Source organism: Glycine soja, chromosome 8, assembly GCF_004193775.1.
Source record: "Glycine soja cultivar W05 chromosome 8, ASM419377v2, whole genome shotgun sequence".
Lineage (NCBI taxonomy): Eukaryota > Viridiplantae > Streptophyta > Magnoliopsida > Fabales > Fabaceae > Glycine > Glycine soja.
In genome coordinates, this window is record NC_041009.1 from 14,727,062 (window position 1) to 14,796,291 (window position 69,230).

General features: G+C 28.5%; 4 protein-coding genes, 2 long non-coding RNA genes and 1 pseudogene across 15 annotated transcripts; 6 read left to right on the forward strand and 1 right to left on the reverse strand.

The window, feature by feature from the left end:
* The first annotated feature begins 6,106 nt into the window (after positions 1 to 6,106).
* Positions 6,107 to 10,306, forward strand: LOC114422218 (WAT1-related protein At1g68170-like). 2 transcript variants are annotated; one of them, XM_028388446.1, is made up of 8 exons: positions 6,109 to 6,274; positions 6,349 to 6,515; positions 6,757 to 6,819; positions 7,936 to 8,052; positions 8,165 to 8,414; positions 8,803 to 8,961; positions 9,253 to 9,404; positions 9,818 to 10,306. In XM_028388446.1, exons 2-8 carry the CDS (start codon positions 6,370 to 6,372, stop codon positions 10,041 to 10,043), a joined length of 1,113 nt encoding a protein of 370 aa, XP_028244247.1. In that variant the 5' UTR covers positions 6,109 to 6,274; positions 6,349 to 6,369; the 3' UTR covers positions 10,044 to 10,306. The 2 variants fall into 2 exon arrangements, with proteins under 2 accessions (XP_028244246.1, XP_028244247.1); XM_028388445.1 differs by having other exon boundaries at positions 6,107 to 6,515.
* Positions 10,307 to 13,452: 3,146 nt separating this feature from the next.
* LOC114424690 lies at positions 13,453 to 15,771 on the reverse strand. The gene is made up of 2 exons (XR_003669057.1): positions 15,493 to 15,771; positions 13,453 to 13,725 (listed from the first exon to the last, which is right to left on the reverse strand). It is a non-coding gene; the product is annotated as an uncharacterized LOC114424690 (long non-coding RNA).
* Positions 15,772 to 19,162: 3,391 nt separating this feature from the next.
* On the forward strand, positions 19,163 to 25,925 carry LOC114422219 (WAT1-related protein At1g68170-like). Of its 3 annotated transcripts, none has more exons than XM_028388449.1 (8): positions 19,163 to 19,280; positions 19,379 to 19,640; positions 20,359 to 20,421; positions 22,154 to 22,270; positions 22,380 to 22,635; positions 22,901 to 23,059; positions 23,326 to 23,477; positions 24,280 to 24,847. In XM_028388449.1, the coding sequence occupies exons 2-8, from the start codon at positions 19,450 to 19,452 to the stop codon at positions 24,581 to 24,583; spliced, it is 1,242 nt and encodes a 413-aa protein (XP_028244250.1). In that variant the 5' UTR covers positions 19,163 to 19,280; positions 19,379 to 19,449; the 3' UTR covers positions 24,584 to 24,847. The 3 variants fall into 3 exon arrangements, with proteins under 3 accessions (XP_028244250.1, XP_028244251.1, XP_028244248.1); XM_028388450.1 differs by lacking the exon at positions 19,163 to 19,280 and adding an exon at positions 25,500 to 25,925 and having other exon boundaries at positions 19,287 to 19,640; positions 24,280 to 24,596; XM_028388447.1 differs by lacking the exon at positions 19,163 to 19,280 and having other exon boundaries at positions 19,287 to 19,640.
* An 8,440-nt stretch (positions 25,926 to 34,365) lies between these two features.
* On the forward strand, positions 34,366 to 35,617 carry LOC114423276 (annotated as a pseudogene).
* A 10,968-nt stretch (positions 35,618 to 46,585) lies between these two features.
* On the forward strand, positions 46,586 to 49,303 carry LOC114423180 (WAT1-related protein At1g68170-like). The gene is made up of 7 exons (XM_028389825.1): positions 46,586 to 46,889; positions 47,038 to 47,100; positions 47,294 to 47,410; positions 47,691 to 47,955; positions 48,047 to 48,205; positions 48,320 to 48,471; positions 48,771 to 49,303. Exons 1-7 carry the CDS (start codon positions 46,687 to 46,689, stop codon positions 49,027 to 49,029), a joined length of 1,218 nt encoding a protein of 405 aa, XP_028245626.1. The 5' UTR covers positions 46,586 to 46,686; the 3' UTR covers positions 49,030 to 49,303.
* Positions 49,304 to 52,138: 2,835 nt separating this feature from the next.
* LOC114422220 lies at positions 52,139 to 57,758 on the forward strand. The gene is made up of 3 exons (XR_003668646.1): positions 52,139 to 52,205; positions 53,234 to 53,284; positions 57,584 to 57,758. It is a non-coding gene; the product is annotated as an uncharacterized LOC114422220 (long non-coding RNA).
* A 2,049-nt stretch (positions 57,759 to 59,807) lies between these two features.
* On the forward strand, positions 59,808 to 64,015 carry LOC114422221 (tubby-like F-box protein 8). Of its 7 annotated transcripts, none has more exons than XM_028388456.1 (8): positions 59,808 to 59,825; positions 59,949 to 60,170; positions 60,323 to 60,349; positions 60,472 to 60,538; positions 60,999 to 61,495; positions 61,633 to 61,720; positions 62,416 to 62,548; positions 63,015 to 64,015. In XM_028388456.1, the coding sequence occupies exons 5-8, from the start codon at positions 61,148 to 61,150 to the stop codon at positions 63,727 to 63,729; spliced, it is 1,284 nt and encodes a 427-aa protein (XP_028244257.1). In that variant the 5' UTR covers positions 59,808 to 59,825; positions 59,949 to 60,170; positions 60,323 to 60,349; positions 60,472 to 60,538; positions 60,999 to 61,147; the 3' UTR covers positions 63,730 to 64,015. The 7 variants fall into 7 exon arrangements, with proteins under 7 accessions (XP_028244257.1, XP_028244255.1, XP_028244256.1 ...); XM_028388454.1 differs by having other exon boundaries at positions 61,064 to 61,495; XM_028388455.1 differs by having other exon boundaries at positions 61,147 to 61,495.
* Positions 64,016 to 69,230: the final 5,215 nt, after the last annotated feature.

Sequence of the window (69,230 nt, forward strand, 5' to 3'; positions counted from 1 at the left end):
GTGGCCACTTATTTATTATTTGGTTTTGTACTTAGTTTACCGTTGTACGTTTTGCCACTTAATATATGTTATAAGTATTCATTAATTCCAATTTGCACGTGTTTAATGTTGTATATTACTTACCTCATTATTTAATACACTCATTAATCAAGCAAGTGTATACTCTATACTAATGTAGTATTTATCTATTATTTTAAAATTCTAATAAAAAGGGTTGACACAATGTTGTAATATCTTATTGTGTTTATATGAGTGAGAACAATTTATTTCGAGGGAGAATTTACATTTAATTTTCATTGTGCGTAAAAATTTCTTGGATAAACGACACTCATACATCGCAAGTGTAATTAATCTCTCACACAATGAATTGAAAGATACTTGTGATCTCTCATCTAAGATCAAAATTATTTTAAAATTCTAACTAATATGTACAATATTAGTTACCATTCATTTACTAATTAATATACGAATTAATTAATGAGTTGAAATCTAGAGGCTTATTAGGATCAGAACAAACCTTAAGTTCAACAAACGATTACAAAAATACTTATAGATTATTCACGGACAAAATTCAAACATTTGACAATGAAAATCAAATCCAGTTTCCTATCATATATGAGTTCATTCCTTTGTTGGTTAATAATGTGAATATAGCATAAGTGAATACGAAAGAGTTAGATAATTTGATCACATATGTTATTTGTTTCATTTAAACCGTTTAATTATAATCACTTTCGTGAAGACACCACGTTTTGTTTGAGTGAATCATCACTTATTCTACAACCATTACTATAGAGTTTCATGTGGTTAAGATGGGAAGATCATAAGATAAATTTGGAAGGGACAGGTCAAGGATTATATTACTTTTGATTAGAGAAATCCATCGATCATGACAAGTTAATCTGAAAGCAAGCTAGTAAAAAGAAAAACGAATCAGTTGTACAAGCACACGAGTTAAAGAGCAAGGTACGTACGTAGATCTCAAAGTGATCTAATTAGTTCCAGGACATTTCCATCTCTAGTCTATCATGAAGGTGCTCTTCACAAATCACAATAATAGCATCTTTTGCATTTTCTTCGTCCAAAGTCTTCCAAACCACATAACCCTTCTAACTGTCAAAATTTCGTAGTACAGTACTACACTACCAATAGGCCATTCTATTAAAGTACCAAGTCTATAAATTAAGTATTTCACTTATATTATTTTTTTACCAAAAATTGAATAATAATTAAATTTCAGCTCAAAACATTTAGAAGCACAAATAAAAAAACATTTTATTTAAAATGGCTATATTATTCGTCAAAAAATTTAAAATTTTGTTAAACTTTATATACGTTAGGCATCAATAAGATATAAACAAGATGACATAACCCATTCTATATTAATCAAGAAGTACAGTAGTTTGATTTCATTATACTTCACACAAAAAAAAGTTTGATATCATTAAGTTTTGTACATCAATTAACGGGATTGTTTTATTTTAACTTAAAGGGTTTAAAATAATTCAAGTCTTTAATACAGAGTTATGTTAAATATTTTAAAAAAAAAATTTGCTTATAATAATTCCGTCCGACTTAATTAAAAAAATTAATTATATCCCATAAAAAAATCAATAATCTTAAGAAGAAAAAAACACTGGTTTGATGAGACTTGAATTAAGATCGAGTGACGCATTATACTTATTAATAGTCGTATATCGTTAAAAAAAAAGTGAGCGAATCATTAAATTTATTCACACCTGCAAAAAGAAATTCAATTTTTAAACTCGGGTAACTACTAATTAAAATTAGAATAAATTTTCTAAAATTAATTATATAATAATATTATAAGAATAAAATTGAATCCAACCGAGTATAATTTATTTATAGTAATTTCTAACAATTATACTAATTTTAAAAGATATAAGCAAGATGAAACACAATGATATTTATATGAATTATTAGCACACATATCATCATAGATAAAATATCGTTTGCCGTACGCCGCACTTTGCTTCATGAAGGATGTAGTACTAGGATATTTGTTGCCAGCTGACTAATTAAGTGAAGATCTTGCTTAATTAACACCAGCCATGTGATGTGATTCAGGTAAGAACTAATAACATTGAGAATTTTTTAATTTGTTTTCTTAACTTATTTTTTATGGTTTCTACATGATTTTTTTTTATCCTCACGGTGTTATTGAAAAAAATTGATACATAATTTTGTTTATGATAAAATTTTTAGAAAATTTCAAAAATTTCATATTTTTATATTTTTATTAATTTATGATTTAATTATAGTATTAGTATGTGTCAAATAAATATTATTTTTATTATTAAGAAACTATTTTATGCATAAAATACAAATTTTATTTTAAAAAAATTCTCCGCGTAAAATTGTTCCCATAAAAAAAACTATAAAAAAACTGTTTGTCCACTTAAGAAACTCTTTAAAAGAACCTATTAGACATACTCTGACCAACCTTTCCCATTTTAGTTCTTTGTCCCAATAACATGCCAATGTCTTTTAGTGGCACTTGTAAGTGTGCACATGCTTATATCGCTATCAACATCATTCCAACAAATTGCAATTGGAAGCACGTCAGAAGCTGCAATAGATAGCTTCAAGACACACGTCCCTCTTTTGATTCTTGATGAATTAATGGAATTATAAGACCCCACTAAGTGGCCATAGCCTTTCTGCAACTTTTCATTTCCTTCTTTAATTTTCGGTCTAGTGTGTCTTCATGGACGTTATCCAAATCTGTGTGCTTAACATCCAAAATGGTATTTGGTTCTTATATTTTATGCACGGTAGATTAAGGTGTAAATGACAAACTCCAAATATTAATTGTCCAAAGACCCCAAGACACTAATTAACAAAGCATTAGTATTATAGGTTTCTTTGAGTATTTTTCTTCTTCAAAATATTAGTCACCTTAAAAAATTAAGATAGCATTAATTGTTTTTTATATCGCCTTTATTTATGTTGCACAACCTAGGGTAAACATTATGGAGATTTATATAAATAAGTCTTAAGGTTCGAATTTATGAGTCTTTTCTTCACTTGTGTTCAACTTTTTTATTTTTATCTCGGCTCATCTAGTCATTGTCGTCGACATGCTCTAATACTTTACCTCATCATAACACCTTAGAAAGCCGCTACCTAACCTCTATGCATGGACTCAGTCACTAGAAAGATTTTGGATATAAGAGATCTCCATATCCATGAATCTTTTACCATCATCCTACTAGTCTGAGATGGTCATCAAGTTAAACAATCAATTCTGATATCAATTGTTGTACAACCGAGGAGGGTAAATACCGAGAAAATTTACACTAATGGATCATGAATAATTATATAACCTTAATCCAAAACCTTAAAACTTAAATTTATAAATTTTCTTTTCATTTATATGATGTTTAACTTTTTTATTTCTACTTGATATAGGACTCCACTTCTTTGTATTTCAACAATTCATTTTTTATGTAAACATTTAAATAAACATGATTATATTTTAACTTTTTAAATAATGATAGCCTTGTCAAAGAAAGATATTTTATTATAACATCCAAAATGGTATTTGCTTCTTTTATTCCTATGGGTAGATTAAGATCGATGTAAATGACAAACTGGAAAAATTGTCCAAACACCGAAAGACACTAACTAGTTAACAAAATAATATTTATTCTGTTTTCTATTACAGGCTTCTTTGTCCGTCAAAAAAAAAAAACTTATAGGTATCTTGAGTATTTTGTTTTGTTTCAAACTATTAGACATTTTGTTTACTGCAAAATATTAGTCATCTTAAAAAATAATAAAAAATAAAGAAAACATTGATTATTTTTTATATTACTTTTATTTATTGATTTTATGTAAATATTATATTCACTTATAATTATATTTTAACTTCTTAAATAGTTATAACCTTTTCAAATAAAGATATTTTATCATAAAAATTTGTGAAATTAATGATATATATATATATATATATATTATTTTATGATGAAAATATTAAAGCATAAATAATCATAATAATAATACAAATTATTAATAATTTTTTTTTGGTAAAATAACATGCTTTAGTAAATTTCCTGAAAACATTAAATTATATTTACTCGAATAGATTGCAAGAACAATGAATAAAGAATAATATTTTTTTAAAAAAATATCTTCCCATTTTATATAGAAATATGTTACTATTTACACCATTTTTTTAAATACAATAAAATAAAAAATATTTTTCAATGAACATTCTCTCTTAATCTTCTCATTTTCCTAAACAAGTTCAAATTGGAAGAAAAATGGTTAGAATTAGTAAGGTAAAAATATATAGAGATTATTCCACGTATTTTAATTTTGAACAATTTGATTCCTTATTTTTTTTTTATAAAAAAAAAACAGTGATTGGCATCCCTTTTCACATATGTAAACCATTTGTGATGAGGGACAAAAACCATTATTTTTGTAAAGTTAGGAATTAAATTGATTAAAATTGAAGTTTAGAGACTAAAATAATGTTTCATTGAATTGAATGTACAAAGATTGAAAATATATTTTACCAAAATACTAACAATTAATTTTCCTGATCTATATAATGTCCTTTCATGCCTTTAAAAAAATTTATGTAAATTTTTTTCCTTCTATTTCATTAACATCAACACTTAAAGACTAATTTCAAACATTTAATAATAGTACTAAAAAATAAATGATTTTTTAGATTTTGATATAATAAATTACTTTCTTCTAATAAAATATTTTCACTTTTAAATATTTAAAATTAGATCGAGACTAATTAACTAATATTATTTATTTATTTATCTTATTTTTAATAGTTTTTCTATCATTACTCCTGAAGATTGATTTTAAATAACTAATCTCTTAAAATTAAAATTATTCATAATACTTATTATACTTATATATGGTTTAATTACTATGTTTATCTTTAAATTATTTAAATTTTTAAGTAAATAATTTATTTTAAAAGTTTATAATTGAATCTCTTATAAACCTACAAATTATATTTAATTGGGTTTTCATATTCGGCTTCCGTCAAATTAAACGAAATATTGTCTCCTTATATTAAAGTAGATATAGTTATTTAAATATTTTAGGATTAGATAAATAGTATAATAATTCATTTTTTCTTAAAAAAAATTAAAATAAGCCTCTATATCTCAAACAGTGTAATAGAATCTTAGGTAGTAGTTGACTTGTTTTTATTTACCGTTTTTTTTATTTAGATAGAGATATTAATTCAAACACATTTTTATAAATAAAAGAAAAGGAAAAGTTGAACTAAACTTCTAAAAAATTAATAATCTTAATTTTTCATAACAAAATGGAAGAGATTTAATCTTTGAATAAAATTTCTACTTTCAATTTCTTCACGTAAGTCTTAAGGTTGATATTGATAAATTTTATTATCAATTAATAAAAGAATAAATAAATAATAACTCTTCAATAGTGTTACATTTTTTTAATAAGTCTTCTTAATATTTAAAAAGTAAATATTGAATAATAAATAAATATATTAAGTGTTTTGTTAACAAAAATGTATATAATTTTTTACTTTCTCATCATTTATATAATATTTTTTCCTATTTATTTTTATTACATAATCATACTTCTCTTTTCTCTCTCTTCAATGTAATATTTGTTATACAATTATGATTTTATTCAAAATTTTCTGCTCAAATACACCAAAAATTCATTCAAAATCTGATTAAAGGTGTGTTTGTTTGTACTGAATTAAGAGAACAAAAAATAAGTGAAATAAAGAATAAAATAAGATGGAATGACACTTTTATATTCTACTCTAATTTTAAAAAAAAAATATCTCGGTTTATTTTTATTTCTTTTCATTTGACTCTATGGATCTGATCCTAAATTAGACCAACCTGAAAGCAGTTTAATCAGGTGTTAACTTCTATCCTACAAGTTCACCGAACACTGACGCATGTTAGTGGCAGCAGGGGAAGACGGTGTTGGCACGTGTCAAGCAAGAGCTAGAATCGTGTGTCTTTTTAACAGTAGTAGTAGTTGTATTAGGTACACAGAGGGTGACGTGGGAAAGAAACAAATGCTGCCTCTTTCATCTTTGGAACCTGGATTGCGCATAAATACCCTCTTCTCCCTTCATCTACTCCCTCACCAACACTCCTCGTTTCTCTAATTCTCCATTATTACATTTTACTATAAAATTACAGTACTAACTTAGCTAGCAAGCAGGCCAGTACCAGTTTTATTAATTTCCACCATATTGTAACGCTGCCATTGGTGGTTGGCCGTGGTAACGTACAGTGGTCATAGTTTAACAAATTAATAGTAATTAGAAAGATGAAGGATGTGTGCAATGTGGTGCAGGGATTGAAGCCTGTGCTGCTAATGGTAGTGGTGCAAATAGCATTTGCTGGGGTCAATGTCTTCTACAAGTTCGCGGTAAACGATGGCATGAGCTTGAGGGTCGTTGTTGCTTACCGCTTTGTATTCGCCACAGTTTTCATTGCTCCACTTGCTCTCATCGTTGAAAGGTTCATTCTTCAATAATTCATTAGCTAGCTTCTCAGTTTTCACAACATTCATCTTTATTAATTTGTTTATATATATATATATATCAACTAGGCACTGCTATATGTTTTAAATATTAGTTGATGGAATTATTAAGCCCACTTTGTGCATGCTTTTTCATTACTGCTTTAAAAAAGTGATCTAAGAAGCAATAATGAAGACAAATACCAAACTAATTTTGTCGTTGATATGCATGATTGGCAGGAAGAAGAGGACAAAGATGACTTGGACGGTACTGTTTCAGTCATTTCTTTGCGGCTTATTTGGGTATGTATGTATGTAAGTCTTTTAATTTTAATTTATTGACCTGCTCCTTCATCATCGTTTCCTTGACGATGTTCTTCTTTCGGCTTTAGTTTTAATTCAAACTTAATTTGCAGCGAAAACAAAAGTCGATTTCAATTTTGTATAAAGATGGAGGGTGAATTATATGGGGAGACCAATTCTTCTGTACAACAACACATGCATATATATAGACCTCTTAATTAAGCATGCGTGACTCTTTCTGCACCATCAGTTTGTGTTTGTAGCTATATTTACGCCATCTCCTTCTAGTCTAGAGTTTCAATATCAAACCATATTTTGCTTCTGCATGTGTCTCCCATGACGCGGCAACTTTTCAGGAACTTTCTATGAATAAAACACCAATTTTTATTTTATGAAATAAATCAACATATTACTCTCTTTTTTTGGGTTCTTCTTAGATATCAGAGCAGCCCAGATGCGTGTGTGTGTAATTTTTAATAATTGAAAGATAACTATATTTTCATGTTCAAATTCATGGTCACCTTTTTTGTATACTTGTTAGTTTTTCGAATTAGAAGTTTTTGATAAAATAATTGTTGAAATAGTTAAAAATAAAGTATATATTTACATTGTTTCTTTAAATTCTACATTTATTTTATAAATCAAAATATAATTTTACATAATTATAGTTTTAATTTTTATTAATTTTCAATTATTACTAACATATTTAAAAATTGAATATTGAACATTTTATTACAAATTAATATTAATATGAAGTATATCAAAATAGATAAGAAACTTATTAAAATAGTTAATAAAGTAACACAAAAATGATTAAGTATAAGAAAATATATTTTAAAATAATAATAGAAATGAAAGAAAAATTAGTTATAAATTAGTAAATAAGAATGCTTATTAATTAAAAATCTTAGTTTATATAACTAAAGTAATTTATGTTAAGCAAAAATTCTAACTGCCTTAACATATTTTTTCCTTGTCTTTAATATATAGGGATTGATTTTTTTCCGCATTACTTGTCTTGAAGGAATAGATCAATTCATGGAGATATGTTATTTGTAATTGACTATATTATTTCACTTAAAGTGACGAGGTGCTAGCCTATGATTTAATATGCAGGGGATCATTAGCTCAAAATTTCTACTTACAAGCCCTGGCTTTAACTTCTGCAACGTTTGCATCCGCAATGTCGAACCTTATACCAGGCATAACCTTTATCTTGGCCGTTTGCTTCGGGTAAGTATATATATATATAGACTCAAATATTATTATTTATCGAATAATTCTCTGTCAAAATTTGTATGTTTTGCTAAATGGAATATATATTGTGTTATTGAATTGTTATCAGTATGGAAAGATTAAATTTGAGAACAGCAGCAGGAAAGGCCAAAATAGTGGGTACATTAATTGGAATTGGTGGGGCAATGGTACTTACTTTCGTTAAAGGTGTGCATATCGAATTCGGGTCCTTTCATTTGAACCTTTTGCATCCCCAAAACGGTACGCACGCACATTCAGCTACCGGTGCTCATACCCTCTTGGGTTCTCTGTGCGCCCTGGCTAGTGGCATCAGCTATGCATTGTGGCTCATCATTCAGGTCCATTTTCATTTTGCAAATAAACCCTTTTCTTGTTTACTTCTCATTTTTTTTTATGTGCTTCACTTATACAACCATCTAAGGGCGAGTCCTGACTCATCAGTAAAATTGTGTCTTGATGACCATTTGGTCATGGGTGGATTCGAATCCAGAAAAAGTCTCTTTATATATGTAAAGATAAGACTGCATTCAATGTCTCTTTTCCATACCCTCGTATATTGAGGAGCCTCCGGACAATGATATAGCTAGTTTTTACTTTTTACTTATACAACTGTCTCACGAGTCACAACTCTGTCAAAGGATGTTGGGCAAATATTTTGCAAATAATTAATCAATATTAGCATTATTTAACTTTGTTTTTAATTTATTTTGTATAATTTTTGTGCAGGCCAAGATGAGTGAAAGTTACCCTAGACCTTACTCAAGCACGGCGTTGATGTCACTTTGGGGGTCACTGCTGTCCATTGTGTTAGCACTTTGCGTTGAGAGGGACTGGAGTCAGTGGAGGTTGGGTTGGAATATTAGGCTTTTGACTGCAGCATATACGGTATGATATTTGCTTAATAATAATAATAATAATAATAAGTGTATATAATATTGAATTATATAAGTTGCATTGGCTTTGAGCTATAATCATGAATTTAGTAAGTTTATATAATGCTATATATTATTTTAGGATTTTTTTATAATTATATTTTACATATCAAAATAAAGATAAAAAGCATGTGCACATTGAAATGTACGTGTGATTGTTTTTTTTTTAATTTTATTATCTAAAAGAATAATGTAAAAATGGTGTGTAATGAAAATATTTTAGAAATTATCATTATTGGTGTAGGGTATTGTGGTTTCTGGGGTGATGGTGGTTGTGATTTCATGGTGTGTCCACATGAGAGGCCCATTGTTTGCCTCTGTTTTCAGCCCCCTGATGCTCGTGACGGTGGCCTTGGCTGGTTCTACGATTTTGAACGAGAAGCTACACCTTGGTTGGTATGTGCATGCCTTGTTATTTTCAGAATTGCAATCATTGTAATTTGGTTTACACAGTGCATTAGAACTTAATTTATCACCCACAAAGGGAAATTAACAAGTGCTTAGGCCGGCAATTAATTAGTAGTTACGAACGGTTGATAATTATTCATTCAACTAATGCCCCTAGTCTTAAGAAAGTGACAACTTAATACTGCGTACATAAATATCTCTTATCTAAAATAATGCATGTGCACTATTAACCTTCAATTGAAGATGTGGGGACCTGATTAGTGATTAGCATTCATGTTTATCATTAAGGGATATATATGATTAAGTATATAGTATTGTTTCGAATTTTCATGTTTAGAAATTAATTTATATCCATGATCAATGACCGTTTGTATAAATGAGTTTGTTTTGGTAAATTTCAGCGTAATTGGAGCAGTGCTGATTGTGTGTGGTTTATATGTGGTATTATGGGGTAAAAGTAAAGAGATGAAGAAGAAGAATCAATTAGTGCCAGCACAAAGCCCCCATGACAATGAATCTAATACGGTCGTCGAAATTGTGGTGAGGTCTGCACAAGAAGATAAAAGCAACCAAAACAAAACCCATGAAATTGTTGCAAAAGTAGTTAGGGATAATGACGATTCATGAGCAGATGGTCACGAAGGGCATTGTTCAAATGAACACAATCAGGGAAACAACGGAGAACAAGAAAATTATAATATTAATGCTTCACATAAGTTTTTAACATATGATATTAAATTCTACGACTAGATAGATTAGATCCAACAAAGGAAATCTTGCCATCCTTTTCAAATCGAACCAATGTGCTAAGCATTTTTGGTAGTGTTGGAAAATGGAAAGCACTTTCTAATTAGTAAGTTAAAATATCTTTATAGATTCTTATATATTCACACTTTGGCTTTTCGTAAATGATTCATTACTAATCTGACAATTAATTTAAAATTTGTGTTTGTTGATATCATTACTAATATGACAATTAAATACAATTACGATTAGATATTAGTAATTAAGATTTCAGCTCTAAATCTACAATGTATTTACTCAATTAAGAAAATAAGGGTATTTTAATAAAACTAACAATGGATGATCGTAGTTAATTACTTTAATTTTTGTGATGTGTTTTTCTCACAAAAAAATATAATATAATTAATATTATTAAAATCAATTTTAAATATTTGAATAACTTTTTTAATAATATTATTTTTTAAAATATATTTATTTTCTTCTTTGTAATTTTGTATTTTTACCAAATTTTTTAGTAACTAAATATTTTAGTTAAAACTGAATTTTTTTTAGTGAATAAATATTTTAGTTGAAATTAATTAATTAATTAATTTAAAGGTTAAAAAATATTTTAAATAAATTGTAGAGGATAAAAAAAATATTATAGCTAACAAGTTAAAAGGTAAGTGAAATAACTTATAAAAAAAACGTTAAAAAATACCGAAATAAATTTGGATTGAAAAGTTTATTTTGATCAAACCAACTCCTAAACTATTAGAATAACTTGTCAAAAACATAACTTTAAATATGCTATGTACACAAACGACAAAAAAGAAATGAATAAAATAAACAAGTAATATAATGTATTAGGAGAACACCAGTTTGCGTTATTTTAAGCAAGACCTTGTTAATTTTGACAAATGGTGGGATAGATTTTTTGTTTTTCTGACAAGGAGGGCCTGAAGGCCCAAGACAAACAGCAAACTAAAGCAAGACACTGCGTCGCATGGACATGCAATCACCATTCACGCAGAATCTGAGAATCAGCAAAGAGCCAATTGCTTCTGCAACCCATTGAAAACTCGAATATAGACAAAGATATCTTTTGTTCTTTTTTTTTTTCAGATCCAGATATCTTTTCGGATTAGAAAATTTGGAATACGAAAAATTCACACTTATGATTGTCCATTCTAAAATTATGCATACATAATTCTGAAATGGACAATCCGAAAAACATGTTTTCCAAAGTACTCATTCCAAAATTATGTATGCATAATTCTGAAATGTGCAATCCAGAATTATGCATGCAATCCAGAAATCATAATTATAATTAGGGAATGGGTAATCTAGAAGTGTGAATTTTTTTTCTGTTTAAGATTCTCTAATCTGGAATTATAACAAGATTCGAAAAAAATATCTTGGAACTTACCTCTTCGATGCATAGCAACGAACATCATTGAACAGTGACCCGTGGAGGTCAACTATGTTGTCAAAGGCTTTTATAGGCAGGAAAAGGGAGAAACTGTGGTGACGACAGAGGAAAAAAGAGCAACAATGGTGACAGTTTCAGACAGAGGTTCCACGGAAGGTAGTTTCAGGATATTTGAAATAAGGAGGTGCGGGTAACAAAAGGTGGAGTAGAGGAAGCAATGGCCCAACTGGTGTGGGGAACCAAATGGGTCCCGTAGATAAGACCATGCACCAGTCCCATATTAACTAACTGCAAGTCTGCAACTCTCTATATAGGTGCATAATTCCATTGCCAAGTTCCAGGGACAACGTTTGAAACGACAATGCTAAATTATGGGGTTAGATAACAACGGATTCGTTTTTCTATCTCTTCCGAGAAGACTTCTCTATCTTCCTTTTAAGGGGATGGGATACAAAACACCTCTCATGCGCTTGTGAATCTCTCTAAGACCTCATACAGAGGAGTGTTAGGGTACAGATACATAAATTCTTTCTTAGTCAGAACACGAAATCGTTTACATTAATATTATGACAAAAAAAATACCATTAGTTATCACAAAATACCTAATATCATGACAAAAAAAATAAAATACTTTTATTTTTACAAATTACAATTATCTTTTATATATTTTTATATTTTTAAAATATTTTATGAATTTTTTATTGTGGATACTATAAAAAATTAGAAGGATAAAAAAGTAAAATTGATATTAATTTATTCTCTCTTTTTTATTTCTTATATTTTCTCACATTCATTTTAAAATAATTCATACTATTGGACAATATTTATATTTTTATGGGGGCAAGTTTTTTTTATTATATGAGTGGAGATCAATTAAAACAATCTCGTGGGAGCAATTTCCCCCACACCTATAACCTGGATCCCCCCAATGGGATATATATATATATATATATATATATATATATATATATATATATATATATATATATATATATATATATATATATATAACTATTTTTTATTTTCATATTGTTAGATCATTTTATTCATATTTTTAACAATATTAAAGTAATAAAAATAATTAATTTTTTCAATTATCCAGATTAAAATTGACCCATTAACCAAAATTAAATAGCCATCCATCGATCATTTTCTATTTTCATTAGATAATTTTACCTTTAAATTATTTCTTAAATTTTAAATTTTAATTTTTTTTAACTTACATTAATTTCTCACTACTTTTATATTATTAATTTTTTTATTTTATATTTTTTTATTAACGGCATTTAACTTTTTTTTATATTATTTAAAAAAATTAAAGAGGCATGAAGTGCCTCTCTTTTCCTAGTTATATATAGAGAGACACACACGTGAGTGTGATTTACAGATATTCTTTAGTTGTGCTAACATTAGTTCAATTGAAATGACTTTTTCAAATTAATTAAACTTGTTCAAAGAAACTTGTGTGCATAAGAAAAAAGTTGGAGAACATTATCTCTACTTTTCTTACTAGTTTTTATTCTTTACACAATATATAGTTATTTATTTTCATGTCGATGTCAATCATGCATATAATTTGTTCCTAAATTATATTTTGATTATATTTAATATCCGAATATCCAAACCAAAAGAATTAGGAAAAAAATGTGCACATTAACTCGTGCTAACTTCTGACACATTAAAAAAACTACGTGGTAACTTCTGGTCAATTCAATATCGGATGAATTGTTGAGTTTTTTTTTTTTTGTCATATGAATACCCAATTTTATCTAATTATTTTATTTTATTATCATTAAAAGATCAATTTCATGAATCTCATAAAAAATGAATGAAGAAAAAAAAGGATGAAAACTAAAAAAGAAAAGAAATAATAAAAATGAATGAAAAAAAAAATGGCAGCCCAAATTAAAATTTGCCGATCAAAATTTTCACAACCAAGAACCAAGAAAACCCGCCATTTATAACCGAACCTCTGCCAAACATGACATTTGAGCTCAAGCCTCCATGTCCCTTAGTTTGTTTTTTGTAATCTCCACTTTCAATCATGTCTTATCAAGACACGACTTGCACCCGTTTTTTATGTCAAGCGACACATCCAAGTCGTTCTCCTTTACGTGTTGAAGATTTGAAGCGTATCCAAGTAATCCACTGCCACTGCAAAGGAACACACACATGACACAACCTAGATGCCCTAGGCTTAAAAGTTAAAAGCTGATGGTTACAACTTACAACAGTGGAATGTGGTTGAGCTTGAAAGGAAAGGAAATTAAAAGGTGAAACTGCAAAGCACAAAAGTGTAAAGAAGGAAGACACAACGTGGATTGGGGATTTGCCACTATTGGTTTTCTTTTCCCACAAAGGTCAAGGCCCATTCTAAAAAGCGTTTAAAAAAAAAAAAGACGCACACACAACAAAAGAAAGGAAATGGTTCGATTCTTTTCAAGGGTTAAGAGGAGTCATGCAAAGTCCAGGAAATAAGGAGAAGGAATGTAGCAAACAAGAGGAGTAGTGGATTTTCCTTTTCCATTGAATATTTTATTATTTAAAGAAACAAAAAAACAGAAGGCATTTCAGGGAAAAGAGAGGAAGGGGGGGGGGGGGGGGGGGGGGGGAGACTTCTTTTTGTGTATTTTGAGGATACTACCATGCCACTCGGATATAGAAAGCTTTCTAATTTTTAATTTGTTTGTTTCACCCATACTCTATCATGAAACTTGATTAGTTAAAATTAAAGAACAATGTATGTGTTATTGCTAGCTAGTCATGCCTATAATGTTCCATGTGTAGTTTCACTTTATTTTCATAGTTTGAAATAACAGAGAACTAACTTATCATTGGTGTTTGATCTAGTCCTTTTCTTCAGTTTGTTTCTGCCAGCATCAACATGATTGAAAAAATGCCTAAACCAATTAACAGTGAATTACTAATAATTTAGTCTCTCAAATTGCATTTCATTGTCAAATTAGTCCACACAAAACTATAAAAAAAATAAAAATCTTGAAATGTTTTAGAGTGTCATTTAAGTCGTCTCTAAAATTAAATACTTTTTATTTTCATTTTGATCCGTAATTCAAAGATTTAAATGATAATAACATATGATTAGGGACTAAAATGAAGAAAAGTGATATTAATTTTAAGAACTTAAATGAAACTTTAAAAAATAGTAATTTGTTTGAGTTTTTCTTAGTTTCAAAGATTAATGTGACAAGATATAATATTAGGAACTAAATTTATCATTTATTCACTAACTAAGTTGTTAATCTTTGTAGATGCTCACATTTTTACTATCATAGCCATTTGGTTATGAACGCTATATATGTATTTGATCTAGTGGTAAGAAGTTAGGATAATTTGCATTATTTTTTAGGTTTGAACTTTATTATTGCCATTGTACAAACAAAAAAAATTGTGAACAATTTGTTTTAATGTTTAAATTATTGTTTGAGTTAAATTCCAAATATTTTGTTCTGTGAGTGTTTGAAAATGTTGTGGACCACGTTGAAAAAATTGTGGTAGCCCTAAAAGTTATTTATTAGTGTGGTGGAAAATTATGGTGGGATAACATGGTTTTTAAAATTTAACTACCAATCCAAACACAGTTTGTTTGTCAATTTTCCTATTTTCAATTTTTATTTATCAATTTGTTGCAAATCTAGCTAGTTATAATAATTGGGGAAATGCTTTTTTAATTCTAGCGAGTCAAAGACTTCTGCTCGACCAGTTTGATTATATTTCTCTCTCTAATATCAGAAACTTATGGTGCTGAACATTTAGTGATAAATGATGCATAGCTATAGCATGTTAATTACACATACTAACGAAAGTGTGCATAGACTGCAGGAATCGAAAGTTAGTAACATACTAACGTAAGAACCTCAACTTCACACAAAAATGCGATGGTAAAAAGGGGGTAGTACGTACACTTTGAATGGGACCCGAATACCCTTTCTGCCCTTTTTGATCTTTTTTTGGTTTCACCTTTCTTCCACGGCTCTTCAAAGTTCAAACCCATCATCAACTGTGACGCATGCATGGATGATTGGAGTACGATATATAGCTTAACTAGCTTTTAGAATTTTAGAATCATGCATGCCAATTATTTACCAGATTAAGTAGGATAAAAAGGTAAAAGAAATTAATGTACGTGAAGCGACTGAAAGGAAAAATAAGCTAGGGAATTATGGAGGTGGGGGTTGCAGCACTAAGTTTTCCGCTCGGGTACATATATATATATATATATATATATGCATGAAGCCAAGTGGCTTTGTCATTCATTTCCACCATAAGGTTTAGGTGGCAATTGATATCACTAAACTCTTCACCAAAGAGTTATTGCTTGTAATGGAACAGGCCAAATTTGCTTTTGTGGCTGTAGTTGCTCGTGCATCAGGAATTGATAGAAAATTAGGTCCATTTAAATAGGGCTCCTTTGTGGTGAGTGGATGCTGACCGAAAGAGGAAAGGTACATATGAATGAATCGAAGGACCAGCATTGATATATTATATTAAAAGAAGGCTGCCCGTTATATAGACTAGTTATATTTTTTAGATGTATACACTAGTTACTTTATAAAGATAGAATTGGAAAAAAATTAATTGTTCAGTTTTATTGCAAAATAAAAAAATTAATAATTTTTTAAAAGGTCTTTTAAAAAGGAAAATGATGAACCGATTTAATTCAAAATTAGTTTGAGATCAAATTTAATATATAATTAATTCGTTGAACTTAGTTTATAAAACTAATGAGCTAAAAATTGTGTTTTTTAAATAAACACAATTTTTAAATAATATGCATTCTATTATTGAATAGTGTACACTTATTAAATACTACTATATATATTATTGATTTCATATAACTTTTAATTACTCTAATATTAATATATATATATATATATATATATATATATATAATTTTAAATCAAATCAGGTTATTAATTTTAGTGAAGTTACATTGCTTGCAAACATTAATTGAGTTGAATTTAAATTTTAAAAAAGAGTTTATATCAAACTCAGAATCAAATTAGATTAAATTTACGATATAAAATTGGTTGGAAGATTAAAAAAAATACAAAGATAGCAAGTTCCCTTTTATTAAAAAAATAATAATTAATATTTACCTATAAAAAATTTGAATTGAAATTCTGTTGGAATTCATTTCCAGTTTTGTATATTAAACGTATGATTAAGAGTCACACAGCTTTTCCCATCTTAATTAGTTCTTTACCTAGAATTTACAAATATGTATTTCCTATTGGTATTTACAACCACCATCCACTAACATGCTTGTATCACAATCAACGCCACTCCAATTGGAAGCACGTTAAAAAGTTTTTCCTCTCTTTAGTTTATTGAGAAACAAAATAATGGAATTCTGAGACCCCCACTAACCTCTGCCTTTTTGTGCTGCTTTACATGTCGATCCTTACATTTTGTGTGTACAGTATATTGTGATTTAACCAAGTACTCTATATAAGATCCAAATTGGCATTTGCTTCTCCTTTTAGATTCTGCGGTAGATTAAGTTGAGACTTGAGAGTCACAACCTCTGATTATTGTCCAAAAAACACGCTGAAAAAAGTATTTAAAAATTATCTGAATGTTAGAAACAACTATACGAATTCCCTTTCCGAGAACATTCATCCCATGTTCTTAACCTTGGAAGATTTTTAATGTTTTATCTAACTAAGAAGATATAAGAACCTAAATCTATTGGCTTAGTGAGTAAGAATTGTACGCGAGTATTGAATTAGGCACAACTCGTGCTCTTTTATCAATGTTTTTTTTTTTTGCTTCTAAAAATAATCAAAATCTATTGGGATCTGGCAGATCACCTGGAACTAGTTACATTAATTTCCCAGCCACACAAACCCACTCGGAATTAAATAAAATATTTTACCTGACACGCACTTGACGTACACACGCGTATGTATCAAATACTAATTTAATTAGTTTGATATTCTATTCGATAATTCGCATCGAATGGAAGAATAAATTCAGTCTATATATGGTTTAATTTTTTTTTAAAAGGTTTTATATTACTTATCAAAATAATAACCATTCATTCAAATTGTTTGAACTGGACTAATATAATTTCATGGTGAATTGCAGGTACAAACAACAAATCGTATCAAAATATTCTCATTTGATGTTTGAGATAGACCACGAATAGAGATGAGGTACTGAGAGAGACCTCTCAATAATTCATTATGAGATTCATGCAGTTGCAGTTGACTTGCACTGTAGAAACCTGAAGTTGACCGCACAAGGTCCTTTGTCCACTTGTTAGTGAAATTTTCTTGTTCAAATGATCTTGTGTGCTTCATCCTTAGCTTTTTTTCTTAGTAATATCTTTTGTTTGCTTCTTAAAATAACTTTTTCAAATGATTTATTGTACATTATAATATTATAAAAATATTTATTATTTTTCAACTTTATCGTCTTTCTTTAAATTAGTGTCTAATAATTATTCTTTTAAGAAATAAAGTATTAATAATATTTCTAATGTAAGAGTAATTTAGTCTTATTATCATTTAAAAAAATTCTCAATTTTTTTAAAGAGAACAGTAATAGGACGGAGGAAATCCTATACTTTAGAATGACAATTAGCAAAATCTCTCATTTTCTCGATCTAGATAGGTATTAATATTATGTGTTTCACCGTTTTGCTTGGCTTTCAATTTTACTCGTTACGAGGTTCTGCATAGGCAACTGCTGGAAATAACCATACAAGCTGTACGTCTTTAGGTCAAAGATCATAGTCAAGCAGTTTAATTAAATTATAAGTTTCTGTTTTAAAATAGTATTATATGCCAAGTCTTTTTAGAAAGGTAAGTGTTAAACCTTAGGATTTTTTTTTATAAACAATTAATATTTTATCCTTTAAATTATCAATCAACCTAATAGATTAAGTGCAAAGGATAACTTTCAATGAGTTGGAATTTCAAATTAAGTTCATCTGGTTATAAGAGGAAGAATTCTGGTACAATTTTTTTAACATGGATCTTGCTTCTTCTTTTTTATTAGCTTTTTAATTAGTGAGAAAAATTTGAATCTATATTTGAGCACTAAATTGAACCGGACTCATCGGTATAACATAAAACCACTCAAACAAATAAAAAAAAACTAATGTTTGGTTTGATTTTTGAATTTTATTTTTATTTTGGATTAATTTGAATTTAAATACCTCTATTTTCTTTTGTATTTTTATATCACTTTATTTGAATAATTTTTATTTAAAGTGTTCTTTTATTTATGACTAATAAAATAGAAAAGAATGTTCTAGTCTTCTAGCCAGATAGAAAGATATTTAAAATTGTAAAATCTTGGAGTGATGATACTGTGATAATAAATTGATTTTATCTTATACTTCTACACAAATAAAAAATTAAAAAGACAATTTTCTTTTAAAGATATTAAGAATTATGATATTTGAACACTTAAATGTTGTTTTAATATTTCTCATCTTTTATCAAACCACATCAATAATTATATCAATCACTTATTTTATTTTTTAAGTGTATGGGTATCCAAATACTTTTTCCCCCCCTTAAATATCCATAAAGAAAACAGAAGAAATATTATTATCATTTGTCTCTCTCGCACACCAAACAAAAACCAAAGTGGCAAACAATTGAGCACCGCCTCTTTTCTGCTTTGAAATCTACACTGCCAATCAAATATATAATACTCCTTTCCTCACCTCAGTGATTGCAAGTGCCTTACACAACCTAAATTAATTAACGCATCTCTCTTTTCTTTAATTTCTTTCTCTTGTCATCTAAGTTATCAATTTAACCTATTTTTGCAGCAGTTTGTGACGCCGCCGTCTGTTGTGGCGGTGATACAGTATAATTATTAAGAGACAGGGTGAGAACAACGATGGATATGTGTAACGTAGTGCATGCGTTAAAGCCCATTCTGCTAATGGTGCTGGTGCAGGTTGCAAATGCTTGGGTCAATGTTCTCTACAAGCTCGCGCTTAACGATGGCATGAACTTGAGTATCATTGTTGCTTACCGTTATGTTTTTGCAACTGCTTTCATTGCTCCACTTGCTTTCATTGTTGAAAGGTTCTTCTTTGCATTATCATTATTATTATTATTATTATTATTAGCCTTCTGGTCTTGGCTTGGTTTTACTTTATGGTTATTCCAACGTTAAATATTTATTAAATTAGATTAATCAGTTGTCAAATTAAAATTTCAATGTAACGGCTGATAAAATTTTAAGTTTTCTTTAGATTGATAGAATCCTTGTAGATTCAACATGTTTAATTCCTTAATTTAACTTGTTCATCTTTTGTATATAATACTACCATTTTTTTAATATCAATAAAGCAACTTTTACTTCATTATTACTTTTTTTTGTGAAAAATGAGAATCATACATATGGAGAATGATAGAAACAGAAAGCATATATGATTACTTTTTTCAGTCAAATAGAGATTTTCGAGAATGATTGTTTTGCTTTTACTTGTAGTTTAAAAGATTTAGAAGTCTTGGTGGATACTGCTATTTGAGCAGACAAATTTAGTCATCCCACTAAAGACGCATATATACATCGGAGTTGAGAAGTTTATTTGTATGACATGTCCTTTCATTTTCATGACTGTTTGAGATAAATTAAGAAGCAATAGCAATAGTAGTTAAATTGTACCTACTCGAAGTCTAGCTCAAAGAAATTAAGAAGATGCTTAAATGTCAAACATCATAGGAAAAAAAAGAAGAGATTTGGGATGAAGATAAATATCAATAAATAGATGTGGTGTTTGTTGACAATGATTTGCAGGAAAACGAGGACAAAGATGACTTGGACGATACTGTTTCAGGCATTTCTGTGCGGCTTAATTGGGTAAGTAATGTGTTCTTTATTGATATGCTTCCCCATTATCGTTTACTGCTCTTCTTTACTGTTCAATTTGGCTGCAAACGAGTCCACGTAGACTCGTAACCATGCGTACGTATGTAACTCTTTAGGACTTTCAATCAATTGGTTTTTCATTTCCCTTAACATAAAATTTTCGGAAAGGAATTGGCCATGTTATGGAGCAGACATATTTGGCTAGGGTACATGCATGCCCGAGTTTAAATAATACAACACCTATTTGTGAGAGAAATTATTGCATACTCCATTTTCCATTTCTAAAGTCCACGTAGCATAAACTTTAGTGTCTATTTTTTTTTCTTTCTATTTTATGGTAACTATTTTTGTATTTTATGAATACCTAATTATCATGAATCTACCCACACTTTCGTTAACAAAAAAATTGTTATTTTATATCTCATATAAAGATAAAGTTATTAATCGGCTTCAACTAGCGAAATTGGAAAACAATATCGTAGTAGCTGTGAGCCTTACATATATAGCAATAAAGACAACTATATTTGACTACAACAAAAAAAGTGTTAATTAAAGCTTTTAAAATTTTTAATACGTAGAAATCGAAAACAGTATAAAAAAATTTACAATAATTCATATATTTTATTCAATCAATTAAACTAATTCCTTTAACTTAATAATTAAGATTAGATTTCCGAATGACTTTAATTATAACTCTATAAGGCAGAAATTATAATATTAGTTCTAATTCTGAATTATAAAATAATTTGTATCTATGCCTCTAGTTTCTAATTTTGTGTTAATTAAGTTTCATGTGAAATTAATGTTATATTTATTTTGATTATAAAAAATATTGAAAATAATGTGAGTATGGGATATGTAAGACAGTACCGTATCATCTCTTTTATTAAAACATTCAGAAAATAAAAATCTCTTTTATTCAAATTCACATTTATTAAGCGGGTAATTATTCTCTCATTACAGTAATTTTTGCGAGAATCTATTAAGTTTAGGTCTAATTATAATCCCAAATTACAGTATCATTTTTAATATTCAGATGTGGGCTATGAATTAATTGTTCCACTTTTAACCATGATTTACGAGACATATCTAGAGTTTCAAAGCTAGATCTCTTGGCCCTTCTTTTCATTGACCAGACGACAACTTTAACGCTGTTCATATATTGAGAGCAAAATATTGAATGATCGGTAAACGTGTGATGCCATAGGATTTGGTAGCTTTAAACTGAAGGCAGCTCAGAAGAGGGGAAAATTAAACCAGGAATAAATAAAGGCTAAAATTATTATAGAATATATGTTGTGCCTCCTGAACTTCTAACGTCATTGTAGCTTCATTCATCTTCATCTTCATGCTCAAGGCTGGAGTACCGTATAGTGTATAGTATAACTTTCAAATTTTGGACTGACTTCCTATGACCAAATTGTTGCCGATTTACTAGACTAAACTTGTACAGATCTAATTCCAATTTGACTGAATTTACCTTCATTAAGATATGTTGATGATCACAGCTGAGATGTGAAGATAATAATTAATAGATTGGAACGATATGTTAATGATTACTTCACTCCTAAGATTTTAAAAAAAAAAAAGTTCCTAAAATGATTTAGTATTGCTTGATCGAGGTAGAGCTCTTGGTGTCCTGTTCTGTCTGATGTACTATATTTGTTTATCAAGTTGACAAATGAATATGAAGAGTACTTATGTTGATTTCATATATATGCAGTGGAGCATTGCCTCAAAACTTAAACATGGAAGCGATTGCTTTAACTTCAGTAACGTTTACAACAGCCATATCCAACCTCATTCCAGCCATCACTTTTATCATATCCCTCTCCTTCGGGTAATTAACATATAAAATTATCCATCAACATTTTTTTAGCTATTATTGCTAAATGCTAATTGTTATAACAATGTCTTTGATTTTATTTCGTTTAATCTCTTAAATTCAGATTGGAGAGATTAAATTTAAGAAGAGCAGGAGGGAAGGCGAAGATAATTGGAACAATAACTGGAATTAGTGGGGCAATGCTACTGACATTCATTAAAGGCCCAGAAGTTAAGATGCTGTCTTTCCATGTAAACCTTTTCAACCACCGAAACGGCCATGTCGTACATCCACACGCTACTTCTGGCCTTATGACCATATTTGGTGCTCTCGCTTCTGTCGCAAGCAACGTCTCTTATGCCATGTGGCTTATCATTCAGGTCAGGTTATTAATTTTGTCATGGCCGGTTTTAAAATGCCTTTGCAGCAAATCAGAAAAATTTTATATTGCAGATAATTACGGAAAAATATGATTGATGTAGATTGTAATTGCGTTGAGTAAATCAAAATATCTTAATGTTATGATCGTAATTACAATCGCAAACCCCTATTTAAAATCATGAATTTTGTGTTGTAGCCAGCTACTGTCGTTTAGAGAATTATATTATAGTATTTCATTAATTTCGAATTATTGATGTAGCGCAGGCAAAGATGAGTGAAAGATACCCGTGTCCTTATTCGAGCACAGCGTTGATGTCCCTAATGGGGGCAGTGTTATCCATTTCGTTTGCTTTTTGTGTTGAAAGGGATTTGAGTCAGTGGAGGTTGGGTTGGAATATCAGACTATTGACTGTGGCTTATGCGGTATGGTACCCCATTCTTTGTCTATTCACTTTTTTTTAATTTTTCTTTGGACATTCTAGATGTACATAATAGCACATTTTCTTAGTTGATGGGAACATGGGAACCCACAGATCAATCGTGTCTGGTGTTCTTTGCATTGACTTTCATGATCTGTCATTGAATATCTATGACTATAATTGACCAATTGAGACCTCATACTAAGGTTACATCGATATTAATTATATATAAGTGACTAAAGAAAAATAATATGTGAATTATTGATGTAGGGTATAGTGGTTTCTGGAGTGATGGTAGCCGTGATTTCGTGGTGTGTACGCACGAGAGGTCCACTGTTTGTCTCCATTTTTAGCCCTCTAATGCTTGTGGTTGTGGCCTTTGCTGGATCCACTATTTTGGACGAGAAACTATACCTTGGAAGGTATATATATATATATATATATATATCTATCTTAATTATAATTGTCGTTGTCCTTTGCTTCATCTTTAAAAAATGTAATAAAACACATTGGTCAGTTTGATTGGTTAAGTACTAGATAAATATTTTTATTTTATGTTTAATTTAAAAAAGATTAAACAGATGAGAATAAAGTAAAATCTCTATTTTTTGTTATTTAAAAAATCATGAAATATTTTTTATCTCACGTATAACATATTATATTAAAAAGACACAATCTTTATTCTGTATTATTTTCATGTCTTATTCAGTATCATATTTTTTTAACAATTCAAACAAACCCATAAAATCTAATTTTTCACTACAAACTGAATTTTATATAAATTTATTTTACAATATGAAACATAATTTGTTAGAATATTAATTTTATTAGTAAAGATAACTGAATTCACATCTTTTTTTCTCTTTCTTTTTTATCCATTTTATATTTTCATTTTTCGCTCTAACTTATGAGTTGCTCTAACATTCTCTGTTAAAAAAAAAAAACAATGTAACTATTTTCTCCTATCTATGTTTTTTACTGTTTAGATAGAATGGTTGGATTATGGTAGTAAAATATAGTTTAGATATATCATCAATAATTGATGCAATGGGAAAACTTTATGACATACATGCATGTAAATCTCGCCAAAGCCTTTTCCTTTTCAAGTTATTTATAACGGGTGGTGTCAAGTATATATCATAATTCTTTTTGTGGTCAAAATTTGTAGTCACATACTGTTTATGATTTGTTTTGATTATAATTATTTACTTCTTTTAATTTTAGCATCATTGGATCAATGTTGATTATTTGCGGATTATACGTGGTTCTTTGGGGTAAGAGCAAAGAGATGAAGAAGAATCAATCTGGTCAGTCAGAAAGCACCCATAAATCTGACACAATTGAAATAATGGTCAAACCTCGTGTAGAAGATAAAAGCAACAATAAGAGCAATACCCTCATTAACTCTGTAAATGTGACGGGGGATAATAAAGATTCATGGAAAAATGGACGTGAAAGCAATGTATCACATATACACTGCTGCAAGGTGCAAGAAGAAGTAACATCTCAGAATGTCTCACGTACCTAAACACTTCATACATGTAAGACACTTATTGTACAATGTAGATAGCTTGCCATCCTTTTCCAATCGCCCCAACATGCTGTGGGCTTTTTTTTGTATTGTTGGAGAAGGAAAGGCAAGGCTAGATTGACTTCTATCTTTTGTCTTGGTCCGTCCCGTATGTTGTAATTGGTTTCTTAAACCCAAATTGCAAAAAACAAAGCTTGTATTCAACCAACTTCAACTTAAACATGAGTTTACTGGTAACGCCATTTTTATTTTTCTTTTTTTCTATCACATGGTCTCATGTACCATAGGGTTTGAGGGTTTTCTCTATCTCTTTTTTTATCACTGTTGTTTCATTATTTCTTCCTTTTGAGAATATCACATGAAGCCTCCATACAAGGCTAAACACTTTTTACATCAATTCATTGATTTAAGCTTCTTTTGTTTATATATAGATTTTGAGGTTTGTTTTTAAATTGTGTTTTCAATTTATGCTTTGGGGTATTGTTATTTGATGTAAATTTGGATTTGCATTCTAAATGATTTTTTTTCTTAAAAGACAAAGTCTAAATGAGTATGTTGAATCACAAAGTAAATATTAAGAAATTATCTAACAAATAAGTTTGTAAAGAGATTTCGTAAAGGGAGCTCTTAAACTTTTCCTGCTATGTTGCTCTTTTATAAATTCATTAGTCTTGTCTTTCTACTTGTTAGTGTGTAACTTTTGGTTAGTATTTGATTGTTTGTTGTACAAATCCACAACGGCTAGTTCTCTTGTGAATTGTGACTCACATGTACCATTTTTCCCAAATTCAATTTCAATAAAAAATTCCCAAACAATTCCAATTGTCATCCGGAGTCTAAGGTATCTCTTGCTCATGGTACCCTATAAGTAGCTCTTTCGCCAAACAATAAAAACTTCTGGTTGTTTTTGCAGGAAAAGTGCGCTACTAAAGAAATTTGAATTTAAGGGACCAAGTCAGTTTTGGAGTTTTACGTGGGAGTTTAAGGGTTTCGACGCTGCGAAGTTAGGAATACAAGGCTTGTTAGTGGATCTCAAAATGCCGACGACCAGATAAAATATGTAACACATAAAAGTCATGATGGCCCAAAAACTACAGTACCATGATGGTGGACCTAACCTTGGTGATGGGCCCATGAAAGGGAACACGAGAACGGTGTTATTGTGTTGTTGTTGGGAGCCTAAGTCTGAGGTGGGTATAGGAAATTTGGAGCTACGATGATAAAATTTCGAGGGACGTTGGACAACGAAATAAGGTGAGGTTGTTGGCTACCAATTTTGATGATGTTACACGGGAAGCTTTGGTGCTTTACCTTAATAAAAATCAATTCAATTTTTTTACAATATCAAGTTATCCATTAATAACAAATAATACAAGATAACTAAATATGCTTATTTTTTATACAATTATAATTAAGATTTGACAATCAAAATACCACTAGAAATATTATTCCCAAAAATATAACATGGAAATATTATTCTTGAATATTTTAAAACAAATATGTTTGGTTATATTTTTATATTTTTTAGAATAATTTTTAAAATTTAAAATGATTTAAATAAAAAAGTTTCATGTATACAATAAATTCTCACATTTCAATGTGAATATCAATTTTTCATCCCTTTTCTCATGGGAATATAGATATTAAAAACATGATAAAAAAAAGTAAATTATAACATTTCCAAAAATTAATAATGCTTAGCAATATTTTTTCAAAACTTATAACAAATATGATAATATTATATTCTAATCTCTACATCCTTATGATAAGATTTTGTGAAATAAACACCTCAAAGGAGTTTGTACAAACAAATTAAACTATGTAACAAAGATCAAGTAAAAATAATAAGAAAAATATTTTTAACTAACACAACTCCCAGATTATTCCATTAAAATTATTTTTAGGGAATTCATCAATTAAACATCCTTTAAAAATTGAAACAAAAATTATTAAGTAAATGAATGAAACAATCAAAATTTAAGAACACATGTTTAAATTATTAGAAGTCAGTCGAATATTACATATCACATTCATTTGTGTTGATTTTAATATGATATTGTAATATTTTATGTGGAAAAATGACATTTTCTAATATTTTTAAAGACAATTGATATTTAAACTTAAAATTAAAATTAAAATAAAAAATATTTTCATTGCAATTGAATTTAAAATTATTAAAAGAATTATGTATTTTCATATAATAAATAATATAAATGAATTATCAAGTAATAATCTATTTTATTTAAAAAAATACATGTACATAAAAAATTAATTGAAAATCACACTAATCAATTGTCACAAATTTACATGAACTACATAAATTTATAATATGCTGATCTTTATTATTAGACAGTTTTAATTTCATTCCATTAATTATTTAAAATATTTTACATTAATTTAATAATAATAATATTGATAATAATAATAATAATAATAATAATAATAATATGTAGTATTATCTCTTGTGTATTAAGTACCATTCGTCTGTAATTAACTTTAATTTTTCATGTACTTATTAGAAGGGATTATATATTTATTTTTTCTCAAAAAAAATATATTTTATTTAAAATAATATTTAAAGTTATTCTATTTAAATCAGTTTAAAAATGGGTATATATATATATATATATATATGTATGAAGGTAAAAAACTATTAAAAAAATTAAAATTAGATGCAAGTTTCTTAATTATTGTGAAAGATTTTTTTGTTGTTGGTTGGTTCAAGGTGGCATTAGAAAAAGTTAGATTTTGGGAATTCAAGTGCACACTATTTTCAAATTTAGAGTAGCAATTGATAAGTGTGAAAATAATTTGTAATTTTAAATTATAGAATATTATTTAAATTTTTTTAAAAAAGATATTGTTTTATTTTTACGATGTTGTTTAGAAATAAATATTATATATATATATATATATATATATATATATATATATATTTAAAATTATTATGCTTGATCTATATTGAGAGGTTTTAAGATAAAAAGAATTACTTCTGGAGAGGGAGTCAAGCCAATAAATAGAATGACCTGTAAAAACTCTATCATGAACTATCTAACATGCACATCAAAATCAAGATCAACAATTATATTATATGACCATGAAGGAGAAATATGAACAATACTTATGAGTCAAGCCAGTAAAATAAATAGAATGGTATGTAAAAATTCTTTATCGAACGTGCACATCAACATCAAGATCAACAATTATATAACCATGAAAAAGAAATAATAGAATGATCAGTAAAAATTCTTTATCCATGAACTATCTAACGTGCACATGATCAACAATTACGAAACCACAATAACAACACTTCCAGCACCTCCTTACCATGAACTATCTCACGCGGATTTCCCTACCATGGCTCTCCTTATACCTATGTTCACCTATAGCCCACCCATTAATCTTTTTTATAAATATTAATTATTAATTTTTTGTTAACATGAAAAATTAAACTCACATATAATTTTTTATTCATTTTTTTTTCTTACTTAATCAATCTTATATTTTTTATGATGATAAATTTTTTATGTACAGCACTGTATTAAGCAGCCATCAACTATAACTAAAAGTGACTGCCTCAACTACTACCTTGGTCATTAACCCAAATTGACTATCATGCAGGCCCGATGATTCCAAAACTCCAAGTTCATTTTTATTGAGAGAAATGTCCACACTTAATAATACTTTAAAATAAGATTGCATGTCTCTAAACTAGGATACATGTGAGAAGTGAGAACTAATATCTCTCTTAAATACACCATCGCCACCAGATGTTAAATTTGAAATTTTTAAAGTTCTAATAATTTTCTACTGATGCTAGTTTATTTATTTATTTTCAATTTAATCATTGTATGTAACGTTTTCATAAATAAATAAAAAAAGTGTACAGGATTTCACGTAATTTAAAAAATAATTAATATTCTATCTTACTAATTTATTTTAATGTATAATATATTATTGAAAACATAAATAAATTTCTCTGTTTAAATTATATATTTATAATTATATGAATAATTTAACTTTTGATATGTGATCACGAAAATAATGTTACGATTCAAGAGTTGAATTGATAAAACTTAAAGGTGTCATTTAAAAAAAAAGTAACTGATATATTAAAAGGGGTCTTATTAACTTCGAGAACACTGGTTATGAGCACAAAAAGATCATAATAATATAATTTTTTCATCTAATAAAATATTTTTATTTAAAATTCTATTATTATTGTTTTAAGGACATTCGTTAATATTTACCTATTAAAATACAGGTCGTTAGAAAACTTAAGACTATTTAATTTAGAAACACAAAGATTTTGTAAAGGTTAAAAACTAAGATAGCCTAGTGGAATGCCGCCGACAGGTTAAGCCTCCTTTAGTTGAATGATTAAGTATAACATTGTTGGAAATTAAAATAAAACATTATAATAATCATGGATAAAAAGTCTAGAAGAAAAATAAAATCAAATAATAGTTATAGATTAAAGTAATCAAGAATTAAGGAATAAAAATATAGTATATATGCTAGTGGTGACATGTACAAGTGTAAGAGAGATATAAGATTCACCTTATTGAATAATGGTGAAAGAAAAAAGAAGAGTGGAGAAATTATAGAAGTGTCAATATTATATTATTTTAAAACAAGTAAAATAAAATATATATTTAACTCCAACCAATAAAATCTTGAAATTATTTTTTTCTTCTTCTTTTGGATCTGATTTGAATCATCTTATTAGGAGAGATGGCATATTTGAATCTTTGCAATTAATATTTTAAATAAAATTAATAAATTAATATATTAATCCATAAAAAAACATTGAATGCAGAGCAGAGCCAAGACGCACGCGAGCAGGAGCTCTGTTTCACCCTTATTAATTTGCCGAGCAGAATGGGGGCGAGAGGTCAGAGTAATCAAATCAAATTTCAAATAATAATAATAATAAAAAACAAGAGAAAGTATTTATTTCCATTTTGAATTCTAACTGATGGGTGCTGTCATCCCACTAGTCATTGTGGAAATAAGCTTTTTCTGTACGTTCATTTAACAATTATAATATTCACTTAGGAACAGTAAAACGAGTAACATTGTCCTCGTTAATTTTCTTTATAATACTTTTTACAATAAAAAAAAGTAGAAAAATAAATACTATAAGACAATACGAATAATATGATAAAGAGAGATAATAAAAATATTGAAAAAGAAAGGATGAGTTGACAATATTATTTTAGAACAATTTCAGTTATTAAATTAACAAATCTTTGTGCTCAAAGACTTGCCCGTGCATCAAACGCAAAATCATATCTCTTATAACCAGGATTCTTACCTCTTCCCTCCTTTCATTTTATATGATATTTTAGCAAAAGAAAAAATGGTTCTAAATTAATTGTCATTTTACAAAATCAATAAAAATAAAAACATTTTTATGTGGCTGCATTAATACTCGTTGTAACGGGGTCTAATAATTTATATTTTTTCTCTCTGTCCAGTTCAAACATATTTGTGAGACTTTATTATTCGTTTTATTATAAGAAATGACTTAAGTGAGATCTACAATGCAACCATTCAGAATCCTCCTATTGGTTTTGAAGAGTTGCTATTTTCATTTTCTTATACTTTGGCCCAACACAAGTTGCCGTTTCTGCTTTGTCGTTTTACCGAATGACTCCAAACATAAGAATAAGTCAACTTAATTTCTTTTTCTGATATTAAGTATGTGGATCCTTTCTTGTCTCTCAATCAAGTCTCTCTCTACCATTAAAATTAAAATCGTTCATTGTTTTCTCTCTCGACCTAGTGTTGGAAGATGCATGTATAGGTATTTTACATTAAGTCTTGTATTCTATTTTCATTAATTACCATGCTGTGCACACACAAAAAAAGAATGACCAATAAAAGCTAAGGGTTTGTTTATTTGCTTAACCTTATAAATTAATTCTGTCATATATTCATATAAATTTTGTTCTTGTGTTTAAAACTGGATGGATTTTTTACTTTATAGAAAATGTTTTTTTAAACGTATTCGCTATAAATTCAACCGTACATATTAAGAATCGTTCATTTTATTAGATAAACAATTAAAAATTAAAAAGTCTTTATGAAAAAGTAATTGTAGGATTTTTTATATAAAAAAACTAAACGTCTTTAAAAAATATTATTACAGAAAATATTTTTTTCAATAAAATATCCACATAGTTAAAAAGTGTTTCCTTTTTTCACTTTCTACATTTTATATATATATATAATTTGATGTACAAAGTAAAAAATAGTAACATTTAAGGTGTATTTAATTCGTTAAAAAATAAGGGATTTGACATCACAAAAATTTTTGTTTAACATTTGAGTTAAAAGATGACTGAGAGATAATATAAAACAAAAAATGATAGACAGGAAAAATATTTAAAAACTTGTAGCTCACTAAACTCTGTACAACTCTTTGTCTCATGTCTAATAAAAGTAAAAATACAATATTATTTTTATTTTTTGACTTTTCATTATCTCAATTTTTTTTTCTTTTTTTATGTGTCTTTTTTTTTAAACTTTCCTCTTCAAACGTCATACCTTAGTCAAAGAATACTTTAACTTTTGGCATGGATACCTAGGTCACTAACGAGAATCTTATGAACTTTTGTTATTGTTTCCTACAATTGTTCTCATACTACACCTTGGATAATTTGTTTTCGAAAACAACCTAATTTAGTGAAAAATGTAGTTTAAAGTGTGAAATTCCTCTGATCCTAGCACTAGGTGTAAAGTGTAAACATAATCCCATGTAACTATGGTATATGACATGCAACAGTTGCACAAATACAAGTGTACAAAGATTTGACTTCCCGACGCTAAAGCAGACGCACATGATCTTCACGGTCCAACCTTTAACAATATGAAACCAAGATGAAATTGAAAGGCAATTGATGTAGCAAAATGACTAACTCAGAGGAGCAAAATAATTAAATGCTTCTTAGAATTTGTAAATCTTAGTGTTTTCCGATATCGTTTATATAAACAAGTCATGGTTGAGTTGTTATTTCATAACTCCATAACGCTTTCTATTTGCTTCAATTGCAAACCCTTTTGCAGCAGCTAGTTGTGATCATATAGACATACATATATCTAGTACAAGCGTACGTAAAAAGGAGAGATACAGGGAAAGTAGTGCATGGGTTGAAGCCAGCCTTGCTTATGTTGGTGGTTCAGATTTCATTTGCTTCGGTGCACAAACTTGCCACAAACGATGGAATGAGTGTCAGAATAGTTACTGCCTACGGTCTCATTTTCGCAACAGCTTCTACAGTTCCTCTTGCTCTTATTTTTTAAAGGTCCATACTTCCATATCCCACTGCTTAATTCAAGAAATTATTATTCGATCCAGAGCATAGTGTTAAATTATGGTCCCAACATAAAGGTATTTTTGACATTTAGTAATTATAATCACGACAATATCAATTACATTTTCTCGTAATATAAATTTTTTTCTGACTCACTACAATCACAATTACAGTTGCAGTTTAAAATCATGGTCCGGAATATGACATGCTCACTTGCTCCCGATCATTTATGTCAATTTCTACGCGACATGTTAACAAAATTTAATTGAAAATTGACATAAATCATAAATATGTAATAATTTTGTACCATGCAATAAAAACTTCCTATATACATTAATTTCCACACTCTTTACTATATATCAAACCATATTAGTGTTGTCCGATATTACTACTAATATGAATGGTTAAAATGCCTTTTTCTTTATTACTGTTTACATGAAAAACAGACCAAAGCTGACTTGGAGGGTGATTTATAAGTCATTGTTTTTGGCCTATTTGGGTAAGTTTACGTGATTTAATTACCCTTAATATGATAGTTTGTTTACATAGAGTTTATGTGGAAAATAATTAAAATAAATAAATAAAAATATTTTAATAAAAATTGAACTCATGATTATTTATTTATATACAAAGTAATAAATTACTAAGACACTTGTTTCATTTAATTAACTACATTAATATTATTTTCAATGTATCATTAGTAAAGAATTTTTTTCTTCAAATTATCAAAATTTATAAATTAAAAAATATTTAATCTATAAATCTTTTTAATTTCATTTTATATAATTTATATGTTTTTATTTTGAATAATTTACATATTTTTATTTTATTTTGCCAATTTAAAATTAAATGTCATAAATTAATATATAAATTATTTACATAATTTTTTTAAAATCAATTTTAATATATAAATTATTTTTACTCTAATTATTCACGTAAAATTATTCTTAAACAAGACAATAAAAATACTTGATTTATTTAGTTAAATATATTAACATTAACTTTTATATATCATTAATATTCATGAAGAGTTATTATTTTTTTCAAATTAAAAAATATTGAATATATAAATATTTTTAATTTTATGTAAATAATTAGAGTAAAAATAATTTATATATTAAAATTAATTTATGAAATTTAGTTATAAGTTGATAAAATAAAAATATGTAAATTATTCAAAATAAAAACATATAAAATGATTTTAAAAAATTATATATTAAATATTTTTTAATTTATAAATTTTGAAAATTTTAAAAAAATTAATAACTCTTATCTAAATATACATAACAAATAATATTAATATTGTTGACTAACTTACATGTTTGGAACCAAATTACTCTGTTGAAGTGTTTATGGAACATCTGTGAAAAGACTGATAATCTTTGGGTGAAGTGGGTGCATATTCACTACATGAAAGGAAAAGATACTATGGAGGTCAAACCCAAGTTGAATAGTTCTTGAATTTTTCAGAATATTATGAATCAAAGAGAGTTTATTGGTGAATTTCAATATACTTGGGACAGGTTGATGATGGATAACAGATTTGCCTCGAGGAAATGTTATACGGTTATGATTGATGATCATTCTAGAATTGCTTGGAGACACTTATTCTATAGGAACTATGCTAGACCTCGCGCTTCTCATACGACTTGGTTAGCTTGTCATGGTAGGTTGGCCACTAAAGATAGATTGTGTCGATTTGGTTTGATCCAAGAGAAAATTTGCAGCCTTTGTAACGAAGTAGATGAATCACATGATCATTTGTTCTTTGCTTGTAGTGAATCCAAAAAAGTTTGGAGTGAGGTGTTAAATTGGATTGATTGTCAACATAGTCCTCAACCTTGGAATGAAGAAATTGTTTAGATTTTGAAGAATATTGTGAAGAAAGGTTGGAAAGCTAGATTGCTTCAATTAGCTTTTACTCAGACAATCTATAGCATTTGGAGACTTAGAAATGCAAATTTTTTTGGAGATCAAAGATATGTTAGTATAGATCTAAAGGATGATATTATAGAAACAATTATGTATAGGGGTTGGTCATCAAAGAAACTTAGAAAACACATTGCTAATTTGATGTGCTAGGTTATTTTGTTTAGTCTTTTTGTGGTTGGATCTTTTGATCACCTTGTACCTATCTTGGTTTTTGAATTAATACAATTTCTTGATTAAAAAAAAAAATATTGTTGACTAAAGAAAGCGAATGTGTTATTAATTTATTATCTTTTCTATTAACCACTTAAGCTCCACGACTAATTGTCATTAGTAAAGCTTTTAACAATTATTTCTTTTTCACATGATCAAGCAATAACATAACAGAGGGGAAGTTAATTCCAAAACCTTTATTTCGAATCCTTGAAATTGATTAATCATCAACACACAAGTCACCCCCCTCCCCCAATCACTATACTTTTCATATGACATAGATGATTACTGATAAATCAACATTCTTTTTTAATTTCTCTAGTTACGAAAAAATTAAATTTGCAAAGGGCAGCAGGCAAGGCTAAGGTGCTTGGAACGATAACAGGAGTTGGCGGGGCAATGATGCTGACATGCATTTCTCAAAGCTGTAGAAATTAACATTTGGACCTTCCACATTAACCTTTTGCATAAAAAGGGTACCACGGGAACACTAAATGGTAACTCTGGTAGTAAATTGCTTGGGATATTTTGTGGTCTTGGAAGTTGCTTCTGTTTTGCATTATGGCTCATCATTCAGGTTAGCTTAATTACTTAATCACCAGCCACTTCAATTTGTCCGTACATCTATAAAAAAATTTGATCGGTAAGAATTGAAGACAGTATTAATTAAGAAATTTACAACAACTCATACAGTGTCAGCAAGTTTTCAATTTGTCCATCATCTATAAATGAACTTTCATTTGATTAGTGGTTATAAATTATAATCACTATATAACAATAATGCAGGCTCAGATGAGCATAGAGTTCCCAAGTCATCTCTCAAGTACAGCTCTGATGTCCTTAATGGGGGCTGGGTTGGAGCATTAGGCTTTTAACTGCAGCATATTCGGTATGCTAAATACATATATAATTAGCAATTAATTAGCATATTGGTTTTGTGAAGTAATTAATAATGTATATGGTTGAATATATAAATGAGATCGACAGGCATGCTCACGTGAAATGGTGGTGGTGTTGTAGGGAATTGTGGCCTCTGGAATAATGGTTGTTGTCATTGCATGGTACGGTGTGCAAGAATAAGAGGTCCATTGTATGCATCTGTTTTCAATCCTCTGATGCTTGTGGCCATTGCTAGTTCCTTGATGCTGGATGAGAACCTATACTTGGGAAGGTATATACCGAATCCTAGCTAGGCACCTAAAATATACCATATAATCATTAACTTTAGTTTATGATCAGGGTCCACTTACATATTCATGAATTGATTTTTGGAAGCATGTTTAGTGTAATTGGAGCAGTGCTAATTGTGATTGGATTGTACATGGTGCTGTGGGGTAAGAGCAAAGAAATGAAAAAAGTGACTGACTTAGAAACTACTCTAGAATTAGAAGAAATTGAGGTTGTTGTCACGTCTACGGCAGCAGCAGACCATGATAAATGTATGCGCAGCAACGACAGCTACACCTGCAGTAGTAAGAGCAATAATAAGATAGTTGGCAAGGATCATGATAATGCATCAAAAAGAGAACACGAAGGACAAGACAACGAAAATAATTGAAAAGAAGATATGGCTCCGAGGGAAGTCTCCGAGGCCTAAAAAGTACAACTAAGAATATAGAATGATAAAGGCCCCATCTTTTCCACTTGCCCACTAAGCCGCTTGAAAATGGAAAAGATTTGATAGTGTACCCACAGAGATGAAACTTTATTCATAACCACTTTTAATAAGTTTAAGGTAAAATAAACATTGATTCTTCACATATATCAAAATGTAAAGTGATTGATCATGCAAGTCCTCCAATTTCAAGTCGCTGAAGTGCAAATTTCAATGCTATGTAAAATTACATTTAACCCCAGCCAGAATATGCAGTTATGGTGAATTGAGACATGACACGTATATGGTTGATCTTATTTATAATACTTAATTCTTTTTTTTTTAAAACAATAAAATTAAAGATGTGCATGAATTTATAATTTATAATTTATTTTGCAACCATGCCAAATTATTATATAGTTTAAAATTGTTTTTATGGGGTGGTAATCATGAATAAATTTAAGAGTGTATTAAAAGTGTGATTCGAAATTTTTTTTACATAATTATTTAAATATTTAATTTTTAATAAATAATAAATTTAAAAATATTTATTATTAATTTATGAATAAAATTAGAAATATGATCTATGACTAATTTTTTTTAAATTTCAACTCAAAAACTTAATTTTCTTTTATTAATTTTTTTCTTCATATATACATAAACATCCCGCGGGAGGATGGATCAAGGCCCCTTTTGACTCCCTTAAATTCGTATTACAAGTGATAATAATGATAATCACAATAGTGATGTTAATGTCAATGATAATCATGAGAGTGATTAGTAATAATGATGGTAGTGATGAAAATAATGAAAAAAAAATATAAAAATATAGGGAGTGTTTGAGTGTCTGTGCAACTACTTTTTAACTAAAATTCAATTTCACTAAATCATTTTTTTTGTTTTAAAAAAATTAAAAATATTTTTGAAAATTAGTTAAAAATTATATCAACTCCATTTTCATCAAATACTTTTTTCAACATTTGAAAATTATAAATCAAAAACTTGAAATCATATGCGAAACGGACATATACTTTAGCTAACATAAATTCTTAAACCTTTTTTATCTTCTAAATCCTCCTAATATGCAAGGGACAATAAAAATATGAGGAAAGAATTTAGACCCCTTATTTTTTCCTCATTTTTTTTTCTATATTTCTAAATAAAGAAAAAAAATAATGAAAACTCCACTCATTGCTTTGATTCTCCGCCGACTAAGCAACAAAGGTATCATATCCTTTTTATCATCCCTAACTCTTGAGGACCGTCTATTTTTACGTTCCTCTATGAAGATAAATGCTGCAAGACTTGGCACAATATAGAACTTACATTGTGCTGCTTTTAAAAGTCTGTTTACTAAGAATCATGCTAAATGTCTCGGCTGCCAATACCATTTAATTTATGGAACCAAGAATATTTGGCTTCCTATTAAACAAGATAAGTATTCGAGAATTCAATTTGGCACACAAGACAAATAATCGGATGGCTTAAATCCACGTGCAAGATTCATTGTTAATGAGAGAAATGTCTTTTCAAAATCATTAACATGCACTAAATAATAGATGGATTTAAATATTTTGAATTGTGGAGTACATTTTAAAATAAATATACCATAGTAACTGTTGGTTAAGTAATAAGTGTTTAACAAAATATATACACGTATAAAATAAATCATAATACTATTAAAATTTCAATCAATGTTTTTTCTTGCTGAAAATTTTAATCGTTGTCCATCCGCATTTAGCTTTAAAGTACATCATGTATTTATTATTATTTTGAAAGTTAAATCCATTGTTATTAGGGTTACTTTTGTTGATATAGATTTTTTAACCAAAAATATAAATTATTTGTATAGAAATTCTAAGTTTGAGCTGATAATATAATCTATTATACTAACAAACTATTTGTTAGTATACAAAATTAGTATATAGTAGTATTATCTCTTCAACACACTATTAGCATAGACTAAAATTGTCTATATTAATCGATAAAATTTAAATTCATTATGGTCCATTAATTAATGGGAAAATTTGGATAGTTTGTAAAAGGTTCTGTATTGAAACTTTGTTTTGTTACCGTATAAAACAAAAATCCTTCAATCTTTGGTGAAATTTATATTGATTAAAACGAACTTAATTAATTAACATTTTTTATTTGTTAGCATTCATTGAATATGAATCTGGTGAAATGAAATTTATTAGCGGAATTCAACTTGTTTTATACACGACAATGACCTATTGGTAGCATTAAGATAATTTCCCCTCTCTTTTCTAGCTTGCGTTATAGAACCGTTGCACCATAAAAATAGTGGTGTATATATGGTTGGTAATAATGCAGAATAGGACAAGGTAATGGCTACTGGCCAAGTTTTCAAGTATAGTTTCCACTTTCCATGTCAAATTTTACGACTATTGCCCGTTAATGTATCTCATATATAATTGGTTTCTTTTAAGTCTAAAGCGTCTTTTGTTAAAAGACTAAAGATGTATAAGTTCTAAGTTTTAGAAAGATTACGTATTTATTTTGATATTTGCAAATCAATTATATTTTTTTATCAATCAACACTACAACAAAATCATTGTTAAGGACGGTTAATGAACACAAGTTGTCGTTGGCTAAGTAACGATCGTGTAGTCATTGCCAATTAAAGCGTTGCATACTTATTTGTGTCGACCATAAGGGGTCGACGTTTAATAGTGATGGATACATAAGTCGTTGCTTAGGTCGTCGATGAATATATATATATATATATATGTGAAAAAAAATAATTACCTAAATCATTCTTTATTTTAAATATTTTTTTATTTTTTTATTTTTTTATTTTCTTCTTATAATACTATAATTTTTTTTCAGGGGTCAACACATTAAATATTTATGAAATATTTTTTTTTCATAAAAACATTGTCATTATCGATGTTGTTATTCCTTTTTACCCAAAATCACCACACCTGACAAGCCACCCCCCATCTTGCACCGCCACCACTATCACCTACAACTCCACCATCACTGTTGCTATCAACAAGCCCCCTGCAATCATAAGAGATAGCAAAGAACAATCGAGAAGGGGGAGAAAGTCGCACCACAAAGCCACCACCTACAATCAATGAGAAGAAAAAAGAGAGGGGAAAGGGAATAGCATAATGGGTTCAAAACGGGAAGAGGTTCAAATAGTTTTTATGAGAGCTCTAGTAAAATATATAACATCATGAAATATGTGAATCAACTGACGCGAATTCATCTAGTTAATTAGTGGTCTCGATTCTAATTTTAAGCAGGAAACTTTGTTAAATAATTATAGAGATAATATTTAACTTTTTTAATCAGCTGTAATAATTATTCTATCTAAGGGTGACAATGAGTATAGTTTTGATAATGTACTATAATAGCCTCCTGATATCTGTTTCTGAAAATAATACATGCATAACATAGGTAGCATCGTAGCAACTTTAATCTTCTTCATGCTCCCTGAGTATTATTTATACACCCGTACCCATATTAGTTACTCGCTACCCACACCTTTAAATGCATAACAGTACCGAAAAAATATTACAGTTTTAGGCGAAATTTATATTCAATGTTTAATTTAATACTAGTATGAAAATAACGGATAATTTGAATTAGCGAAACAATACTTTCATGCCATGAATTAGCGATTAACTTGGTTTTAAAGGGAGAAACAAACGCTCACTAGTTTAAATTTGACTTCGTAATCGTAATGGATATTGGTTATTAAATTTGACGTAGTCTGGAAAAAAAGATTATACGGTAATCTCAATTGATTCGTTTTCTGTATAGGCGCGGGTTCACCAAGATGTTGGGAAATTTTTCTGCTTTCATAGAAGAACTTTGGGGAGTTTTCGAGGGTTTAAAGTTGGCTGCTGCTAGCATATCAGATTTCTGGAGTTTCATATTGATTCAAAATTTGTTGTTAGTAGCATCTCTAAGGAGTTTGAAGGTTGTGCGGACTTGTGACACAGGATGGTTTTAAATTGCGGTGGTAAGTCACAAAACCTTTATATTGTAAGTAATTGCGAAAAAATATGAGCAGTGAAGTGACAATTGCGATTACAGTTGCAGTGAGTCAAAATACCTTAACATTAAGAGTGCAATTATGATAGCAGAAGGCTTTTTAAAAGCATGTTCAGGAGATTAGGAGGCTGCTATCTTTGGATTGGCATGTGCTATTGATGAAACTTTTCTTGTGTTGGATCATGCATGCTGCTGCTATCTCTGATGCTTCTACTCCTCACTTAGTTAAGTTGTAATCTCTTTTTTCGGGCTTAGACCCCGCCCACTATCCAAACAAAAATATTAGTTGTTAATTTTAGTTTTTTTTTAGTGAAATGTATGAATTTACGGTTTTTTTTAATAAAAAAATAAACTTTTAGCATAAATGACGTAACTTTATGCTAATAATATAATAAATTATAACGATATGGTTTTGTTAATAAAAAAATTGATATATAGTATTAGTTTATTGTATTATTAGTCTAATGTATGATATAGTATTAATACTATAAACTCATAATATTTATACTAATCATTTAATTTTATTAAATAAAAATGATATAATATAGATAAATTTAACTTAACAAGTATTTTTTTCTATATGGATATTTTTATATAATGATATCGCTTGAGATTTTTTTTCTAGAGGAGGGTACTGTGCAATTCGGAAGTAGAACATGCTCATATCACCATTGGGACTTATTTAATGTAAGTAGTATTGGTAGTGGAACTCCTGTTTACATTTAGATAGAACATGCTCATTGACACATTGTTGTCACTAAAAGTTATTCCCTTATCAAATCATGACTTTGATACATTGAATCATAGTGGTTACATGCTTACATCCTGCCCTTTGAGGGATATATTTGAGCAGATGATCATTTTATTTTTTTAGGAAAACAAAAACAGTTTATCGATCAATGATCAAAAGTTCTTTGAAATATGTAACATTAAGGAAAAATATTAAATTTTATACATCGTGAGTATAAAAAAAAATATATTGTTAATCAATAAAAATCATGGTGAGTATAATTTTAAAATAATTATTCTAAAAATTAATAAATATTTCAAACAATTTATAATTGAAACGGAGTACATAAATTGTTTTTCCTTAAGAAAATGAAAACAAAATAACACTAATTAGAATTTAGTACTATATTCTTTTGATCGATTATCACATCATGATTTAGTCTTTTTGTACTTTCATATTTAAAGGTGAGAGGTTGTGTATTTTATCAATCATATACTGAACAATTATTTATAAACATGTACCAATGAACCTTAACTAGCTTGATACCCGACTTACTCCTTAGTATAAGGAGCTCAATCTTTGTTTTGTATGCCATATAGTGGCAAATGTTGTTATAATTGCCTGTGATCTCTTAATTTGGGAATCTAAGGGCAACAACAGATCACGTTATTGAAAACCATATTGAAAATGTCAGAAGCATATATTAGGTAAAATAAAACGGGGATATATTTCAAACCAAAAAACAACAGAACAAATTTAAATGCTCTGGTTAAGTCCCTCAAAATTCCAAAGAAAACTTATACCTAAACAAGAACATATTGAATGCACGGGAGATTTTAAGATTCTTTTAAAAAAAAAGTTTGTTGAATTAAACGCCTACAACTAAGTTAAAAGTTATTATTATTATTATTATTATTATTATTATTATTATTATTATTATTATTATTATTGTAACCGCGCATAATCTTAATTATTTCAAGTGGGCCTACAACTCCACAGGCTTTGCAATGTACACTTAGCAAGTACACTAAGAAGTTAGTTGTAAAACACTTTGGAGACGTCATGTCCTGCTTGACCTGTCCAAAAAATAACAGGACGATAAGTATAACTTAATCAATAAAAAATGATTAATTAATTAAAGCTTAAATTTGATTTGTAAAAAAAAATATTTTTCAAATTTAATTAAATTAGTCAAATTTAAAATTAAAACTTTATATTTGTTTTTATGATTTAATTAATATTTTTAATAATTTTTTATTTATTAATCTACTTTTTTAGCGTATACTTTTTTGTTAAAAAATAAAGTAAAAGTACAATACAATATAATGTTATATTCATAAAAATGACTTAAAGTTTTTTTAAAAAAACAGCATGGTAAAAAATAATTATGAAAATTTACAATTATCTATTTAAAATACAACTCTTAAAAATTAAAAATAACTACATGGTATATATAAGATAAAAATAACAAGTGTGTGATTTAATGTAAATTTTTTTAGTATTTATCTTCGTAAAATCTCTCCTTTCAACTATATATATTTATTCATAAGTTCATAATTCTCATAGGTCTTAAATAAATTGAGTTTAGTTTTACATAGACTAATGAAAATGAGATGTTGGTAGTTATTGATTAGTTAAAATTTTACAAAACTTAAATGACTCAGTTAAATAATTGGGCCTAATTTTATGCCTAAATTATTTTTTAATCAAATAAATGAATGAGTTTAATTGGTAGAATTAATAAATAAGTTTAAACAATTAAACTTAATCATTTTTTTACTGAAAAAACTTATTCATTTACTTGGTTAAATACATCAAATTATTTATTTAATGACCAACAAAGGTTCGTCCAGAACAAATTCATATATTAAAAGAATGTGGGTTTAGTTCTCACAAGTAGTAATGTGATAATTTGTTGATAGATAATTTATAATTATCTTTATAAGTGTTTATTAAGCCTTGAGATTAGCTCATGGGACCGAATTAAACTAAACTTTTTGACACATAAAATTATCTAATAATTTGAATCTTTTTATTTTACACCAAGGATATTCTTAATCCATAATTAAAAATTATAATCAACAAAGTAGATTCTATCTTTTTTAACAAAATCTTTTTCATACACGTAATCAAGAATCAAAGTTCTATCAACATATTAGACCTCAAATTATAAAATTTGATAAATATTTTTTAAGAAAATAATAAATAATAATAAAATGAAGTGTACGTTATAAAAAATTATTGCATAAACATGATATGAAAAGCATAAATTTGATGTACTAAGTTAATAAGTAGTTAATGTATCATTACTTATAGTAATTAATCATTAGTTTCATTATATAAGTAATCATTAATAATATATGACGTATTAGTTATTTATTAACCTTTTTGTATACAATGATGACGCGAAAGTTAGAATTTATAATTTACGTGGTGATGTACATACAACTCATACTTTATATTAATATGATCAGTGATATAATTGGTAGATAATATTATTTATTAAGTATGTGATTAGAGATTTAATTATTGATTCATGTGTATAAAAAGTATTGTCTTTTTTTTTAATTATAAGAATTTTTAACATGTCTCTAAAAAAAGTTGTTGTTGTATTAAATTTGTTAATTATTTATATTATTATTTTAAAATTATTTATTTCTTCTCTTTATCTACTTACTTTGTTTTCATTAATATCCAAAGAGAGAATAATTAAAAATATATAAAAAATAATTAATACATCTAAAAATTAAAAAATAATCTTATAAAAATAGATAAAGAAGTTTTTAAAAAAGATCTTATAATTAGAGAGGAAAAAATATTTATTAAAAAAGATCAACCCATAAATCTTAATATCTTAATAAATTAATCCTTAATTTTGGATCGAATGATATTCCAGTTAAAAAAAACAACAATCCAAACTTTATACTACTAGGCGGACTGAAATATTTATTTGTTAACTTATTTAATTACAATTAATAATGCCAATGTTTCAAATGTTAGAATGCTTTATTTTACTGAAATGTTATAATGTTTTTTTAAGAATATTAATGTTTAAAGTGTTTAAAATGTTATAATGTTATATAGTGGAATATTAATAAGGCATATAATGGATACTCGATTCTTACAAGGGATTTGGTCTTAGCAAAATGGTTTTGTTCCTTCGATTTTGTGAACTTGTATGCAAGAGACGCAGGGGGAATCGGGACGTGGCTCCACAGACTTCTGCGAAAAATCTGCACTTCATAAAGGTAGAGTCAAATGTACCACATGAAGTGAATGTGTTTAACGTGTATTTTTATGAACAACTTGTGCCTATCACTTTGTGTGGATTGTAAAACGAAAACTTATATTTCATTTGCCAATAATAGTGAAGTCGTTTTTGTACCAAATAAAGTTGATGAATTCATTCCCACGTCCTGTCACTTGCTAAAAAGTCTACAGGTTAACAGTTTAGTATATATAAGGCTTCCTATTCGCGTTAATTCATTTGAAGCTCAATTATGGGATATATATATATATATATATATATATATATATATATATATATATATATATATATATATATATATATATATATATATATATATATACACACTTTTTTTTGGGGTATCTTTTTTCCCCTCAGGATATTGTAAGATATCAATTATAAGCTTCTCTTTCGGCTAGGATTTGATACGAGTAATACTTAATTTCAAAATATCCATGCAAAAACTTATTAAATATAAACTGTTGTTAATAAATATTGATTAAACAGTATGCAAAACAAGTTGTTCCTTAAAATATAGTTGGCAAAATCATTTTAGAAAGCCAAAAAGATACATGGAAATTTCCATAAAGCTTTAAAACAAGATATAGCCAAAATATGACAAGCATACCAAGACTTTTCAAAAGACGTGAAGATACATGGAAATTTTCGTAAAGCAATAAAACAAGCGATTTGCCTGAGTAGTGAATTTTTTTTAAAAAAAATAAAAAATAAAGTTACAATAATTGATTAAAAAGTAATTAAAAATTAAAAATTGCACAAATATATGATAAATTAATATATATTTTTTTTGTTTTTAATGAATAATTATAACTATACCCTTTCTTTCTTTCTTTCTTTCTTTCAATGAACGTACAAATCATATCGCTTTAAATGTAACATATTCTAAAACATGATACAACAACCAATCACTATGAATGTAGCATATTCTTAAAACATGATATAACAAAAGAACGACAAACATTGAAAGACCAGTAGGATAAATATATGATGCTGGTAGTAGGCCATGGCTGAGTAGCTAATTAATTGAATCTGTTCATAGGGTTCTCAAGTAATCTCCCCACAGGAACTGGTCCAGTTTGTCTTCCACTGTCCAGTGTATCTATCTATATCAGCTTCAACGACAAGCAAAGCAAAGCCAAAAGCGTAAGGTCCAATTGGCAAGACGTCTCGATTGACCTGTTAATTATACATTATATATTATGGCTTGCACGTGCAATCAAAGTAAAAGTACCAATGCTGGTTTGCCACTCTTATGTAAAAGACTGACTTAGACCTAGACCACCAAGAAATAAAACAATAATTTGTTTTAGAAAAATGTTTTATCAACACTCATTATGTTATAAGACACTTAGAGAAAAATAATATAAATATTATAAATTTATGTTGTGATATAAAAAAATTGAAAGATATTTATGAAATATTTAAAATAAGTAAATGTTTACTTATATTACTCATTTCCTCCCTATGTTAATGTTTTATAATCCCATCTTACACAGGTTCATATAGGAATATCGGGTACCACATCATATCTAAATATGATTTTTTTTTTAAAAGGATATGGATATATAAGATAATAATAAATATGATTATATTTATAAATTGTTTATGTTTGTTAATTCAGCTTTCAATATAATTGATATTTATTTTAGTTTTTACCATCATCGTATTAATGTTGGACTTTAGTAACTTGAAAATTTATTAAGCATATATCATATTAATTAAATTTAAAAAATAATTTAGTTTTTATATATATTGTTTGTATAAAATATTTTTACACACATATATAATATTAGCATTACCGCACCATATTAATGTATATGACGATATGCATGATTGATCAAAAGTATGTTTAGCAAATATTTAGCTTTCATCCTTTTGACTAACCGAAAAAATTGTTCAATCCTAATTAGGGTACGTGTGGTGCATTACAATTTACAAACAACGTAGCACACACGTAGTAGTACTTACTTTAATAGTTTGTATTATACTGTGAGATATTTCAAATAACATTTTAATTTCTAATTTTTTTTATAAATGATAGGATTTTATCATCTAATTCAATAGATAGCTTTATATAAATATTTATAATTTAATGAAACTAACTTAACAATGTTTAATTAATAACTTTTACTTTTCAACTAGTTCATCAACAACTTTTGCGAAGCATAATCTAAAATTTGTTAGGTATCTGTATAAAAATATTTCACAATAATATTTTATAAATTAAACTCTTTAAAAATTGCATGTATAAGTTATGATAGTGATTCTTTCAATATATATAAAAAAATGCACATTGAAAGGTTTGAAGATACAACATAGTAAAACTTTGATATCAAAGCAGTCATATATAATCGCATAAAAAATAAAAAGCAGTCATGTATAAAAATATATATCCACGGATACATATTGTCACGTTTATAATATTTGTGCTATACAGCTTTAATTACTTTATACCATTTTAAATAACAACATAAATAAACTAATTAAAAAAAATTAGTTCTCTAAATATACATGTATTGCCTAATTAGTCTTCTAAAAATTTAGTCATTAACTATTCAAAGGAATTACATTCAAACATTTACAAGAGTAGTTTGTTAACCAAAAATTTGAAGGATAACGCAACGAGGCAAAAGGAAACTCGGTAGAGTTTTGTTTAAAGAACACGAGATTGAATATTTTTTTTTTAATAAGAATTAAAGACAGATATCTCAGTAAGTTTTACGATAACTAATGTTCAATTAACTTAATTGGAAACATGATTAAATATATTTAATTTTCCTTTTCTCAGTTAAAGGTGTACTAAAAATAATATAAAATAGTCTAGTGGGTAAATAATTGCCCAGGTCCCTGGATGACAAACACTATTTTAATTTGGAATCTGCATCTTCATCCCCCCTATAAGTATAAATAGCCCTTTGCTGCTAGTGCTCGCTACATATCTTCAAACTTGTTTCATTTCACTCTCTATACATTTCTTGTTATCTTCAACTCCTCCATTTGCGCTTGCAGCAAGCAAACACAATGGTAGAAATGAAGGGCATATGTAATGTGTTGCATGGGTTGAAACCAGTGTTGCTGATGGTGTTAGTGCAAATTGCATATACTGCTGTCAATGTGCTTTTCAAGCTCGCCATAAACGACGGAATGAGTGTAAAGGTTGCCACAGCATATCGCCTCACTTTTGGATCTGCTTTCACTGTTCCTCTCGCTCTCATTTCTGAAAGGTCCATCATATTATTCACTTCCACCTTCTTCTGTTTCTAGTTATTGTTACTTTCAAACTTATACACTTTATATAGCTTTTTCTGAAAGGCAATAGATTAGCTTAATTTTCTGGCTAAAATGGTTTTTCTTTTCTTTTCTTCTATTCAGGAACAAAAGACCAAAGATGACTTGGAGGGTGCTTTTCATGGCATGTCTTTGTGGCTTATTCGGGTATGTTATGTAAACTCTTCAGTACCTTAATTTTGCCCCCCTTATATGTACTTACATTATATTGTCAATGGTAGTAAGTTAATTAATTAACCAATCCGACATATATATATATATATATATATATATATATATATATATATATATATATATATATATATATATATATATATATGGTTATGTAATGTTGCTACAGGGGAAGTTTATTTCAAAACCTTTTCTATGAGTCCTTGGCTTTAACATCAGCAACGTTTGCGTCCGCTCTCTACAACCTCATTCCAGCCATTACCTTTGTCTTGGCCATCTCCTGCGGGTAATTAATCATCAACACTACGCCTTTTCTTCTCTTGTAAAATGTTCATCACCCATTCAATAAAATATTAAACAGTATTACTATTTTTTATCAAATGTTAATTTTTATTTTGTTAGTTTAATTAATAAAAGAGATCAAACATGTAATCTTTTTTTCTTTTCTTTTTTTTTAGTCATCTAACTAACCTTATACTTCCACTACTAATTAGTGGAAATTGAAGTTACTGTAGACTGATATTAGTGAGGGACAACTTTACTGTTTGTCCTTAAATTTTCTGTAGTTTCGAAAGGTTAAATTTGAGGGTGGCAGCAGGAAGGGCCAAGGTGTTGGGAACTTTACTTGGAATTGGTGGAGCAATGTTGTTGACCTTTATCAAAGGGGCAGAAATTAATATCTGGCCTTTCCACATCAACCTTATGCATCCAGATCAGCACCAAAACAGCCACGTGGCATCATTAAATACTGACTCTGGCAATAATAAGTTGTTGGGAGCAATTTGCTCCCTAGCAAGCTGCTTCTCTTTTGCTTTGTGGCTCACCATTCAGGTCAGCTTAATTAGTTATTTATTATTCAAGATTTCTTAATTTAATTTGCATTTTTTTTTCTTTATTGACATTAATGGCTCTTGTGGCACAGGCTAAGATGAGCAAAGAATACCCATGTCACTACTCAAGCACGGCTCTTATGTCTACAGCGGGAGCAATACAAGCCACTGCTTTTGGTTTCTGTTTTGAGAGGGATTTGACCCAATGGAAGTTGGGTTGGAATATTCGGCTACTGGCTGTGGCTTATTCGGTATATATTCTTATTTTAGTTATAATCACTATGGTTGTTAAGTTGGTAACTTCACTTATTTATATATATATAATATAAGAAAGTTTTCATCTGAGTTAAATTTTATTATTGCAGGGAATCGTGGCCTCTGGAATAGTTGTAATTATAACTGCGTGGTGCATACAGATGAGAGGGCCTCTGTTTGCGTCTGTTTTCAACCCTCTAATGCTTGTGCTTGTGGCTATTGCCGGTTCTTTGATGTTGAATGAGAACTTATACGTAGGAAGGTATGTACTAATTCATAATTCACCATTAAGAGTTAACTTCTATGCACTGAAAATGCATTCATAGTGTAAGTTTTATGGTGATATTTAATTACAAATCCTCCTTTGAATTAATAATTATTTTTAAAATTCAATAAACTTATGATAGGTGATTATAATTGAATGAGCGTGTAAAACTTTTTATAATGTTATTGCATAATCTTTTTTGTCTGCTTTATATACATTCACCTTCATGGGTTTTATATTTTGGGCATTAATTATGCATATCCATGACATGGTTTGGTTTTGCACAACATATGCAGTGTGGTTGGAGCAGTGCTGATTGTGTGTGGGCTGTACATGGTTCTGTGGGGTAAAAGTAAAGAGATGAAAAATATTACTCAGTTAGTACCATCAGAAACCATCCGAGAAGCTGAAGCCATAGAAGTTGTTGTCATGTCCATTTCCACACCAATAGATTATGAAAAATGTGACCAAAACAACCAAGGCGAAAGGAATGTTGACAAAGAAGATTGTGACGATTTGACAAAAAACAAGGAAGAAGATGATATTGGCATATAGGGGGAGAAAAGGAATCGGCCGAAGATGATGATTGCTTGTCCTCCATTAATAGTTGCCTATGCTTTTGTCTTCGATTCTTTTATTCCACAAGTCAATGAACTACAGTTTACTCATGATATATGTAATTTTGTGCCATAAAAAGTTTAACAATTAGATTTCAGTACAGCTTCATGAATTTCCACTGCCAATCGGCTCAACTTCTGGCTCTTCAAGATGCTAAGGGCCTTGTGTACCAAAATAAATTGCTATGGGCCTGTAGGATGACCCTTCTTTACTTTGGACTTTTAGCCCATAAATATGTATTTATTAGAGAGGTAGATTTTTTATTTATCAACCAAAATAAGTAAATGAATAAACATACTTTTTTATTATAACATGGATTTTGAAATTATTAATGTAATTTAATATTTACTTATGAGGAATTCTAGTGACACTCCCCTTTAAATGAAAAGTAATTATTTTCAATAAATTTTAATTAATCATAAAAAGAATATTTGCAGCTAGAGAGTGTTGTTAGTATTTCTCTTTTATTTTATGATGTAATAATCTTGTTCATCCACACACTCTTACTCTATTGTCACATGAGGTAATCATATTCATATATTTATTGAATTTAAATAAACGCGTTTAAAATAAATCTGAAAACTAATATGTAAAAAATTTGTTCAACCACCTTATTAAGACTTTTGGTTCTTTGTAGAGATCATGAGGTCTTTTCACAAACTTCATCATTTGAATTAATTATGACTTTAATTCATGATCAAATTATACTTAAAAAATTTCATCCTTTTTTAAAAGTGTTTTTCAAAAATCAAACTTAAATCTTTACCTACAAACTTAACATAACATGTGTTAATAACTCCCTTATAGGTGATATAAAATTACATACTATATTCAAAGATAAGCTTTAATTGATATGATATTACATATGAACTCCTTAAAAAACTTGATATGATATTACATATTATATTCAAAGATAAGCTTTAGCAGTGTAAAGTATTGTGATGAAATAAATGTCGTTTGAGAATATTGCACAAGAATTAAGAAAAATCTCAATTCTAAGAGAAAACTTATAGTAGTAGTATATTATAGTTTTGTTGGAAAATCAAGATAATTATCTCTTAAATAAAAGTACTTTTTGAACATTAATTTAGAGAGAAAATACAAAGTTAGAAAAAGTAACAACGACTTTCTTAGTATTATTAAATGATAGTTAATGTTTTTTAATTATTAAAACAATACTTCTTTTTTTTTACAATAAAGCAACACTTTCTTTAAAATACTGACGTTATTGAATCTGGAAATCGATATCAGAAAAGATAAGGAAGTGTGCTTCTAATTATATTATTTGGGAATTGGGCAAAGTAAATTGACTGGAGTCTGGATGTTTGCTTTTGGAACAGACTGGAGTACTGGACTGGCCAATTTTGAGCAATTTTTTATACTCTTATAATAACTCTTTTTTTTTTTGCAGATATGCATTTTATAATATTTTTCTTGAAAATTAAAGTAAAAAATGACTATATATACAAAGTGTGTTACTTGGTTACTTTAAAGGGGAGTATATCCTGTACAAAGACCGGAAAATTTCACCAAATTATCATCCCGGAGTTTCTGGATGCGGTCACCGCCAAAACCGAACTTGGTCCACATGTCTCGATATTAATTACACGCAATGTTAAAGGGTGTTCAAAATTAGCATCGATAATTTAATATTTTTTTATACGTAAGAATTTAACACTCTATGAAAATTTATAACACGTAAGAGTTCTGTTTAATTAAGTGAGATAGATCCAATTTGATGATTGATATAGTTGAAGCATATCCGTGAGAAATTTACTCATATTAATTGTGGGTCTACATATATGAATATGAAATTCTGAATGGAGAAGAAATCCATCCACGCAAATACGGACTACCGAACGCATTAATTGCCCTTGCATCTGCCAAAATGTTGTCTGGGCATTCAAGGGGAGTTTTGAAAAAAAGAAAAACATATTCGATCAAGTATTACTTTCAATGGCCGCGATTTAATTTTAAATGCAATCATAGCAAGCAGTAAAATTTAGATTGCAATTCAACCCAATTCTACCTGGTTGGCAGTGGCGGATCCAAGATCCTAAGTCAGTGAATATAAATTATAAAAAAAATAAAATTAGTGGATTCAATTATATAAATATAAATAAAATAAAATATAAAAATATAAAATTTTATTTACAAATTTAATTAATTTTAGAAAATGAGGGGTGCAAGTGCACACCCTCAAACCAATGTAGGTCCGCCACTGCTCGTGTAATCATTCCAATTGGAATCCCGTAATTTAATTAGGTTGGTTTTATTATTGAATCGATCGATCACATAACTAATTTGAGTGATCCACTTAAATATGATTGATTAGGTCATTATATTCTGATTTGATCATGATTAGTTTTTTTTTAAGACCATCTTTATAATATCATTTTGATATCTCATTATTATCAATTTTTATTTTAAATTTTAAAATATAGATAGATTTTTTTAATCAAATAATAATAATTATATATTTTTATATAATAGATACATATATAATTTTAAAATTTTTAATATATATATATATATAAAGTCAAACTAAATTAACTATTAACTCACTTAATTAAATCCCACTAACTTGACTTAATTAAATCACTGACCCACTAACTTGACCAAGGGAAAGTGAATGACTGGATTTCATACTTATCCAACCACTTGTATACAAATTTCATAAGAATATCTAACTCTTTTTTTATAGTACATAAAGAAATAAAGAATGACTTGTCCTCCAACAGTGTTAGGCCCAAAAGAGAGAAAACGGGCTACCCATAGTTCAAAGTTGGTGGTTAATAATTTGATAAGAAGCGTGTAGTTAATGTCAGCATATGCATGTGCTTCTTTATTATGTTGAGATGTGGCTTGGCATTTCCGTAATTTGCTAAGTAATAGTGGTCATTTATTTAGCGTAGAGGTGATAAATATCAAGACAGAAGCAGTTTAGTGTTTTACTAGTGAAAAAGGATACAGAAGAGAAGGGAAAGTTAAGATGAAGAAGATGGTGGCTGCAATGATGCTTTTTCTTCTCATTTCTACGCAAATGAAGAGCGTTGAGCCGGATGCTGCGGATTGCTTGGATGGTTGCAGTACTGCCTGTGTTCAAAGCGACTGTAAGTGCTTATCATTATCATTTTCCTCTTTACTGAATCTTATTTTTTAATAAATATATCACAATTCATTCATTTTATTTCAATTTAACTTTTATTGCTATTTAATTATGCTTAATTTTGTTTATACATGAGTATGATTAACTTTGTATAAAAAATACTAGTGTTCACACTATTTAATGAACTCAATTGTATATAATTACAATAGATTTCAATCCTAAACTCATGATATTCTTTTGGCAATACAAACTATTTTAGTATTTTTATTACATTTTTAATTCACAAATTATACGGAAAGTGTGATGCTGGGCAAAATCAAAACAGGAAATTGGTAGAATGGAATTATTTAGATGTATAATGCCAGCCGAAAATTACATGTGTAAAATATTGTGAATAATACTCACTCTACTGTGAAATAAATGTCGTTTAAGAATATTGCACAAGAAATAAAGAAAAATTTTAATTCTAAGAGAAACATGATCATAAGAGTCCAGAAGATATAAAATGGAATGAATGATTAAGAGAAAAAAAAATCACAGATTTGATATTCTCTGATAACAAAAAAAAATAACATTTTAAGAACTAACCATAAAAAAATGATCATAGGAGTATATTATTCTTTGGAGCAGATTGCACCGGCCAATTTGGAGCAAAAATAATCATACGAGCATATTTATTTTTAAAAAGTTACATTAAGAAATACTATAAATACAAGGTGTGTAGCTTCAGAGATGGAGTATATGACTAAAAATAAATCTGCCCGAATTTTTGGATGCGGTTGCCGCCAGAGCTGTACTTGGTCAAGGGTGCCCGAAAGACCAAATTAGGATCGATAATTTTAGTGAATTGAAAACAGGAAATTAGTAAAATGAAATTAGATTATATGATTTGGTTTATGTTTGGTAGAGTGAAAAAAAATGAAAATTTTGAATTAAAATAAAAAGTAAAAATATAAATTCCACAGAAATATACTGTTTATTTCAGTCATTTTCCATTCACTTACACCTGTATCGAACACTTCCTTCATGCAGCGAGGCTTCAAGCACGGTGTGAACGCAAATGCAGCATTAGATGCGGTCCAGGTAACCAACCTAATCCCAAATATTTATTCTTCAAACTTATAATGCTATAGATTTATATTTCGTGGATGAATAAAAAAAATAAAAGACACAATATATTTTGTCTTCTGGCCTAGTATAGATTATAGAATAGTGTTTTTTGAACAATTGAACTAATTCAATGATGTGTTGTTTTAAGCTGTTGAATTGTTTAAATTGCATAATTCAAAATGAATTAAATAGAATGGACTTCATTTTTCCATCTATTTTTTCTTAAGTTTAAAAGCCATTAAACAGAATTAATTTAATTTTTATCTCAAATTTGTTGGATTATACTTTTATCCATTTGAACCTAATTAAAGGCTAACCCACTAAGTATGTGTTTGGTTTTGGTATTTTCTACATGCTAAGACTAATCTCTCATGTCATTGGCAACCATTCAACGTATACAATCAAGCATGCTCCAACTTTAACCTCTTGCTGCAACATCTTCCATTTTCTGGGTTTCCACACGTCTAAATATATTTTATCACCAACTTTCCCCTTCCTTAATCCTTACGCACAATGATTGGCTATTTGACTTGTTCACTTCATGGTTTTCGCTAAGTTTGTCTTCTACTTCCGTGTTAGTGTCACAAAAATTTGAAAAAATAGGTTATGTATGGAACGTGAAACAATTTTACAATAAAATCTCATTATAAACTGCCATTATATTAGTTTAACCAATGGTCTTCAGTTTTTTTGTGATTTATACCTAAAACAAATTGTATTATCATAACTGCAACATGCTAATATCATTAATTTATTATTATACTAAGATAGTTAAACATCTAGAAAGTATACATAAAATATGGAAAGATTTAAAAGTATATAACTACTATTATATGCAGTGTTTTAGCTCCTACAGAATCACCCCACAACCAATGTTTACATTCATAAGGTGGTTCATCAAACCAATGTATTATTCCCAAGGATAATTCATGGCCCCGGTTAGGCATATAATCAAGCAGCATAATTGTCTTAAAATAAAATCTTGTTTCTGTTCAAAGATAATCCAAAAATAGACATTCTCGTCCGGGTGGTGTAGTTGGTTATCACGCTAGTCTCACTCACTAAAGGTCTTCGGTTCAAACCTAGGCTCATACATAGAATTTTCAAGTTTACTTCAAGAGATCTTTGTAGTCTTTTTTATATATGCTTTGTGATCAAATTTTACAGATTCCACAATCAAGGAGGACATGAGTTGATTTGAGTATGTAAAGTCACAGCGCAAGCAAGCAGTGTTTCATCACCATAGTCTTATTTAGTCCTTGCTTATACATATAATAACATTTTAAGGTTTGTCTGATGTTGTAGTAACATCTAAATAAACATGGATGGCTTTTTAAGATCAAATTGGTTAGGGTAGATGTTGCGACTTGAAGGAATGCTAGCTGATGTGAATGAGTGTTTTATCAAGGCAATAAATACATCACCAATTAATATCACTATACATTTGCAACAAACTATTATCTATGCTATCAAGATTTGTTTTTGAAAAGTAGGGACAATAATGATTAGAGTATGTATTGCCCCAAATTTCGTGCTTGCTTCGATATACTTAGGCACGATTTATACACTTACAATAAGCGAATTCAATCCATTTTATTCAAGTTTAGATTCACTTTTTGTTTTGATTTTTTAACTTTTTTTTATCATTTATACTACTAATAAACAAAATACTTTGATATCCACATTTAATTAGATAGTCTTATCCTTAAATTACTTTTTAAACTTTCAATTTTTTTTTCCAAACCTATAGTAATTTCTCACTGTTTCTATATTATTAGGTTTTTTTTAATTCTGTCACTATTTTCTTAACTGTATTTAACTTTTTTGTTTTTTATTTATTATTTAAAAAATTTAGAGAGCCAAGGGAGTGTCTCTCTTTCCCCAATATAGAGTAATGATTCTAGGTTTTGACTCTTTTTTTTTCAAATTATTTTCATTATTAAAAAGATAACAAAGAAAAAATACCAGCTTGTTTTATAGTAATTGCATATAACATGATTATTTCATTGTTAATCTACTTATGCTTCTAGATTTATTTTTTTGTCTTTGCTCATTAATAATTTGAGTAATTAATTATTTTTTGCTTCGTGAGTAATTAAATTTACATTATAGTTAATTCGATCTCTCAATTGGATAGAGACAAAATGCGTGTCTACGAAAAGATTGCATGAATTTCATAAATCGACACTCACGTTTATTCATTATTTGTATTTAATTTATTCCAAAAATCTCATTTCTTACAAGACAGTTTTTTTGTTTGTTTTTTTTTTCATTCTTAACTCTTTTAAATATGTGCTGCTACACCAACTCTTTTAGAAAAAATATACGAAATTATATATTCAGTTTAGCCATTAAATTAAAAAAATTATAAAGTATAATAGATTTATAAAATTTCATGCAAATAATAATAACAATAATTCATCAAACTACTTTATTCTGATAGATAGTATAATGTTAAAATATAATTAAATGTCAATTGTCAGAATATATGAACTAATGTTCAATAGTTTAGAAATTTAACATACATGATTCGAAAAATAATATTAAATGGATCAACAGTTGAATTAGTTAAATTTGTATTGTACAAAAATGTTACTACCTCTAGCGCAAACATATTTTTTGTCCTAATATATAAAAAAAACATATAATCACTTTCTAATGTCTTAATTATTGGTTTTTTATATCTTAGCTTATTAATAAATATTCACTTATTTTCCATAATGTGAATGTATTTATTTGACTACTAACAATATAAGTTATACTCATTCGTTGGTTGAAAAAAAAATATTCTTATATTATGAGTGACATCATCAAATACAATCTCAACTTAAATCATTTAATTATGAGTATTTTTTTAAATAAACTTAAGTTTATGGCATTATTTTTTTTTTAAATGTAATGGACATTTGGAAGGGGAGAAAATTTTCATGCTCGATAATCATAATTTTTTAGAATCATGAATCTTGAAAATTATATTTGCTGGAAATAAAAATATTTGTTTAATTAATCATTAAGAATTTTTAGATAAATTTTTTAAGAATTAAAAAATTATGTGATATTTTTACTATTAACTTTAATTATTTACCATATTAAATAATTTAATAAAAATAATATGATATTTTTATTATAGTAAAATAAAAACTAAATCTAAAAAAGTAGGATTCTCACTTCCTTCACGGAAATGTTTTTGTGGGGATGTTAGTTAAAAAGGAATATTAGGAATCATAGTTTTCCAATAATATATTTTTTAAAAATGTGTATTAAATATGAGAATCTAAGTTTCCCAATTTAGGATTATAGGAAAAGTGGAGATTTCTTTCCTTCAAATGTTTTCTTAATTTTTGTTAATAAAGAAAATCATGTGATCTTTATTTTATTTTAAACATTTAATCCATCTTATATCTTTAAATTTATGACATTATTAATTAAATATATTTAACTTAACTATTATCTTGATTAGGTATTTTTTTATTATATATAAGATTGAATTGAGCATTAAGTTGTGTAAGTGTAAAATTTTGACACCTTATGTCAATTAATCACCTCTTTCTATCACACGTTGACCTAATTACATAGGAGTCACATATATAACAAAATCAACATTTTTACATGAAAGTAAAAAGAGAAAATTAAGATTGTACAAGGGCACCAACCTGCATAGATTCAAGAAATGATGTCATGTGACGCTTATAAATATCGCATCACTTGTGTTTTAATCTGATCATTCATAGGGAGATATAACGATTAATATTTATTTTTCTCACTCATATAAGAGTGGTGTTTTTCACTAGATATGCTTCCAATATATGGGTGTGTATGTGTGATAATTTGACCCTCCTTACAAATAAAAAAATAATTTAAATGATTTTCATTTGCTTTAAAAATTAAAATAAAAAAGTGAATATAAAATTATACTTAAAATGCTAAAGTAGCAAACAAAAAAAAGTAATTTTGGTGTTTTTTTATTGATAAAATAAATTTTATCTTAATAATCTGTGTCATAAAATTTGAAATTAAATATCATCATAAGTTTTTAAAATAAAATTTCAATTTAAGTAATACTCCATTAAAAATATATATTAAAAAAACTGATCGAATTATAGTTTCCTCCAAAAACAAAATTGAGTCATCGTCATGTTTTTTTAATGAATATGAGTCATCGTCATTTAAGCCTCATGATGAATAGCAGGAAGATTTTGACCAAAACCAAGAGTAGTTGGATGTAGATTATAGATCGAGTTCCTCATCTCATAATGAGCACACGAAATGCAGGTGCCTAATAGCTTCAGAAAGAGGAAATGAGGACCCCACACTACCGATGAAGGCACCGTTTTTAACTGTATATCTGTATAAAGTAAAATCTGGTCTTTGAAAATGAATGTAATCTATTGTGTATTTTTGTGTTTTAATTTGATATAATTAAGAGAATAAAATTACCTATTCTTAATTGGAGGTTGCTCAATATGCATGTAATAGACTGCTGGTGAGACTGAAAAAGGTAAAAATAGAAAGTATAAAAAACATTATCCTAAGTTACAACTTCAATTCAACAAAAAACAATTATAAGGCACGCGACGAAAAAGTAACGTTTCCTACGCTATGAAGCTTCAATGATGATGAATGAGCATCGCCAAAGTCATACTTTGTCACCAAAACTCCAACTGAAAACAATCGATTATCATTATTCTAAAGTTCAACAAAGAACAAAACAGTGAATGATGTTGGAATGGAACGGAAGGTATCCTAAAAAAGAGGCTTCAAAATAAAAAGCTCTCAAAGTCTCAACTCATTGAAATCATTGTCATCGTATAAACTATACACAATGCATGCGTAATTCCGGGGCTTCTACCTACTTACCCGACTTTTTACATGTTTATTATTATTATTACTGTGGGGGACTTTCCTTGCAATCACAGTTCTAGATAGAGTAAATAAACAGATATGAGACTATTCATCTTTTATATATATATATATATATATATATATATATATATTATGTCAAAATATTTCCGAATAAGTTTAATAAATAATAAAAGTAACATCGAGAGAGTTTAAGTTATTATAAATGTGAGTTGTGATTTATGTGGGGGAAAAAGTAACATACATATAAGTAAACATTATATAGCAAGATAAGGAGAAAAGCTAATACAAGACATTGCGGCATCAATGTATCAAGAACATTGTGTTGGAAATGTACTAAAAAAAACAATGAGAAGAAGGATGACAACTAGTGGATGGATCACAATATCATGCATGTAAATGAGTGAAAGCAGAAAAATAAAAATAAAATGAAATTCTACCCTATTTAAAACTGTAAAGGATAAATTTAATAAATATTTTGGGAGTTAGAAGAAAATAAAATACAAAATATTAAAAGCTAAAATAATGTATAAGAAAAGGGCACTACAAACTATACAAATATATATATATATATATATATATATATATATATATATATATATATCAAATACTAATATAATCGAACAACTTTTTAACTACTGAAACAACTAACGAAACGTACAGTATAAATAATGTTAAAATATGTAAAAAATATTGTACTTATTAACTTTTGTTTCGCCATAGAAATAAAATTCCAATTTCCACTATTGCTAGATGATCACAAAAAATAGGGGGTTGAAACAACATCAATAATGCAGATTTTCCAGTGATGAAAGCGGTAATAAGATAGTGCTGATCTGTAATTTTTTAATCAATAGAGTAAATTTTAAGCAATCAAAATAAAAATATGAGCTACCAAAATAAATAAATACACAATTATTGTGGATACCGAATCAAAAAACTATATTAAAAACGTATATCAAATTCAAAAGGTTTAAAATAGGAATAGACATTATCGATAATCTAGAAACCTCCGTTTCAGCTGCCTTTAAATATTCTTTGAATTCATTCTATAATCCTTTGTTTTAATATAAGTCGTTGGGTCTTCCTTCTTAATTAATTTGATGTTATTAGTTTGATTTTTCGTTAACTATTCGTAGAAGGAAAAACAACTTTATTTAAGTAACATGTCTAAAAAAAAAAAAACAGGAGAACAGAAAATTAATTAGGAGATATATGAGATTGACTGATAAAAAAAATTGAGTTCAAATCTTTTCACTACAAAAACAAAACAAATAATTATTTCATTCGTTTCATTATAACGTAAGAGAACAAAATTATTTTAAAATATTAATTATTTTTTAATTATATTCCTCTTATAATATTAATCATATCCAACAAAACTTATAAATAAATTAATGATAATATAAAATTAATTTAAAAATTTATTAGTCTTATTTGTTTTAATCTGTGTTTGTAATACACATTAAGATAATTGTTATTTTGTGACGAAATAATAAATATTAATAACATTTATTTATTGGTAAAAAAAGTTCTTAATATTAAAAAATACAGTACGTCCGAATAAAACATGGGATATTGGAAGAGAGTGGGCACATGACATTACTGACTGGTTGCCGCGACCTTTATGGGACGATTTGTTCAGGGAGACCAAGTGGGTACATTAAACTTCTCTATATCAGAATTATGTTGAGTATTATTATTATTATTATTATTAAAATACCAATAAATTTTATCTTTGAATAAAACCTCAAATAAATTTTCTTATTTTATATAGATTTAACGAGACATTGGAGTCCGGACATGAGAGAGAGAGAGAGATGAGGGAGGTGTAAGAAACTGGAAGGAGTAGGTGTTGTTGGCATTCTGACCTAAAGCTTGTGTCTTTCTGCTTCGTTTGTATCTTCTGCTGCGTAAAGAGGATCCCTTTCTGATTCTTCCGTAAATTTCGTCTCTGAAACTAGGGCTAATACTTCATCTACCGATCTCTATATTCTGGGTATGTTGTCTCCCAAATCCAAAGTGTACTCACTCTCTCTTCTTTTTTTCATTCAAACAATCTGTGGAGGGTTTCTTCTAATCTGGGTCTTTTCTTTTTATTCTACTTGGTCTCTGTTGAAAATGCTGGGGGCGAAACTCATGGGTTTTCAGTTTTTCCAAGTTCTTGGAAGGAAAATGGTGGGTGTAGAAAAATTGAGTTATTTTGCTTCCAGTTTCTGTGGGAGCCAAATCTTAAAGGAGATTGTGGGATTTGAAATTTTGAAGACTTGTCTTCTAACTCTCTTTTTTGTGCTATGCAGATGAAGGTTTGCTTTTGATCCGGCTTGGGAGTTTTGATCGACTTGATTTTAACTCCAACTTTTAAGAGTTAGTAGTCTCTCTTCTGGTCCTTGGTGTTCGCAATAATAGCCAAAGGAAAAAGAAATTTGAAAGCTTTCTATTTCTGTACCTGCTAAATTGGCCAGTGAATTGGTGATGATAGCTTTTCCATATTTATAGCAATTAATTAGTTTTTGCGTGCCTATTAACGATTTCCATATAAATTTCAAATATGATCTATAGAATAACTAAATGATGGCATTTTTAATTGGTTGATACTAAATGATGGCATTTTTGCTTCTGAAATTGCTACCATCTCATCATGATAATGCTATTTTGAGCCACCCTTTTCGATGATGAGTGATGACCAAATATCTAGTCTTTGACACACACGTTCCTTCTGGCATTTCACTATCTGTAATTGTTGTAAATACCTCTTGCATTTAATTCATGGCCATGGATGCTTAAACACTGATTGATGTATTGGATGGTGTCTATTTTGGATCAGAGTCTTTAGAGAGTATTTTGGGTGGAAAGATGAGGAATAATAACTGTAACTTTGCTGAATGGCAGCCATATGCTCACAGTGGTTGAATATAGTACGTCAGAAGTTCACACAAGATATATATATAATTATTATTGGGTACCACCTGCAGAATGTCATTCCGCAGCATAGTTCGTGATGTAAGGGATAGTTTCGGGAGCTTATCTAGGCGTAGTTTTGATGTCAGACTTACTGGGCATCATAGAGGAAAATCTCAAGGATCAGTGCAGGATTTGCATGACCAGCCTCTAGTAATTCAAAATAGCCGCTGGGCTAGCTTACCCCCAGAATTACTATTTGATATCATTAGACGGCTAGAGGAGAGTGAGAATACATGGCCTGCTCGAAAGCATGTTGTTGCATGTGCTGCAGTTTGCCAGTCTTGGAGGAATATGTGCAAGGACATCGTTAAGAGCCCAGAGTTTTGTGGCAAACTTACATTCCCTGTGTCCTTGAAGCAGGTTAGGTTCATTACTTTTTCATAGCAGATTGCTTCACTTTTATTAACCAAACTATTACATTTATGTGGTGATAACAATGATAGTTGATGTTATGGGTTGAAGCAACACCCTGATTGTTTGCTCCTTTCGCTTTTCAGCCTGGGCCACGGGATGGAATCATTCAATGTTTTATCAAAAGAGATAAATCTAATTTAACATACCACCTATTCCTTTGTCTCAGCCCTGGTAAGCTTTCTATTTATACATTTAGTTATCACTTGGTTTTGTATGGCTTATTGATCTTGGCATGCTATGAAAGCACATGAATTTTTGTGCAAACGCTGATTCTGTCTGCATGTGTGTAGATCTTTGCATGGATATGATTTGAGATCTATATGGGATGGCACTTGTAATACTGTAATTTACACTTGAAGCAATTACTATTGGGTCTTGGCTGAGCACAAAAAAAAAAAAAACTATTGGGTCTTGTGGGAAAATTTTGGAAATGGGTTTTATGGGTCAAGTTTCCATTCATAGAGCATGAAAATCAGTTAGTTGACTACTTGACTTAGTTTTATAATGGTTGGTTCTGTGTGTTTATTTATTTCCCTTATGATTGATGATTGATTTAAGAAGAAAGGAACATCTTGTTTGATAGCCATTTAGTTGGGAGCAAACCTTGTTTTTGTCGTGTTATATATGAATTATCATGGCTACCTTCCTCATAAGTTATTTTTAGATGTTGCTTAATTCTATTATTTAGTGTGTATAAGTCATTCCCATCTTACCAATTGCTGCCTTGGAAGGGCCTAATCTGCCTGTATATTATGTGGCAGATGGGACTCAATCAGAGTCTGATATTTACTGCCATATTCTAGTGCATACAGAGCTCATTTAATTTTCTTTTCCATTTATTTTTTAATTTACTTTGAGTTTTGCAGCTTTGTTAGTTGAAAATGGAAAATTCCTCCTTTCTGCTAAGAGGACAAGGAGAACAACTTACACAGAGTACGTTATTTCCATGGATGCTGACAACATCTCTAGATCCAGTAACACTTACATTGGAAAGCTGAGGTGAGTTTACTGCCTGCAAGTGTTAACATCCTCTGATTACTTTATCTTTGACTTTATTGATGAAACTCCTTTTTGTTTCTTCTTAAAAAACTTAAAATATCATTTAAAATTTAGAGTAGGTGAGTGCATTCTAACTCCCTGAAGTATAACGGCAGAATTCACTGTCAATTTCAGTTGGTGAGAGATGTAAGCATGTTGACCTTGATATATTTTTGACATACAAAATTCGATGAAAAGAATTGTAACCATTATTAGCGAAAAGAAGATCGTACTTTTTTAAATATCTATTCAAAGCAATAGTTTAGATTCTTATTCCATCATTAATTTTCCACTTATGCCTTGTAGATTTATCCTATTTTGCTTTTCAAGGCTTCAAGCCTATTTACATGGTATTTTATTTTTATGTTCTGTTTTATATATCCTTATCTTCTCACTTATGAGATTTTCTTTGACATCCATTCACCAGATCAAATTTTCTTGGTACAAGATTCATTATATGCGATACACAGCCTCCATACTCTTCTGCCCATATATGCCCTCCTATGACTGGGAAGACGAGCCGTAGATTTTATTCCAAAAAGGTCTCGCCTAAGGTCCCATCTGGGAGTTACAACATAGCTCAGGTAACATATGAATTAAATGTGCTTGGAACTCGAGGCCCAAGAAAGATGCACTGCGTTATGCATTCAATACCAGCTTCAGCACTTGATGCAGGCGGCACTGTTCCTGGCCAGCCAGAGCTTCTTCCTCGTCCCTTGGAGGACTCGTTTCGGAGCATCTCGTTTTCAAAGTCTCTAGATCGTTCGATTGAGTTCAGCAGTTCACGATTTTCTGAGATTGGGGAATCTATCATCGAGGATGATGATGGCAAGATGAGACCCTTGGTTCTGAAAAACAAGCCTCCAAGATGGCACGAACAGTTACAATGTTGGTGCCTTAATTTCCGTGGACGAGTAACAGTTGCGTCTGTTAAAAACTTTCAGTTGATTGCTGCCACCCAACCACCCGCTGGTGCACCTACACCATCTCAACCAGCTCCACCGGAGCATGATAAAATCATTCTTCAATTTGGCAAAGTTGGTAAAGACATGTTCACCATGGATTATCGGTACCCTTTATCTGCATTCCAAGCTTTTGCAATATGCTTGAGCAGCTTTGACACCAAATTGGCTTGTGAATAAAGATAAATCATGAAGCTAAAGGGTTTTAAGTGAGCTAATGAAACAGTTATGATGATGGTATCTTTCCCGTTGTTTATCTTTCTTTTTCTATTTTCATTACCAGTATCATGGGAATAGGCAATTGTTGTTACTCAGCTTCTGTATGATTAAATTGTAACCGTAGTTCATCTCTGATGTAATAGGATTTTGGAGCATTTTTAACATACAATGTTGCTATGTTTCTTTCTCAGTTGATTCCACCAACAAACCATCATTTAACATATATTTTAGGCTATGCTGCCGTCTACATTGTCTGGTGCATGTTTGGTAATTGAGAGGTACATATAATCTGTCACATGATGCTGTATGTGCTTGTACCTAGTATGGTGGGCACTGAATAGATTGATCATAAGAGTTGTTTGAGAATCAGGAAAATAATGGTGCTTAAGAATTATGAACTGAAGCTGGGCATGGCTTGTCTGGGTGTTGGACCCATGCCAATAGTGATATTTCACTTGTTTTTGGAAGATACTGATCATGTTTAAGATGGTGGACCAAATTATTGTACACCTGCGAATGTGATGACCAACTCAGCAGGTTTGATGACTGTATAACATGACTAGAACGACTTTTCTTGAATTAATTAACAAGTTAGCCAACTGATTTATTAAAATCTAGTTGAGTTGGGGGAATATCATTTATCTTTTGTTTTTAATAGAAAATATAAAAAAAGTTACTATCTTTTTATTTCTTATTCTTGTTTCTAAATATTTGCATTAAAAGTATCATAACTCATAAAAATATAATTTTTACTGGTTTTATGTTATTTTAAAGCACTAAATAAATAAAACACTCGAGTAACATTTTTTGGTTTTTGTCGTTTTAAATTTTTTTGGAACCTAATAAAATGTTTTTTTTTTAATTTCTAACGGCCTTAATACAAATTGTAAATTTTAACATACGTTTCTTTTGTACTAGAAGATTTTCATTTTATTCCTCTTATATTGAAGTATTTTTATTTTAATTCTTGTTATTGAAGAAACAATATCGCTTGATAGCAATTTGTTAGTCATATTATCACTTAATAGTCAAGAACTAAAATGAAAAGTATTTTTTTTAATAAGGATTTAAAAGGAAACTTTTTTTAACATAAAAATAAAAGCATCACTAAATAGTATAAAAATTAAAGTTATTTAAGCCAAACATAAAAATTAAGAACTATTTTTTACCTAAATAATGGATTCGAAATACGAATCAGATAGTTATGCTATGTAACATTGCTCGTAGTAATATTAGTAATGACCAAACAAAAATTGCTCTTAGCGTTTACCAAAGTTTTAATAGAAAAAATAAATACAAAAGTAATGGTTATGTGGTGAAAAAATATATTCTAATGGTTTGATTAATTCTTAATAACTTCTCATTTTGTTCTCGTCCTATAACCTTAATAAGGTTTGACTATTGAATTATAGCATATTAGGAAAATATGATTGAAGATGATGATACACATATTGCGTGGATGAGGAGTGGTAGTAGCATTTCTGGTGTAGAAGTCAACTAGACATGTCAAGGCAAATCAATATAACCAGCTTCATCTCAGCTCAAAACGTAATAATCATGAGATGGGAACAGGAAAATCTCATGGATAAAGTCAAACAATTTTTTTTTTTTCATCATTTAAGTCAAACAATTATTAGCCACCGATAACAAGAAATGCTAAATTATATACGTTTTTTAACATAACATTGAATATATATTATGTAGTGTATGCTAAAAAATCAAAAGCTTGATATCATAGAGAACAACCACTAAAAACTGAGTACTCAAATTTTACTTTATTTTATTATCATATGTTTAGTAAAAAAAAAAACACGACTGTTTTTCTTTTCCTAAATGCTTACATTTATAAAATAAAAAAGTCAGATACAAATTAAATAAAATATATCTGATTCAAGTCAACTATCCAATAACTAATGTAGCAAAAATAAAATAAAATCACAAGCTAATAAAAAAACCAAAGGTGTAAACGCAAATGAATTACAGAAGGCATAAAACCTATCCTATTTTTAGCGCAAAAGAAAAAAATGTATATTTTGTTTTAAATTTTTAGTTGGCTGTTTGGTGAGTCCATTGATTTTGAATAAGATAGACTTATCACATTAACTTGTTCTTTCTTATTCTTTAATTCAAACTTTATCTTGGAGAAAAATTGTAAGGGGAGGCAGTATATGATAAATAAATTTATTTCTTTTATCGTCAATTTTATCATCACGACTATCACCTGGTGTTACTATCACGCTACAAATTACAATAACTACAGTAAAAAAAACAAACAAATTACAATAACAATTGGTGCTGATCACTAGCTATTACATACGCTATCAATTTATTATTGTAATTATCATCGTTACCACTTTATTATTACCTATAATTATGGTGATTTTTGTTTGTACAATTATTACTAGCGTTACTATTATTATCATCACTAATGTCATTTAATTACAATTTACACAATCAATATAATTGCAACAATTCTAAATCTTTTTACTATATCTCCTACTAGAATGTATTAGAAATTGTTCTTAAATATTTTTTTAAACATAAAGAATCAACATTAAAATTAATTGTGAATAAATTGATTGTGTAATTGTACTCAATCAGAATATTTGATTTGAAGATAAAATAAAAAATTATTACATGGTTTTGCATGTTATAATTGTCCATAAATTAATTTGTAAGCAGAGAGAGACATTCTGGTACTGTCAAGTAGGATAAAAATTTGCTTGAAATTTTTTTAGAATGATCACGTGCAACCTTCCAATTTAAAAACATTTTACTTTGTATGATAAGAATTGATAGATAGACTAGATATATAAATAAATATAGATAACAGTAAAAAAAAATTATAGATATAGATTAATCCTCTTACCTTTTTATATGTAAGAATTGATAGATAGATATAAATATAGAAATAAATATAAATAACAGTAAAAAAAATATAGATATAGAAAGAGATTAATCCTCTTACCTTCTTGTATGGTAAGAATTGAATGTGCTTTATATTTTTAAGACATCAAATATATTTATTTTATTCAATACTTTTCTAATAAGGTAGTAGAATGATTTATAAGAAAATAGAATAGTGAATACAATATTACTCTTTATATATATATATATATATTGTCATTATCAATAACATTATACATATTACTCTTCCCACCATTAGCATCACGCCATTCTTATCGGTTAAGATACTTAGGCAGTTTTATATTTACTTAAAAACAAAATTAGAAATATTTTTTTTGGGTAATAAATTAGAAATAATTTTAAAATCATATAAAAATAAATTTTTTAAAAAAATTGCCTAACTTATCTCAACCGATAAAGAAAAGATTGGTTTAATTTAGTTAGAAATTAAAATTATATTAAGATTGAATGAAACTAAATCGTATAGCCTTACCAAAAAACAACTAAATCGTATATTGCTTTTACATTTAATTTAAAATCCAAATATTTTTTTTTTCAAATATCGGATAATACACCGAAAACACTCCTACCTGGTTAGTTGTCACCACTTTAACTTGGGGCATATAGTATTAATCAATAGATTGGAGTTGGAATAAAACTAATCCTTCTTGTATCATTTCTTATCTCTTCCTATTTTTTATTTTTTTTATCACGCTCTTTTATTATATCTATTTCTATTCAATTTGGATCACCAAAATGAGCCTAAATATATTTCTACACAAGAAAAACATTCATTTCATTCCTTTTAGACATTAATTATTAATAATAATTAACTATTTTAAAATTTCATTACATTACTTTTTCTTGCTTGAATAATAGGCGTCAAGCAAAGCGAGAAGTTTGTGAATTCGCTATTTCCCATTGCCATGTTATAAAAGGAAAAATAAAATGACTTGGTGTAATTGCAATTTAGGAAATTCAAAAAGATGATAGACCACATGAACAAATTTTAACTCTTCGTACAAAAACAGATCTAAGCAGGATAGAAGATTAATGAAACTGGGTCTAATTTGCACCAATTAAAAAGAATATAATCCATTAATCTTGAATAGCCCTTTTGGCATGAAGTGTAAACTAAATTCAAATGCACCAACACAAGATGCCAACAGATAACCTTTTTCAGTTTCTCCTATCACTAAATCATGTAGAACATGTTTAAAGGATTCATAGCATTCAATCACAGCACATTTCATATATTCATCAGCACATATGCGCTTCCAATGATCAGAGTCTCTCCCTCGAAACTGAGTTGTCATATCCAGTGCTACAGTAATCTGTAAAGTCTGACAGCGTCAATCATATAGACCGATAATAAACATATGAATATTGAAATTGAATCACATTTGAATAAAAAAAATTTGAAGGCAAAGATAAGTTTTATTAATAAAATAAAAAGGAGGCTCAAACATAATTCACAAGGTTTGATATATGACAACCTAGAACAGACAAACAGAGAGGATGACAGCAAACTAAAAGCCTGGTAAGAGGTAACCTAACAAACAAAACCAACCCATCAGAACAGGGTACTAAAACCCCAAATACAAGTCAACATATGTATATTGCGATGAACATATTACCAGAACATCGAAAAACCCATGACAAAAAAAAAAGGTTGTCAGTGGTTAGCCTTCCATCAAGCCTAACTCACGCGACATCTTTCATACATAAGCATCTGCCCAATTTTATAGTATGATTTCAATAATTGCATCAAAATTATCAATTCTCATACTCAATTTTCTTGTTGGGGGATTTGTTGTTGTTTGACAGTAGTCACGATACTGTGTTGTATGTGGTACTAGGAAAGTTAATTTGTTTGGTTGAAAAATTGCACACAGGCGTCTCTAGTGTTCACTTATGTGGTGTATTTGGTTAGTTGGTTGTTATGATTTTTGTAACTCTTGAGGGCTACAACATTTCACACCTTGTGATTGTTGTTCAACTCCTCTTTTATAAAAATATCATCCCAATTTTTTCTATGAATTTGAATAAAATTTATACAATAATAACATCAAATCCCTCAATAATACCATCCAGATTTTATAGTATGAATTTGAATTAAAATTCATACAATAATTGTGTCAAAACCATAATCCTCAAACATATCATCCCAATTTTCTAATATGAATTTCGATAAAAATTCATACAATAATTGTGTCAAAACCATAATCCTCAAACATACCATCCCAATTTTCTAGTATGAATTTGGATAAAAATTCATACAATAATTGCGTCAAAACTGTCAATTCTCAAAGCATATCATTCCAATTTTTTAGAATGAATTTGGATAAAAATTCATAGAACAACTGCGTCAAAACCGCCAATTCTCAAAGCATACCATCCCAATTTTTTAGTATGAATTTGAATAAAAATTCATACAACAACTGCGTCAAAATCGTCAATTCTCAAAGCATACCATCCCAATTTTTTAGTATGAATTTGGATAAAAATTCATACAACAATTGCGTCAAAACTGTCAATTCTCAAAGCATACCATC

What these genes read in the sequence shown, in the direction of transcription:
- LOC114423180 (XM_028389825.1), top strand. Translation starts at nt 46,687, where the DNA reads ATGGTAGAAATGAAGGGCATATGTAATGTGTTGCATGGGTTGAAACCA. An exon ending in CTCGCTCTCATTTCTGAAAG is followed by an intron (nt 46,890 to 47,037) that starts GTCCATCATATT and finishes TCTTCTATTCAG; the next exon opens with GAACAAAAGACCAAAGATGA. An exon ending in TGTCTTTGTGGCTTATTCGG is followed by an intron (nt 47,101 to 47,293) that starts GTATGTTATGTA and finishes ATGTTGCTACAG; the next exon opens with GGGAAGTTTATTTCAAAACC.
- LOC114422218 (XM_028388445.1), top strand. Translation starts at nt 6,322, where the DNA reads ATGAAGGATGTGTGCAATGTGGTGCAGGGATTGAAGCCTGTGCTGCTA. An exon ending in CATTGTGGCTCATCATTCAG is followed by an intron (nt 8,415 to 8,802) that starts GTCCATTTTCAT and finishes ATTTTTGTGCAG; the next exon opens with GCCAAGATGAGTGAAAGTTA. An exon ending in GAGAAGCTACACCTTGGTTG is followed by an intron (nt 9,405 to 9,817) that starts GTATGTGCATGC and finishes GGTAAATTTCAG; the next exon opens with CGTAATTGGAGCAGTGCTGA.
- LOC114422221 (XM_028388456.1), top strand. Translation starts at nt 61,148, where the DNA reads ATGTCATTCCGCAGCATAGTTCGTGATGTAAGGGATAGTTTCGGGAGC. An exon ending in ATTCCTTTGTCTCAGCCCTG is followed by an intron (nt 61,721 to 62,415) that starts GTAAGCTTTCTA and finishes TGAGTTTTGCAG; the next exon opens with CTTTGTTAGTTGAAAATGGA. An exon ending in ACTTACATTGGAAAGCTGAG is followed by an intron (nt 62,549 to 63,014) that starts GTGAGTTTACTG and finishes TCCATTCACCAG; the next exon opens with ATCAAATTTTCTTGGTACAA.
- LOC114422219 (XM_028388449.1), top strand. Translation starts at nt 19,450, where the DNA reads ATGGATATGTGTAACGTAGTGCATGCGTTAAAGCCCATTCTGCTAATG. An exon ending in TTTCTGTGCGGCTTAATTGG is followed by an intron (nt 20,422 to 22,153) that starts GTAAGTAATGTG and finishes ATATATATGCAG; the next exon opens with TGGAGCATTGCCTCAAAACT. An exon ending in CCATGTGGCTTATCATTCAG is followed by an intron (nt 22,636 to 22,900) that starts GTCAGGTTATTA and finishes GATGTAGCGCAG; the next exon opens with GCAAAGATGAGTGAAAGATA.